The sequence below is a fragment of the Bos indicus genome, chromosome 3 (assembly GCF_029378745.1).
Source record: "Bos indicus isolate NIAB-ARS_2022 breed Sahiwal x Tharparkar chromosome 3, NIAB-ARS_B.indTharparkar_mat_pri_1.0, whole genome shotgun sequence".
NCBI lineage: Eukaryota > Metazoa > Chordata > Mammalia > Artiodactyla > Bovidae > Bos > Bos indicus.
Window position 1 is genome coordinate 32160030 of NC_091762.1, and position 60948 is coordinate 32220977.

A 60948-nucleotide genomic window follows, 5' to 3' on the forward strand; every position below is an offset into this window, starting at 1 on the left:
TAAATAATGAATACTAATTTTATTGACAATAAAACATTAAAAGAAATTTAAAAATACTGTTCAGTCAAACAACACCCTATATAAACAAAACAAAACTCACCAATGGGTACCCATTATGTACTGAATAAAGTCTGAACTCTTTAACAGGGCATCCAAGGTTCTCCATATCCTCTCTTCTGTAAATTGTCCCTCCCTTTTGTCTCATCTCTGTCCCAATCTTCCATTTTGTAGTTATTTTATAACTTCTCAACTAATGCCTAACTGTGTGTGTGTCTTATCACAGCCCATTCTCTTTATACTGCTGTCCTCCGCTTATACTCTTTACTCTGCCAAGAACACCCTTTCATGATTGGCACCCCCTAGTTCTTCCTTTAAGAATATCAGCTTATATGTCATCTTCTCTGAGAAGTAACTCCCAAAGCCTCATGTCGGGTTATGATTCTCTCTGAGTTCCAATGCCCTCCACCCACAGTGTTCTGTGTTGTTTGGTTAAGACATTATATTGTATAGCAATTGTTTATAAGCTCTTCAAGCTCAGAGACCAGATCGTCTTCTTTTGTTTAACTTCCAGTGGCTAAATACAATTTTTGGCACATAGGTAACATCTGTTAAAATTAATTTAACAGAACTGAAGGAAATTTTGTGTCTTAAGGGCAAGGGCCTGCTGCTGAGAGTGGGATAGTACTGGCATTGCCAAAGAAAGCCTCGCATGGGAGGAACCCTTCAGCACTGGTCTTGAGGATCAGGCTCACTAGGGTGCAGAATGTATGGACTCTTGCAAAGGATTATCACATGACTTCTGTACCATAGACTGGGAAAATGCTCCTGTTGCCAGATCATTGTGCAGGGCATCTATTTGAAACGAATATAAATTACAGATCATTCCAAAGGCAAATAGGCAAAAATCCAATTCCTCTGTGGTGTGGTAGTCCTTTCCTGGAGGAAAGCCAGAGGTCCTGGGAAGTTTTCTTTTTTTAATTCTCCAGTGCATTTGGATGAAAAAAAAAAAAGCTTAAAAAACTTTTTTTTTATTGTTAAACTTCAGTTCTTTAACTCTTGAGAAGGTTTCTCCAAATGCATTTCAATGACTGTAGATGCTGCAATTATTTTATAGATTGTTATTGTTGTTCAGTCACTAAGTTGTGTCCAACTCTTTGTGACTTCATGGACTGCAGCATGCCAGGCTTCCCTGTCCTTCACTATCTCTGGGAGTTTGCTCAAACTCATGTCCTTTGAGTTGGACCATCTTGTGCTTTGTCGCCATCTTCACCTCCTGCTCTCAATCTTTCCCAGCATCAGAGTCTTTTCAAATGAGATGGCTCTTCACACAGGGTGGCCAAAGTAGTGGAGCTTCAGCTTCAGCATTATTTGTCGATAGTATAGTTCCAAACCCGAAGGAGACCCAGTGAGCTTGGTTCCTGGGATCAGAAATGAGCCAGGGCATTTAGAACAAATATGAAGTAGCAGTAGGTGCTGCCCACTAGGCAGGGCCAGGTGCTGGGAGCAGGCTGATCCAGCAGTTCCAGTGAAAAAAAGACATCTTCACTGAGAACCTCCTTCTCACAGCCTTCTCAGAGTCAGTCACACACAGACATGAGGTGGATCCAAACAATGAGCCTGGTAATGGAAAGACCTTGCCATTTCTGTAGATGCATGAAGGGTGTGAGTAATGAACTTCCCAACTCAAATTCTCCTCCTGTATTTGGTCAACCTGACAGCAAGGAGTTGCTCAGGTACTGCTTGGTTTCTGTCCATAAATATGTATTTGATCATGTCTGATACAAGAACTATTTGAGAAGAACAAATTAAATTTTCCAGTGACATTGCTCTAGTCTTCTGCTTATCATGGGAAGTATATTTTTAATGGCTGGCATCATCCATGGTATCATTGTGATATGCTAAATTTTCTGATTCAATCATTCTCTTAAACACTGTGAAAGGATTTCCTTGGTGGCACAGTGGATAAGAATCCACTTGCAAATGCTGGAGACACCCATTCAATAACTCGTCCGGGAAGATCCCACATACCACAGAGCAACTAAATCCGTGTGCCACAACTACAGAACCCGATCTCTAGAGCCCCAGAGCCACAACTACCAAGCCCATGCACCGCAACTACAGAAGCCTGTGTGCCTAGAGCCCGCACTCCGCAACAAGAGAAGCCACACAAGGAGAAGCGCGTGCATTTAGGACAATATGAAGCAGAGGTAGACTACCACAATGAAGAGTAGCCCTCGCTCATGACAACTAGAGAAAGCCCATGCACAGCAATGAAGACCCAGTGCAGCCAAAAATAAACTTTAAAAAATCGTGAAAATGCTGTATGAGCTGACCAACAGCAAACAAGTCATTGATAATTTTAAATGCTTAGGTATTTAAGGAAAGTAAAGAAAATAGCAAGAGGGCCATTCTGGTAGTAAGGGCATGGGGATAACATCTTGAATAATAAACACCCTCTTGAGTAAATATATAGCTATTAAAGGGGTTCAGTGAAAAAGATCACATCTATTCTTATCCAAGTTATCATAGCCCTCATGTTGTCTCATGTTGCTAACTATATTGTTTTACTTTTTCTTAAAATGTATTAATTTCAAGTTAAATATGTCTTTCTTAGACTTGATGAAGAGAGATTGTTTCCTTTGGAAACATAATATTTTTATTCCTTAGCATTAGTGAGTGAGTTCAGACTCCCATCTTTTTAACTCTTTAAAATAATACGTCAAAAAGGGAACCTTCCCCTTGAAAGGATAATTCTCCCGTGTCCCAAAGCAGCTTGTCCTTGGAACAGTTTTAAAAATGCTGCTTGAACCTTGAGCCTCTTTGGCCCAGGTTATCCCAAAAGGGAAGTTTCCCTTTAAACAACAATGCTGTTATGAACATAGTTTCGATGTCATAATTGCCATTTACATCCCTGCCTGAATCACTGGATGTTGAGGTCTGACGTCAGGTTACCTTCAAGTGCTCAGCAAGTCTTCACTAAGCACCTGCAGTGCACTCGGTGCTGCTCTAGGAGCTATTCCTTCATTGTATTCACGGCATTTATTGAGCACCTTTGCTCTGCTGGACACTGGAACAGGATATCAAAAGGATGGGCCCTGTGTTCAAAGAGCTCAGAGTCCAGGTAAGGATATAGCCGAGGAACAAATAACCGTGCGGCAATCTGAGTAGTCTTGTACTAGAGGTGAGTGCCCAGGGAGGTCTAAGAGGGAGTGATTGCTGTGATGCTGGGGAAGAGGAACTTTTCAGAGAGTAGATGATACTTGATCCCAGGTCTGGAACAAGGAGTGAAATTTTGCTAAAGAAAATAAGAGTTAGGTGAGAATGAAGGGGAAATAAATTTGGGTAGATAAGGTGATTGTAGGAAGATTTGAAAACCAGCGGGGAGAATTTGGCCCTGAATTGATTGACAATAGGAAGCAAGCAACTGTAGGTTGAGGAGCAGAAAGATGACTTAACAAGTGACTGTTTAAGGAACATTTGGAAAATTCACCAGACTTGATGTTCTGGAGACAGAGGGTGGCCTGGAGGTAGCTGGGTAGTTCTTGCAAATACCAGTCAATTGGAAGATGGAAAAACCTGGATTGGGGTGATAACAGAAGGAACAGAGAGAAAAAGAAGGTGTCCCAGTGGAAAGGGACAGTGCTGGGCTCAAGGTAGATGACAAATGTCCACTGAAACAAAGATGGAATATTTAATGAATAACTATGACTCTAAAATTTTGAACCAAAGGGACAAAACGAGTGATTTATTATTTTATTGACAGGAATGAGATAGAGAGAAAGTGAATTCAAAGAAAAGGAGATTTAAAAAAATTTATTTTTTAATTGAAGGATAATTGCTTTACAGAATTTTTTTGTTTTCTGTAAAACCATTAACTCCTGCAGGGTAGACTTTTGCCTCCTCCTGAACACAGGACTCAGTATGTAACAATTTACCAATAAGTGTTGACGGGAAGTTAGTAATGCAAGTAAATGGGGGCATGAGGGTGTGGCTTTCAGTATCTCCCGTGTCCTAAGATGGCTTGTCTGGGAGCTACTGCTCAAAGTGCTGCCCGGGTTGTTAACCTCATTGGCCTCAGTTTCCTCCTCTGAAGAACGTGGAAATTGATTGGTAGCTAGCTAACACCCTTCCAGCGTTAAGAATCAGTGACTGTTCTTTTTTGCTGCTATCTTTTTTCTCAGAAAGCAATTCAAAAAATGAACCCCAACTCATCAGATCCGCCCCTTCTCTCTGAAGTGAGCAGAGGAAACTAGTGTAAGAGTTACAGAATCAAAAGGGCCAGCGAGCTGAAGGGCTGTTTCTCACTGTTTGAAGGATCCCATTGCCAAAAATGGAAGTGGCGTTTCGAGTGTGTTTTTGCCATGTCCCCTGGACTTAAATGGAACTAAATTCTCTTGCAAAGATGGAAAGGAGAGGGGAGAAAAGGAGGGGGTGCCTGGGCCGGGAGCTGGCTGCTAAGCTATGCACTGGAGGTCCAAGTTCAAAAATGCTTGCAGGAAAGCTCCAGTTCAATTTTTTTCTCCGTACACAATGACACCGTTGTGTGTCCAGAAGCTGGGAGGAGGCAGCTGGGTTTCTAGAGCTCAGTGGCCAGCATCCTTTTTTATTCTTTTTTGATTCTCCTCTTTTAAAGACACCCCACAGGACACTTTGGTCTGGAGAGAAAAATGCTAGTCAGTCCCATATCCTAAAGTCTAGAAAACAAGAAACATATCCTGAGCGGGACTTGCCAGCTCTCATTAGCATGAGGCTTCAGTGAATACGTGAATAATGACTTTCAGTAAAACAAGGAACATGAAACCCTCTACCTTCACCTGAACATGTGCCCTGCCTCTGATGACCACTTTAGGTGGGTGAGCTCCTGCAGTGCTGGGTCCTTTTGCTGTGTTAGCTTAATTTTGTAAACTACCCTGTACAGGAATGTGTTGAATAAATGCCCATCTGATTTCAAAAGTCCAGAGGTATTTCTGTGCCTACTGCTTTATAGGATCTAATCAGATGTTTCCTGAAATGGGATCTGACCCTTTCTTTGGTGAAAAATTTCTAAAATGATAAATTATTTCTTCTGCTAAACCTTTGTAGTTTTTATGTGATTTCTCTTCAAATAGATGAACTTTAAGGAATTCACATTATAGGAAATTGGGGCTTAGAGATGAGGGTAGTAGAATACAATGACACGCAGGATAATAATAGTTGACATTCCATGTCGTGCCAGGCACTGGTGTGGGTCTTTACAAATTTAATTCATTTAATCCTTGAAGTGATTCTATAAAATAGATATTATTATCTTTGTCACTTTTAAAAATGAGGAAGCCATGACACAGGAAGGTTAAATTATGAAGCTGATAGGTAACTGAGCCAGGCTCTCAAACACAGTCCTTAGAGCTGGAAGTGAAAGTGAAAGTCGCTCATTCGTGTCCGACTCTGTGACCCCATGGACTATATAGTCCATGGGATTTTCCAGGCCTGAATACTGGAGTGGGTAGCCTTTCCCTTCTCCAAGGGGATCTTAACCCAGGAGATTTAACCAGGGATTTAACCCAGGTCTCCCACATTGCAGGTGTATTCTTTACCAGCTGAGCCACAAGGGAAGCCCCCTTAGAGCTGGACATTACACTGATTTCCTGTGAGCAGTGTGTTTCCCTAATGTACATGCCTCTTGGTTTCCTGACAGCTATGTTGTATTTTTGTTCTAGTTACAGGACTGGACTAGTCATTGCCTTTATACTCTGGTTCCCCAACATAAGATGAGCAGAAAATCATGGGAGAGTAAATAGGGGTGGAGAGGAAGGGAAGAAGTCATGATATCAAGGCTACACGTGCTGTTACACACACATACACACTCACAATAAAGTTTATTTATTTTTTCCTCACATCACTCATGTACTCTCAAATGCTCTCTTCCTGCCAGGTTTTACATAGCATTTCCCTGAGGGCTCAGTCCTTCCCACTCCAGGTCATGGGGAGGGGTGGGAAGGAGATGACTTCCTTTCTAAGGGTCTGCCAGAAGGCCATGTTTGGAGAGACACACTTATAAGATTTGATCAATAAGAATAGCAACTGTGAAAGCCAAACCTCTCTGAGTGAGAGAGTGCCATCACCAGCTATCTGATCACAGAAGGAAACCAGCCCTGCCCTTGAGGAACTCAGCATTGACAAAAGCAAACCTCAGTTCTGATATGTCATCCCCACACCCCATCTTGGGACATATTCTGTGGAATGTGGTTGTGTACTCTATAGGTTTTTTTCTTTTATTGGAAGAGAATTGCTTTACAATACTGTGCTGGTTTCTGCCATACATCATCATGAGTCAGCCACAGGTATACATATGTCTCTTCCCTCTTGAAACACCCCTCATCTCCTTCGCCACCCCACCCCTCTAGGTTGTCACAGAACCCAGGGTTTCCCTGTGTCACACAGCAAACTCCCACTTGCTATCTGTTTTACATATGGAAATATATACATTTCCATGATATTCTCTCTTGTACCCTGGATTTAAAAACAACTTCAACTCTTGAAACCATTCTGTGGGACAATATGCTGTCATTACAACAAATGAGATTGTATTAATACTGAAAGTTACTCTTGGTGTGTTCATTAGGTGAAATAAGCTTGCAGGACAATATGCATTGTATACTCTATGTTACAAAGATAAAAGCATACACATAATAACAATAATAAAAATGCTTATTATACACAAGCATTGTTCAAAGTGCTTTACACTTATTAACTTAATCTTTCAAATATTCCTATAAAATGGATACTAATATTAGCTCAATTTTATATGAAGAAATCTAAGTATGGAGAAGTTAAGTAACTTGCTCAAGGTTGCTCAGCTAAGTGTCAAAGTCAGAATTCAAACCCAGGCATCCTGGCTCCAGAGTGTCTACTGTTAACCAGAATGCAATACTCTAAATGCCTTGGAAACAGAGAACATTTCTAGACAAATACACAGCAAAGTGTTAACAATGGTTAGCAAAGATGTGGAAATCTGGGGTTGGATGAGGGACAGGAGAGGAAATTTTATTTTTATAATACACACAGCTGTACTTTGGGGCATTATTCTTACACTGTCCAATTAATTACAGTTTAAAAAACCTTTAAGAGCTGCAGACAACCACTGAATTTGAAGTAGCCTAGTCAAGAGAAAGCGGGCTTCCCTGGTAACTCAGTGGTGAAGAATCTGCCTGCAGTGTAGGAGGGGCACGTTTGATTCCTGGGTCTGAAAGATCCCATAGAGAAAGAAATGGCAACCCATTCCAGTATTTTGGCCTGGGAAATCCCCTAGACAGAGGAGCCTGGTGGGCTACAGTCCATGGAGTTGCAAAGAGTTGGACATGACTTAACAACTAAACAACAACAATATCGAGAGAAGAGATTAAGAAGATTCTGTTTTTAGAGGAGAGAATGGGAACTGCACTGGATTTATAAGTAAAAAGGAAAGAGTATGGATGTGACTTTAAGAGAAGGGGGGATGTGAAATACACGGAGAAGTCAAGTTCATAGAGACAGAAAGTGTTGTGGTGGTCACCAGGGGCTAGGGGGAGAGGGAATCAGGAGCTGTTGCTTAGCGGGTATAGAGTTTCCATCTTACAAGATGAAAAGTTCTGGAGATGGGTGATGGCATGGTTGCCCAGCAATGTAAATGTATTTAACACTATTGACCTGTGCACTTGAAAACGGTAATGCACTTAAGATGGTAAATTTTATGTTAAGAGTATTTTACTACAGTAAAAAATATTGAAGAGAAGAAAAGAGAGAAAAGGGAGAAAGATGACTGAGGAGCCAGTTGAAGCAACAAAGAAGGCAAGGAGTTGAAATCGGTGCATGGAGGTGTGATGAGAAGCTTGGGCATCTAACCCTGTTGACTAATGAGCCACACTTAAATATAAGGCCTCAACAGAGGGGAAAACCTGTCATCTCCATGTACAGAAATGAAATATTTTACACATTTTTTAAGTTAACCGGTAATTGTCCTTTTGGTGGATGGCTGGAGAGTCCCGTGGAGAATTCCAACGCATAACACAGTTGTTTCTACCCTGAGATCCAGTGTTCTGGTTTAAAGGAAAGGTTGCTGTTTTAAAGCAGAAGTGGGCTCTCAGTCTCTGAAAAATTCCAAAACAGACTGATTCAAAAACAGACGGATAAACAGGGCCGCCTGCAACCACAGCAGCCTGAGGGGGAAGGGATCAGGTTTCAGCTGCTGGGACACCTTGCTGGCCTGGAGACAAGCCTCTGTGAGGTGGCCGTGTTCCAGCAGACCCCAGCAGCTCCTTTGCCAGGCCTGCTATTAGCTCCTCCACGTTTTCTCTTGAGCTCAAGCCAAGGTCTCTGGAGGAAGAAGCATGCAGTTGCCTTTCATATCAGGCCTTCGTGATACACAGTGGACAGGTGGTGCTCAGCCCTGAGTGACTCCCAGGGCCGGGTGTTGGGAGCACTTTTGTGTCTGCAAAAGCTACCCTCTAAAGAACTGGGCTTCCCTGGTGGCTCAGAGGTAATGAACCTGCCTGCCAATGCAGGAGATGCAGGTTTGATCCTGTGTTGGGAAGATCCCCTGGAGAAGGAAATGGCAAGCCACTCCAGTATTCTTGCCTGGAGAATCCCATGGACAGAAGACCCTGGCGGGCTACAGTCCATGGGGTCGCAGAACACTTGGACATGACTTAGGGACTAAACAACAACAAAGAAAAGCCAAAATAGCCATTCTCACTTGAGAACTTGAGATGCTGATGTTTCTGACAATTTTGGAGTACAGTACATGAGACTTTCTTTGTTTCTTTTTTTCCCCTCCTAAAAAAAAGTTTAGGACTGGATTGGATGGATTCCATCTTAGAGTATGACATATTTTCATCTTGACAAGTAAGAAGAGGTCCCACCTTTCTATCTTCTTCCTATGATCATTGTTTCATCCTCAGATAGCTAGCATAACTTTAATTATAGCTGTATTTACTAAGTGAATATGATGTGCCAGAAATCATACTTAAACATTTCTCACAACAAAATGCTGCAATAGAGAGTATTGCATCATTTTACAAGTGGCTGCAACTGATCTTCAGAGAAGTTAGGAGTCTTACTGGGAAGCCACTCAGTTGTGGCAGAGGTGGGATTTGAACCCAGATCTGTTCAACTCCAAAGATGGTAAACTCATATATTAACCATACACGGTATACAATATGCTAGATTGCCCTTTCAAATGCAAATAGGAACTATGTGTTTCCTTTTTTTAATAGGAGGATAATTACTTTGCAATGTTTGTTTCTGCTGTACAGCAATGTGAATTGGCTGTTAAGTATATATATATTCCCTCCCTCTTAAGCTTCCCTCCCCGCCCCCATCCCACCCCTCTAGGTCATCGCAGAGCACTGAGTAGACATAGAGAACGGACTTGTGCACACAGCAGGGGAAGGAAAGGGTGGAATAAACTGAGAGAGTAACACTAACATATATATACCACCATGTGTAAAATAGCTAGTTTCTGGGAAGCTGTGGTTATACACGGGAACTATATTTTTAATCAAGTAGCTCCTTAATAAGTGGTCAGAGCTGCAGCATAAATGCAGAGTTGTACCTTGCCTGACACCTCAGATTCTCCTCTGCCTTACTATGTGTGAATGGCACTTGCACATGGAAACTTTGGAAGCTATATTTACTCAGCTACTAAATACCACGAGGCCCTAGAAGAGGGTTATCCCCGTGTATCCACATGCATGCATGCGTGCTCATGCTCAGTCGTGTCTGACTGTTTGCGACCCCCATGGACTATAGTCCACTCTGTCCTTGGCATTCTCCAGGCAAGAATACTGAAGTGGGTAGCCATTCCCTTTTCCAGGGGATCTTCCCAACCCAGGGATTGAACTTGGGTCTCCTGCATTGCAGGAAGATTCTTTAAGATCTGAGCCACCAGGGAAGTACATGATCTTAATGATTATTTATGCTACTTGAATTCAGGTTTTCAATCTTTACGCAAGCTACTGAGTGCATTTACAAAGGCAACTTGGGAGCATTCTGTTAAAGAAGTGATTTTCTAAAGCTGGTTGACCTTTATAAGACCAAACTCTGCAATGGATGGAATTTTTATTATGTATGGAAATATGTTTTCAAAGATAGCATTTTTATACTTCCCCCACCCCACAACCCATATAAAAATACATAATAGACTTTTAATTACAGACAAGATGGAGTGAAAGGAAGCAGATTTAGTTTCCTGCCAGAAATGAGTAATAAATCAAATAAAATATATGAAACAACAATATTTGAACACTGGATATCAAGCTGTGAAGACAGTGGTCCCTGAGAGAAGGAAAACAAATGAAGTTAGCTCCACAGTTACTCCCAGCTTACTTCTGGGAGAGTGTCTAGGTTTCAAAGCAGGGAGGAGAAATCCAGGCAGAGCCTGATGATTGAGGAGAACAGAGGTGGAGAGCCTAGGGAGGACAAGGTGGCTAGAATCTGCAGAAGAGAGCCGGGAGAGAACCGGAGAGAGCTTCACAGAGAGAAGCCCCTGCTCATTGCAACTAGAGAAAAGCCTATGCAAAGCCAAAGTGAAGCCAAAAATGTTGTTGTTCAGTAGTTCAGTCATATCTGACTCTTTGCAAACCCCTGGCAGCATGCCAGGCTTCCCTGTCCTTCACCATCTCCTGGAGCTTGCTCAGACTCATGTCCATCGAGTTGGTGATGCCATCCAACCATCTCATCCTCTGTCATCCCCTTCTCCTCCTGCCCTCAAGCTTCCCCAGCATCAGAATCTTTTCCAATGAGTCAGCTCTTCACAGCAGGTGGCCAAAGTATTGTAGCTTCAGCTTCAGCATCAGTCCTTCCAAAGAATATTCAGGGCTTATTTCCTTTAGGAAAATAAAGCAGACTGGTTTAGTCTCTAGGAGACTGCAAGGAGACTGTTTTGATCTCCTTGCAGTCCAAGGGACTCCCAAGAGTCTTTTGCAACACCACAATTCAAAAGCATCAATTCTCTGGTGCTCATCTTTCTTTATGGTCCAACTCTCACATCCATACATGACTACTGGAAAAACCATAGCTTTGACTAGACAGACCTTTGTCGGCAAAGTGATGTCTCTGCTCTTTATACGCTGTTTAGGTTTGTCATAGCTTTTCTTCCAAGGAGCAAGCGTCTTTTAATTTCATGGCTGCAGTCACTGTCCAAAGTGTTTTTGGAGCCCAAGAAAATAAAGTCTGTCACTATTTCCATTGTTTCCCCATCTATTTGTCATGAAGTTATGGCAAAAAGTCAAAAATAAAGTAAATGAAAAAATATTAAAAACAAAAAAGATAAATACACTGGATGAGATTAACAGATTAGATACCACAGTATAAAAGAGCAATAAACCTGAAGGTCTAGCAATAGAAATGATGCCAAATGAATCAGAGAGAAAGAAATGTTAAAAAATTTAAGAACATCAGTAAGTTGTACAACTTCAAGCAGCCCAATATACGTGTGAATAGAGACTCTGAAGGAGAGGAGAGATAAACAGCAAAAATGTTTAAAAAGTCATGGTTGAAAATTTCCAAACTTGCTGAATACTATAATGCCACAGGCCCAAGAAGTTTAATGAACCCCATGCAAAACAATCATAAATAATTACAGCAAAAAACAAATTGCTCAAAACCAGAGATAAAGATAAAATCTTAAAAGCTGCCAGAAAGGGAAAAAAAGAAGACACATTACATATTGAGCAACAAAGAATGAAAGAAGATGAATGTCAGGAACAATGAGACACAAGACCATGGAGCAAAATCTTTGAAATGTGGGGAAAAAAATCTGTCAAAACCTCGCAAAAATGTTTTTAAAAAATAACTTGCAGATAATTCAAAAATAGCTTTTCAAAAAAAAAAAGAAAAAAAAAAAGCTTTTCCAGGCATACAAAAACTGAAGGAATTCACAATCAGCAGACCTGTACAACCAGAAATGTTAAAGGAATTTCTACAGGGAGAATGATACAAGACAGAAATCAAAGGAACAAAGGGTGGTAGAAATGGTAAATATAGATATAAAAAAACTTCTTTATTATTAAAAAGCTCTTTAAAATAATTGACTTTGGAAAGCAAAAATAATAGCAATGTATTGAAAGGTTTATAACATTTGCACAAGTAAAATGTATGGCAATAGCACAAAGGCCAGGGAGGGGAAAATGGATATATAGTGTCTCTAGGTCATTATATGATGTGTTAAATGGTATAATATTATTTGAAGGTGGACTGTATTTTGCAAATCTTTTGTTATAAAATAATAAAACAGAGTTATGGCTAGTAAGCCAACCAAGAATATTAAATGGAATCATTTAAATTATAATTCCAGTAACAGGACAAGGATGCCCCCTCTCATTATTCCTTTTCCACATTGTACTGGAAAAGTGAAAAGTGAAAGTCGTTCAGTCGTGTCTAACTCTTTGGGACCCCATGAACTATAGAGTCCATGGAATTCTCCAGGCCAGTATACTGGAGTGGGTAGCCTTTCCCTTCTCCAGGGGATCATCCCAACTGAGGATTCAAATCCAGGTCTCCCACATTGCGGGCAGATTCTTTACCAGCTGAGCCACAAGGGAAGCCCATCCTAGCTAATGCAATAAGACAAAAGGAAATAAAAAGTATTCAGACTGGGAAGGAAGAAATAAAACTGTCAGTTTTTGAAGATAAAATGATAATCTATGTAAAAAATTCCAAAGAATCAACAAAAAGCTCCTGGAATTAAAATAACAATTATTGCAAGGTTGCAAGATACAAAGTCAATATACAAAGCTCAGTTGTTTCTCTATATATTAGTAATAATCTTAATTTTTATTATTAAATTAAATTTAATATTTAATTTAATATTAATTAATTAATTAATTTTATTTTTTAAATTTTATTTTATTTTTAAACTTTACAATATTGTATTTGTTTTGCCAAATATCGAAATGAATCCGCCACAGGTATACCTGCGTTCCCCGTCCTGAACCCTGCTCCCTCCTCCCTCCCCTACCCTCCCTCTGGGTCGTCCCAGTGCACCAGCCCCAAGCATCCAGTACCGTGTATCGAACCTGGACTGGCGACTCGTTTCATACATGATATTATACATGTTTCAATGCTATTCTCCCAAATCTCCCCACCCTCTCCCTCTCCCACAGAGTCCATAAGACTGATCTATACATCGGTGTCTCTTTTGCAGTCTTGTATACAGGGTTATTGTTACCATCTTTCTAAATTCCATATATATGCGTTAGTATACTGTATTGGTGTTTTTCTTTCTGGCTTACTTCACTCTGTATAATAGGTTCCAGTTTCATCCATCTCATTAGAACTGATTCAAATGTATTCTTTTTAATGGCTGAGTAATACTCCATTGTGTATATGTACCACAGCTCTCTTATCCATTCATCTGCTGATGGGCATCTAGGTTGTTTCCATGTTCTGGCTATTATAAACAGTGCTGCAATGAACATTGGGGTACACGTGTCTCTTTCCCTTCTGGTTTCCTCAGTGTGTATGCCCAGCAGTGGGATTGCTGGATCATAAGGCAGTTCTATTTCCAGTTTTTTAAGGAATCTCCACACTGTTCTCCATAGTGGCTGTACTAGTTTGCATTCCCACCAACAGTGTAAGAGAGTTCCCTTTTCTCCACACCCTCTCCAGCATTTATTGCTCGTAGACTTTTGGATCGTAGCCATTTCTGACTGGTGTGAAATGGTACCTCATAGTGGTTTTGATTTGCATTTCTCTGATAATGAGTGATGTTGAGCATCTTTTCATGTGTTTGTTAGCCATCTGTATGTCTTCTTTGGAGAAATGTCTATTTAGTTCTTTGGCCCATTTTTTGATTGGGTCATTTATTTTTCTGGAGTTGAGCTGTAGGAGTTGCTTGTATATTTTTGAGATTAGTTGTTTGTCCGTTGCTTCATTTGCTATTATTTTCTCCCATTCTGAAGGCTGTCTTTTCACCTTGCTAATAGTTTCCTTTGTTGTGCAGAAGCTTTTAAGTTTAATTAGGTCCCATTTGTTTATTTTTGCTTTTATTTCCAATATTCTGGGAGGTGGGTCATAGAGGATCCTGCTGTGATGTATGTCGGAGAGTGTTTTGCCCATGTTCTCCTCTAGGAGTTTTATAATTTCTGGTCTTACGTTTAGACCTTTAATCCTAATTAATTTAATAATTAATATTAATATTTTTATTAATTCTTAAATTCTTGAGAATAAATCTAACAAAAATATTTATGTGATTTATGTGAGGAAAACTATAAAGCTCTGATGAAAGACATAAAAAAGGAGATAAATTAGTGGAAAAATATTTCATGTTGATGGATAGGAAGACTCAATATTGTCAAGATATCAATTCTTCTGTCTAGAGTTGTAGACTCAAAATGATCCCAATCAAAATCTCATCAAGTTATTTTGTCAACAACCTAAAGTTTATGTGGAAGTGCAAAAGATCCAGAATAGCCAACATGACATTGAAAGAGAAGAACAAAGTTGGAAGACTGATACTACGTGAAATTACTATATAGTTACAGTAATTGAGACGGCACAGTATTGGCAAAAGAACAAATGAATAGATCAATAGAACGGGAAAGAGAGCCAAGAAAAAGACCTACAAAAATATAGTCAACTGATCTTTGACAAAGGAGCAAAGGCAATACAATGGAGAAAAGACAATCATTTCAGCAAGTGGTGCTAGAACAACTGGACATCCACATGCAAAAAGTCTCTAGCACAGACCATGTGCCCTTCACAAAAATTAACTCAAAGTGGATCATAGACCTCAGTGTAAAATGCAAAATTATGAAATTTCCAGAAGATGCCATAGGAGGAAATCTAGATGACCTTGGGTATGGTGATGAGATTTTAGATACAGCAGCAAAGGCACAACTATGAAAGAAAGAATCCGTAAGCTAAGCCTTGTTAAACTGAAAACATTCTGCTCTGCTGAAGACACTGTCAAGAGAATGAGAAGACAAACCAGAGTCTGGGAGAAACTATTTGCAAAAGACGTATCTGGTAAAGAACTGTTAATCAGAAAATAGAAACAAACTCAAAATGAAGCAATAAGAAAATGAAAAATCAGATTAAAAAAGGGCAAAAGACAACTCACTGAAGAAAATATGCAGATTTTCAAATAAGTACATGAAAATATGCTCTATGTCATACATCATTGAGGAAATGCCAGTTAAAGCAACAGTGAAGCACTACCACACGTACAGTAAATGGCCAAAATCTAGAGCACTGACTACACCAGATGCTGGTGGTTGGTGGGGATGCAAAACTGCACTGTCTCTGAAAGACAGTTTGGCAGGCTCTTGTAAAACTAAACATACTTTTATCATGTGATCTGATATTGTGCTCCTTAGTGTTTACCCAGACAAGTTGGAAAACATGTCTATGCAAAAACCTGCATATGGATTTTTATGGCCGCATTATTCATATTGCCAAAACATGGAAGCAACCAAGAGGACTTTCAGGAGGTGACTGGACAAATAAACTGGTGCATGCAGACAATGAAATATCACTTGGCACTAAAAATAAATGAGCTATCAAACCATGAAAAGAAGGAACATGAAAGACATATTACTAAGTGAAAACAGCCAATCTGAAAAGACCACATACTGCATAATTCGAACTATATCACATCCTGGAAAAGGCAAAACTGTGGAGATGGTAAAAATAATCAGTGGTTGTCAGGGGTTGGCAGGTGGGATTAATAGATGGAACAGTAAGGATTTTTAGAGCAGTGAAACTATTTTGTATAATATTATAATAGTAGATATATATTGTTATACATTTGTTAAAACCCACTGAATGTACACCACCAAGAGGGAAAAGTGAAGTATGAACTTTAGGTGATAATTGTGTGTCAATGTAGGTTCTTCAGTTGTAACAAATTATAACAAAAAAGCCCCACACTGTGGTTGTTGGTAGTGGTGGAGGCTGTGTGTACTGTGGGGCAGGGGATATTTGTGAACTTTGTACTTCGCTCCATTCTTCCTATGAACTTAATACTGCTCTATAAAGTAGCTTATTTTTAAAAAACCTTCTTAAAAAATAGTCCAAAAGAAGACACAGAAAGAGGAAACAAGGAATGAAGAACAATGGAACAAATAGAAAACATATAACAAGATGTTATAACAACATATAACAAGATGGCAGATTTGAATCTAACCATATCAATAATTACATTAAATGTTAATTAAAAGGCACAGATGATCAGTTTATGTACAAAAGCAAGAATGAACTACATATTGCCTCCAAAGAAATCCACTTTAAATATAAAGATAAAAATAGAATAAAATTAACAAGATGGAAAATAATACAACATGGAAACACTAATCAAAGGAAATCTGGATAGACTCTATTAATATCAAAGTAGATTTCAGGGCAAAGAATATAATTAGGGGTAAAGAGAGTTATTTCATAGTGATAAAAAGGGTCATTTCATCAAGAGGACACAGTAATCCTAAACATCTATGCAGTTAATAATAGAGCTTTAAAATACTTAAACAAAACTGATAGAACTGAGAGAGGAAACAGACAAATCCAAAATTATAGCTGGAATTTTAACACCCCTCACTCAATAATTATTAGAACAAATAGAAAGTCAGCAAGTATACAGAAAAGCTGAATAACAACCATTAATTAACTATGCCTAATTGGCATTTATAGAACTATCTATGCAACAACAGTAGAATGTATACTCTTTCCAAGTACACATAGAACATTTACCACAGAAACATAAAACAAATCCTGAAAAAACTCTTAAATCCTACAAACATTTTCCTGACCACATGGAATTAAGTTTAAAATAAATGATAGAAAGATATTAGGAAAATCCCCAAACATTTAGATAGTAACACACTTCTAAATAATTTATAAGTCACAGAAGAAATCAGAAGGTAAATTAAAAGGTATATTGAAATGAGTGATAAAAATATAATATCAAAATTTGTAGACACAGCTAAAGCAGTGTTTAAAAAGAAATGTATAGAAGTAAGCATCTCTATTACAAAGAAAGAAAGGTCTCAAATCAATGAGACCTTAAGAAACTAGAAAAAGATGAGTAAATTAAACCCAAAGCAAGCAGAAGAAAGAAAATAATAAAGATAACAGCAGAAAGCAATGAAAGAGAAAACAAAAATAATAGAGACAATCAAACAAAAGCTGACTCTTTAAACATATCAATAAAATTGACAAACCTCTAGCTTGACTAATCAAGAAAAAAAGACAAAACAAAATTACCAAAGTGGGGACACATCACCACAGGTCCACACACATTAAAAGTATTGTTATTGTTGCTCAGTTCTGAGTCGTATCCAGCTCTTTGCAACTCCATGGACTGCAGCATGCCAGGTTTCCCTGCCCTTCACTATCTCTTGTAGTTTCTCTAATTCATGCCCATTGAGTCTGTGATGCTATCTAACCATCTCTTCCTCTGCCACCTCCTTTTGCCTTCAGTTTTTCCCAGCATCAGAGTCTTTTCCAATGAGCTGGTTCTTTGCATCAGGTAGCCAAAGTATTGGAGCTTCAGCTTCAGCATCAGTCCTTCCAATGAATATCCAGGGTTGAATTCCTTTAGGATTGACTGGTTTGATCTGTGAATATTATTTACAGCTTTACTGATAAATTCAACAATTTAAGTAAAATTGTTTAAAATTTTTGAAAGACAAAGCTAAATAAGTTTAAATTCTAGTTAAACAATCTTCCTATAAAGAAAACCCTGGGGCCAGATGACTTCATGAGCAAATCTTATCAAATATTTAAGGATGAAATATCATCAATTTAACCAAAGCTCTTTCAGCAAAATGAAGAGAATACTTCCCAAATGAGTCTATGAAACTGGTGCTGTTTTGATACTGAAATCAGGTTTGCCCTATAGGAAAACTATATACTGATACCCTTCATGAAATTAATGCAAAAATTCTTAAAATTTTAGTAAATTGAATCTAACAGTACTTGAAAAGGATAGCATATATGATTTCCAGTGGGATTTATCCTAGAGCCCAGTCTATAATTCAAAACCAAATTTTTAATTCCTATATTAACAGACTAAGAAATAAAAAGAAATCATATTATGTCAATAGATGCATAAAAAATATTTGACAAAGGTCTAATATCACTGACATAAATTCTTAGTAAAATAGGGACAGAAGGGAACGTCCTTAATCTGATTAAGCACCTATGAGAAACCTACAACAAATATCACATTGGAAGGCTAAAATCTTCCTCCTAAGATCAGAAAAAAGGCAAAATGGCCACCGCCACTGTTTCTATCCAACATTGTAAAGGAGGTCCTAGCTAGCAGAATAAGGCAAGGAAAGAAAGAACAGATATTCTGTTTAGAAAATGAGTAAATTATCTTTATTTGCAGATGACATGATTGTCTATGTAGAAAATCTTATGTAAGTTCAATACGCAAAAATTAATTGTACTTCTTTACTCTGGTAATGAGCAATTAGAAAATTGAATTTAAAAACAATACCATTTGTAACAGCAACGAATATTGTAATAGCAACGAACAATACTTAAGGATAAAACTAACAAAAAATATGCAAAATTTGAATACTAAAAGCCAGATCATTGCTGAAAGAAATTAAAGAAGGCCTAATAAAATGGATACATTGTCTTCAGATACTGTATTTTAAGGTTCTGTGTTGTTGAGATGGCAGTTCTCTCTCCCAAACTAATCTCTCAAATTCAACACAATCTCAATCAAATTCCCAGAGACTTTTTGGAAGAAATTGAAAAACTAATTTTAAAATGTGTATGAAAATCAAAAAGACAGACTACTCAAAACAACTTTGAAAGAGAAGAACTAAGTTGGAGTACTAACACTACTTAATTTCAAGACTGACTATAAAACACAACAATTAAGATGATATCATGTTGCTGCTGCTGCTGCTAAGTCGCTTCAGTTGTGTCCAACTCTGTGCGACCGCATAGAGGGCAGCCCACCAGGCTCCCCCATCCCTGGGATTCTCCAGGTTAGAACACTGGAGTGGCTTGCCGTTTCCTTCTCCAATGCATGAAAGTGAAAAATGAAAGTGAAGTCGCTCAGTCGTGTCCGACTCTTAGCAACCCCATGAACTGTATGGTCAATTGATTTTCAAGAAAGATGCCAAGACAACTGAATGGGAAAAGGACCATCTTTTCAGCAAATGGTGCTGGAACAATTGGATAGCCATATGCAATAAATGGTGCTTCCCTGGTGGTTCAGACAGTGAAGAATCTGCCTGCCTTCCCAACCCAGGGATCAAACCTGCCAGGAGGCACAGGTTTGATCCCTGGGTTGGGAAGATCCCTTGGAGAAGGAAATGGCAACCCACTCCAGTATTCTTGCCTGGAAAATCCAATGGACAGAGGAGCCTGGTGGGCTATTATGGTCTATGGGGTCACAAAAGAATTGGACATGATTTAGCAACTAAACAACAATAACAAATGCAATAAGTAACCCTCAACCCTTACTTAACATCTTATACAAAAAGCAACCTGAAATGGATCATAGACTTGAATATGAGGCTAAAACTATAAAATTTGTAGGAGAAAACACAGAGGAAAGTCTTGGTAGCCTTGGACCTGGCAAAGATTCCTTAAATATGATGCAAAAAACACAAAAGACACAACCAAAAATAAGGAAACTGGGTATAAAAGTAAAAATAAATAATCAAAATTAAATCTTTTGTTCTTCCAAAGGCATTCTTTTTTTTTTTTAAAGTAGAAGGTTTAGCTAAAGACTGGAGAAAATATATGCAGAATATATGTCTGACAAAGGATTTGTAATTAAAATAAAGAACTCTAACAACTCTATAAGAAGATTAGAAATCTAATTAAAAATAGAGACAAATGTCAAATAAGTATACGAAAAGATGCTCAATCTCATTAGTCATTGTGTGCTTAGTCGCTCAGTTGTGTCTGACTCTTTGCAACCCCATGTAACCTGCCAGGCTCCTTATGGGGATTCTCCAGGCAAGAATACCAGTGGGTTGCCATGACCTTAGTTTGACTTAGAGATGAAGTGAAGTGAAATGAAGTGAAGTGAAGTGAAGTCTCTCAGTCGTGTCGGATTCTTTTCGACCCCATGGACTGTAGGCTACCAGGCTCCTTAGTCCATGGGATTCTCCAGGCAGGAGTACTGGAGTGGGCTGCCATTTCCTTCTCTAGGGGATCTTCCCAACCCAGGGATCGAACCCAGGTCTCCCACATTGCTGACAAACTCTTTATCAATTGAGCCACCAGGGAAGTCCTCATTGGTCATTAGGGATAGACAAATCCAAACAATGATGTACTACTGTGTAACCACTAGAATGGCCAAATTAAATCAACTGGCCATTCCAAGCACTGGCAAAAATTACTGGCATTCATTATTGGTGGGAGTGTAAAATGGTAAAAAAAAATAAAATGCTTTGGAAGTTTCTAAGGAAGCTAAATCTACATCTACTGTATGATTCACTTATTCTATAATCTTATTTTTATCCAAGAAGATATGTGTCCACATAAAAACTTGTGTGTAAATGTTTATGGCGCTTTTATTTGTAAGAATCCCAAACTGGGAACAATCCAGATGTCCATCAACAGGCGATGCATAAGCAAATTGTGATAGATCTAAGCAGCAGCATCCTACACAGCAATGACAATGAATGAACCATTGATTCTCATAAGAACATTGATAAATCTTGAAGTAATTATGTGAAAAAGTCAGTGAAAAGGAGTGCATACTTACTGTTTGAACCCATTTATATAATTTTCTACAAAGTGCAAACTATAGTAAAAAAGAGCAGGTCAGTAGTTAATGAATGAAGGAGGGATTATCAAGGGGCATGAGAGAACTTTTGGGAGCAATGGATATGCTATCTTGATTATGGTGATGGTTTCACATATGTAAAAATTTATCAGATTTTGTACATTACGTATGTGAAATTTTTAGCATGTTAACTATCTTCCAGTAAGGGTGTAAAACCAAAGAATTCATTTTCGACTGCTATCCACTGCACACTGGAACATAACTGAAACAAAATTACTCTTGCTATGTGCAGTGTAATCTGATACACACATTTCATTCCATTCCATTTAATCGAAAATATACTCTGATCAGATCAACTATAAATTGATTTCGTACTTCTACAGGGGATTGGGATCTGTAGTTTGAAAAATACTGCTTTAAAATATGTTTGAAAAATGGTTGGCGTGAGTCCCAAACAGTCTCTTACACTGACAAGTTCCTCTGAGTCCGTTTCTATGTCTTTACCACTGACTTTCATCTCCCCTTCTATTAACATGGTTGAGAAACTATAAAATTTTATAAAGTAAAAGTCCCAGTCTTTCCAATTCTTGCATTGGAACCTGAGACTTACTCTCATTCTTTTGCCACCATCTGCCCACTGTCTTGTTCTGGAGACTGCTGATCTTATGATCTCATAATGAAAATTCTTCTGTGATGACTCCAGGCGAGAGGAACACTATAGGGGGCTTTTGAGGAAACGTGAGATGGCAGCTACTGGCCACACAGTTACTGTGGCTGCCGAGGCTTTTGGGCTTTATGAACATGGGTTGCAGCTGCTGTTATCATTTCCCTCATCAAAGTAAGCAAGTGGGCTCCGGCGGTGAACCTATTCTTTGTGAGGACTTAGTTTTCAGCAGAATTTACTTTTAGTAGTTATTTTTGCATAAAGAAGGCCATATGAAAAGGGATTCTTTGTTTTCTAGCTTCCACCATGTTAACAGTGATAGCTATCTGTGCACGACAGGGTTCAGCAAAGAAGAGAAAAAACCAGGGGAGGGAAGCAAAGAATGACAAATGATGAAAGAAATCTAGGCTTGAAGTTCTGCTATGAAGGATGTTTCCATATGCAACCTTATCTTCATGTGCCTGGCAATCTCTGTTCAATTAGGCATCATTCTGCATCACAGGAATTGGTATAATGTGCAAATTCAGTCCATTTAATGTCTATGAAGATTTTATTTTATTGTTTTTTAATTTTTATTGGAGTGTAGTCAATTTACAGTGGTGTGTTAGCTTCAGGTGTGCCATTAAGTTATACACTAAGTTCTACTTATACAGTTAAGTTCTACTCTTTTTTTATTAGATATTTTCCCCCATATTGGCCATTATAGAGTATGAGTAGAGTTCTCTGTGCTATACAGTAGGTTCTTATTAGTTATCTTTTTCATATATAGTAGTGTGTATATGTCAATCCCAAACTCCCAGTTTATCCCTCTTCCCCTTTTCCCCCGATAACCATAAATGTGTTCTCTACATCTATGATTCTATTTCTGTTTTGTAAATAAGTTCATTTGTACCATATTTTGTAGATTCCACATATAAGCGTTACCGTATGATGCTTATCTTTCTCTGTCTGACTTACTTCACTCAGTACGACAGTATGCCCATGAAGGTTTTAATCAATGAACTCAGAGCCAAAGGAGATAGAACTCAGGCAGAAGTTTGGGTTGGGATTCCGGCCTCAGCATTTTTCCAGAAAGTGGCTGTGGACAAGCTGCTGGAAGACCTGCCATGATTTTCCAAAGAATGCAGCCTTCCCATGGTTCCAGAAGAACCAGTGTGGTGGATGTCCAAACTAAGCTCTTGGCACATGAAGGGGAGATGGGATTGTAAAGAAGAGCTTAAATCCCCAGCCTTGGCAGAGTGGCCTAAATCTCAGTTGATTTAACTCCCAAAGTCTAAGATCTAGATTTTGCTCGGATAAGCAGTAGCCAGAAGTTGTAAGTTCAGAATTTGAACAGTCTTAGGGATTGGGGAACCGGTTTATTGATGCTATTGCCTCTGGGCCCATAGATTTCAGTATTGAGTTCACACCTTCCTTTTATAGACCTGGGGCTTCCCTGGTGGCTCAGATGGTAAAGAATCTGATTGCAATGCAGGAGACATGGGTTCGATCCCTAGGTTGGGAAGATCTTCTGGAGAAGGGAATGACTAACCATTCTAGTATTCTTGTCTGAAGAATTCCATGGACAGGGGAGCCTGGCGGGCTACAGTCTACAAGGTGGTCAAGAGTGGGATATGACCGAATGACTAACATTTTAACTTTAACTTTATACAGTAGACAGCATGTTGTTGTTCAGTTGCCCAGTCGTGTCCAACTCTGTGACCCCATAGACTGCAGCAAGCCAGGCCTCCCTGTCCCTCACCATCTCCTGGAGTTTGCCAAATTCATGATCATTGCATTGGTGATCCTGTCCAGCCATCTCCTCCTCTGACACCCTCTTATCCTTCTGCCTTCAATCTTTCCCAGCCTCAGGGACTTTCCCAATGAGTCAGCTGTTAGCATCAGATGACCAAAACATTGGAGCTTCAGCTTCAGCATCAGTCCTTCCAGTGAATATTCAAGGTTGATCTCCCTTAAGAGTGACTGGTTTGATCTCCTTGCTGTCCAAGGGACTTTCAGGAATCTTCTCCAGCATTCGAAGGCATCAGTTCTTTGGTATTCTGCCTTCTTTACTGAGACAGCACGACAGACTGGAAAACACCCGGTTTTGGTGTAGGCAAACTTTGGTTCAGATTCTATCTCTGCTGCCTGCCAGCCTTATGACCTTGGGAAAACTGCTTAACCTCTGAAGGTCAGACTTCTCATTTAGTGCTGCTGCTGCTAAGTCACTTCAGTCATGTCTGACTCTATGCGACCCCATAGATAGCAGCCCATCAGGCTCCCCCACCCCTGGGATTCTCCAGGCAAGAACACTGGAGTGGGTTGCCATTTCCTTCTCCAGTGCATGAAAGTGAAAAGTGAAAGTGTAGTTGCTCAGTCGTATCCGACTCTTAGTGACCCCATGGACTGCAGCCTACCAGGCTCCTCCGTCCACGGGATTCTCCAGGCAAGAGTACTGGAGTGGGTGCCATTGCCTTCTCATTTAGTGCAGTAGCTCTCAGTTGGGAGTGATTTTGCACCCCCATCCCCACCCTGCCCAGGGAACATTTTGTAACATCTAGATACATCCTTGATCATCTTGACTTGGGGGAGGAAGTGTTATTAGCATTTAGCAGGTAGAGGCCATGGATCTAGACATTCTACAATGCACAGACTGCTTCTCACAGCAAAAAATTAAGTCAATAGAGCTGAGGCTTGGAAATCCTGGTTGAGAGATAATGTATACAAGTGTCTGGCATAAAATATGAAGGTGCTAGATCAATGGTACTATCATCACCCAACGATCAATTCAGTGGGGCTAACTGAAAACCAGATTCTGGGGAAGAAAAGGCTGTGCAAGTCTGTCTTAGGTTCTGGAAAAGTCCCCAGCAGAGCTACCTGAAGTGCACTCAGTAGTTAATGCGGGGGTAGCAAAGAGGTTTTAAGTAGTGACTCTGGAGCCAGCCTGCCTGAATCCAAATCCTGGCTTAACCATTTACTACCTGTATATTCTTGGTCAAGTTATTTAACCTTAGTCTACTTATCTATAAAATGAGGACAACAGTGATACCTGCTTCACAGAGATGTGTTAACACATACAAAGGACGTATTTGCATAGTTTAGCAACTGCTCAACTGATATTTTCTGTTATTACAAGGGGAGTAGTTATGGAGACAGTGCTGAGAGGGGCACTGATTTTAATCAGAAGCTCTGAACTTTTTTATATGAACCATGAAGGGGAACACAAACCAAACAGAAACGGACAATTTGCACAGCAATATCAAGTTCATCAGCCCTCGAAGGACCCAGTATGAGGTGCTGGGCAAGTTGCCAGGTGTTTATAAATATCACCTCATTGAATCCCGTTGACAACCTTTGATATGGCTCTCTCATTAGCCGATTTCAGTCTTATTTTACACATATGGAAAGATGCTCCAAACAAAGCAACTTGCTCAAACCCACACAGTCCTAAGGAGTAGAGCTGGGGTTCTGAATTCAGGTAGGACTCTGTTGTTAGAAGCTCAGTCATGTCCAACTCTTTTGTGACTCCCATGGACTGCAGCCCACCAGGGTCCTCTGTCCATGGGATCCTCCAGTCAAGAATACTGGAGTGGATTTCCATTCCCTTCTCCAGGGGATCTTCCCAACCCAAGGATTGAACCCAGGTCTCCTGCATTTCAAGCAGACTCTTTACCACTGAGCCATCAAGGAAGTCCCAGTTAGGACTCTAGCCTGTGCTTTGAGAGGTTGAAATTTAGAAATGCTCACCTCAGGGCGGATTCCAGGATATAAAATATCCTACTTTATATTCAGTTAGTTGGCGCGTTCTGTGTTTAAGGATGGAAAGAACAACGTAAAGGCAAGTCTCTATCTCTAGTGCCAGCTGGGAGAAACAGCCTGGGGTACGTGAGGACAAGGGAAGGGGAGCAGCACGCAAGTGATAGGAGCAGTTCTTGCTCTTGTACAATGACAACTAGTAAGTCCAGCAAAGTCTCCTTGCCTTGCTGAGCAGCATCAAGCCACTCATAGAGAACATTTCTTGGTAATGGCACAGGCCGGGCATCCTAAGAGAGATGTAGACCATTACTCAGCACTAGTACTTTCTGCCATGTGAGGATATTTTCTAGAGGATTCCTAAAACGCTCTTCCTTTCACTAAATGTTTCATGAGGCTAGTACTGTGTGTGTGTGTGTGTGTGTGTGTGTGTGTGTGTGTATGTGTGTCTAGTGGGATGAGACCACAGTAGCCTGGGCCCAGGGATCCAGCAGAACCAGGAAAAGGTCCCTGGTAAAGATGTGTCTTCCTCTAAACAAACAGCTCTGTTTAGATAAGGGTGGAAATGGCAGCTAAAAATAGCCAAGAGAATGCATGCATGCTAAGTCACTTCCGTAATGTCCAACTCTTTGCGACCCCATAGACTGTAGCCCGCCAGGCTCCTCTGTCCACGGGGTTCTCCAGGCAAGAATACTGGAGTGAATTGCCATTCCCTTCTCCAGAGGATCTTCCTGACCCAGGGCTTGAACCCAGGTCAGTTCTCTTACATATCTTGCATTGGCAGGCAGGTTCTTTACTACTAGCGCCACCTGGGAAGCCCCCCAAAATAGCCAAGAGGCCTGACTATATCCAAAGACTCCTTGAGGAGTTGCACTCCCTGGTGCTTGGGGCTGGGGCTGTGACATAGGCATTGTTTCATGGATCTCTGGCTTTCTTGGGGGTCCCCTTCACCCCATTCAGTGTTGGAAGGTATCACACACTGCTCACACCCAGAAAACCATCTGGGCACACCCTCCCCCCAGGTCTCCTGCCTCACTGCCGGGACCATGGGGCTGGAGGCCTTCCCTGGAACTCTGGGCCCCACTCACCCAGCAGAAGCCAGGCAGGAGCCCAGCACAGGCCACAGGCCCTCAGGGTCATCCTGTGCCCTATGTGTTCCATGGGAAACTGTGTTCTTCCTGGGGCGGGCAGCTGTGCTCTCTCCAGTTCACTAACCTGGTTGTTTAAATATAGGGGAGGAAACAGCTGCTGGTTGGGCGGAAGTTTCTGAGAAGACAGGGTTTCGGCAGGGGCTTGCTAAGGCTGATAAGGACACAGCGTGTGCTCCCAGATGGGTGTCTGCTGGTTCACTTTGGGGCTTTCAGACCCCGCCTCGAGCCACCGCTGTCAGAATTTGGCTCCACGCGCACGTCTGACATGGAGAGGAGAGTTATTTTTAAGCTGATCTTTGTGACTTCCTCTCGGCCCTCCTCCTTGCTCTCCTTTCTCAGAGGCCCTGAGAGCAGCTTCCTGCTTAGGCCACTGGACTACAGGTGATGTGTGCAGGGTCGTGGAAGGCAAGGGCAGGCCGTGTGGCAAGGCAGCTGCCCAGGGCCCTGTCCTGACAGGCAGAGGCCAAGCCTGGCTCCTCTTAAAAGAGGATTGTGGGACGATCCCCGGTTCTGGGGATGGGAGCGGGGAAAGGAGACACAGCCTCCAAGTCAGTCACCCATCCCGGTGACTGCAGACCGCGGGCATTGCGAAACTGCAGTTCCAGGATTCTTGGGGTCGCCCCCAAAGCATGAGCACCCGGCTGGACCTGATCCTGACGGGGGCGCCGCTCTCTGGGCCAGGTTATGCGGACCGGACTAGCTCACGCACGCGGTCTTCGGGGAACACCCCTCCGGCTTCCAGTTCTCTCAGAGTTCCGGAGGAGCACTTGCGGCCGGGTGAACCACCAGCATCCTCAGATTGTGTGGCGAATGAATCAGCTTCACAGCCCCACCCCTCCTCACCGCGTTAGAGCCAGGGAGCTGAGCTGATGGTACTGTGACTCCTGGGGGGTGCCCGGGGCACGAATCCTCACCCTCGCGCCCTGACACCACCCCCCCCTCCACTCCCCCCCACACACCAGACTCCGTGAGTTTCATTCACTTCCGTGTTCCTGCCTCCCTCTAGTTCTCAGGCCCACGGCTGAGCTCAGCTGCCTGTGAGAACGGGTCCTGCGGCCTCGGCGCAAGGGATCGTTGGATCTTTGCAGGGACCTCCTGCCTTGTCATCTGCTGGGGGAGACTGACATGAGGGAGCACGCAGCCCCATCCTTGCCCTTCTCCTAGCTGACCCAACATCCAGGGCCTGAAAACTCTCAGCTGGTGTTTCCTTCATCAAATAAGCCCGGCTGAGGACCAGCAGGGGGCAGTTTAGGAAACTGGTGCCTCCTCTCCCAGACCCAGGGACTGAGTCTCAGTCTTACCTGGTGGGAGTCCTAGCTGGGCAGCCCCTGTGACCTAGTCTATGTCGTATCGTGTCGTGTGGTCCCCTCACCTGCCCCGGGGACAGTAACCAGTCCACAGGATGCTCAGAAAGGCCTTTCCAGGTTAGAGTCTAGGTCAAGAACACGCCCTTTCCTCTAGAGGTTCCGTCTCTAGGAGAAGAGCAGCCCCTGGGGCCGTCTTACTATCCAATTCAGGATTTGAGCTGCTCACCTCTGTCTCTCATGTGCAGAGACTGGCAACACCCAGCTCTCAAGTTTGCAGTGGGACTGAAGGAGCGGCCCAGGGCAGGTGGTACAGGGGTTCTTGAATCTCCCTCCCCCGCCCCTCCTCTGCCTCTCCAAGTCCCACCCCAGCCAGTGGCTGCCCTCGCCTCCCTGCAGATGTTTTCAGTTCATAGATTGCATGGAGTTCACGTTGGTCATTTGTTCCATTTGCTCAGAAACAACAGCCACCATTATTGGCAGGAAAGGGAGAGGGTGCCAACTGCCAAATCACACAAAAAGCCCTAGTCATGGGCACTCAGCGCGGGGTGGGAGTAGGGGGAGGGGGGAGCACGGGCTGGGCCATCTTGCAGTGACCTAGAGTTCTGTTGCACCAGCTGAAGTCATGGTCATTAAAGCAAGGTCTAGCCTTCCCCTGGGAATGGCCAGAGCAAATTGACTCATCTTGGAGGGACAGGGACAGAACGAGATGTTATCTTGGGAGACTGGAGTGATTGGAACTGGCTCCACAGCCTGGCTCTGAGTCTAAACCCATGACCTAAAAGAAATTTATTTCTTTGTTCCTTTGAAATTAAGAAATATTCCAGGGGTAATGAAAGAGTCGATGATGTTTGGTGTTTAGGGTCAAGAACAAATATGAATAAATGTAATTCAAGTTAAATGATGAACCTCATGTGCCTCCTGTGCCGTGCAGCTGTTTTGACAGAAGGTGGCTGTAACATTCAGCAACCCTCACAGCCTGCGCGGGAGGGGCCCCTCATAGTGGTGAACATCGTCGAGTGATGTGCATGGTCCTCCAGAATGAACGACACATGAGAAATGGAAACTGTGATTAGTGCCTGGGGTAATCTGAGACCGGCACTGGGAGAGCATCACCTGTGGCAAGTGGGGGGCCTGAGTGGCTCTTAGGGGCTAGTGACCAGCAGGCTGCATGTCTGGAACTGAGCATTTTTAGATCTGAGGCACTCCGAAGAGTCATGGGTGGGACTTCTGTGAGCCCAACAAGGTCCCTTGCTTCTGCTTCCCTGGGTGGGTGGGCACCATTCCCAGTGCTGACACACCACTTGGAACAGGGTAAGCAAGGTTACCCTGGCAAGCACGGAGAAGAGAGAAAAAGAGGGCACTGCCTCCTGCAAATCTCCCTTGGGAGCTTCCTATTTCAGAAGCCAGGAGCACCGACAGGGGAGCTGGGTGGGAGTAGAGCTGCTCCTGTGAGACTGGGAGAGTCAGCCCTGAAGAGACCAGTGTCTGGGGAGCGTGTCCTCAGTGCTTCCCAGCAGGCCTGTATCTCACAGTTGCGGAGGGTGGTAGGTATGGAATGATTTTCCTTCTGTTCAATATTCATCAAGCACCTCTTAAGGGGAGCACTGGGCTGGGTCTGGAGTAGCCTTAATGGGGCAACACAGACCCTCCCCAGTAGCGCTCACACACTGGCACAGGGGGTGGTAAGCCAGGCTGTGGGCCCAGTTCTGTGCCAGCTGCCATGCCCACATTGCTTCCTCCGCCCTTGTTCAAGTTATCAACGGGGAAAGGCAGACTCAGAATGAAGAATTTGTCCACCATCATCCATTTAGAAACAGAGTTCAAAAAAGACAGATGGGCGTGTTTCACAGCACAGGGATGGACCCGCCAGTGATTTCTCTCCGGGAGCAGAGTGGGGACAGGCCTGGCACCGGGATGAAGAGGCACAGGTGTGCAGTGCTGTCAAGCGTCTCCACACAACTGAGCATCCATTAAGCACATCTGGGGTGCTGTAGGTGTGACTCATTAGCACCCACTGTGGCACCCACTGCATGGGCTGCTGATCGGCAGATTGGTCAAGGATCAAGTGCAGCCATGAAAGAAGAAAAAAAAAACATCAAATACAGGCTTGATTGGAAGGTCGAAGGCTGTTTGGAGATTCAGAGAGATGGGGACCAAAGTGACAGAGGAGCCAGTGAAGCAGAACACCGATAGAGCCCTTCCAGCGAGAGACTGAATCAACCCTAAGAAAACACAGGACCTGGGGATGTAACATCCTTATGGATGCCCAACCATGTGGATTATCAATATTTCTTCTAGTGAAGAACCTGGAGTGCTTGTTCCAGGTTTGACCTTGAACATCAGACTGTGGGCATCAGACTCCTCTGGTGCTTCCTCCTACCCCAAGTCCTCACATCCTGGAAACCTCACACCAAACACAATGATCCAGGGTTTCATGAGCCCCTTACATCATGTGTCACATTAGATGGGCCAGTCAGGGCCAGAGGTGGTTCTGGGTCCTGCAGGTAGAGCAGTGACCTGACAAGTGAAGAAAGGAATAAACTCTGATAAAGAATTTTGGTTGTGAAAGGAGTAATACAGGAAACACATTAGCGAGTGCATGTGTGAGAGAGAGAGTGTGTGTGTTTGTGTGTGTGTGTTTGTAGAGGGCACCATTTTAGACATATCACAGAGATGAGAGAATGAAACAGACAATTGCATGTTTAAATGCTGAAACCACAAACTCTAATGTAAATATCAGACAGTTTGTCTGAGGGTCCTTTTGACCAGACCCAAACTTTGACCAGAGAATGCTGCTGTCTATCTATATTGGTGTGCAATTGAAGTTAGATGCAAAATGCTATTTTTGTTGAGGAAGCGGTCTCCTAGATCCGTTCTGACGCCTCACTGGCCGTAGAGAGGTATGGTCAGCATTCTTGCAATGTAAGGAGCAGAAAGACCTGAGAATAATAATACATCATACATTCAGTGAGAATTTATTGTAGGTTTCCTATGTCCCAGGTACTGTTTCAGGCTCTTGGTACTTTCGCGATAAGGGGATTGGGAGGGAGACAAAAACATGAATAGACATAATTTCTTACGGAGTGTATTTAAGGAGTTTACTATATACTGGGGGTTTACCAGCTAGTGAGAGGAGCAGTCATGTAAATAAATAACTACAGAGTGGTGTAATGAATGCTCCAACAGAGGAATGTGTGAGCTGACGTGGGAGGACACAAGAGGAAGCTACTGACTCAGCTTGTAGTAACTTCAATCCTTTGTGGAAGTGGGAGGGGTTACATAAATAAAAACAAGTTCTACCTGGGGAGTCATCATATTATGCTCTATAAGCATCATTCCTAAGGGAGCATTTACTGGATCCTGCTAGATACTGAGGCTTCAAGCATTGTATTGAAAGCTTTTCCCAAAGTGCTCACTTAATCCCAGAGGGCATTTCCAGTCTCAATAGTTTTTTTTTTTTTTCTCTTTAGTCCAAACTGATAATGTAAAATATGATTATTGCCCACTTTTCAAATAAAATCCTTACCCCAAAATCATGGGGGGGCAGGGAATGACAAGAATCTTGTATAACAGCGTGAGATAATCAAGCTTCAGGCATGCCTTTGAAATAAACACTAACAGACCTTGTAATGTTGTTGTTCAGTCGCTAAGTCATGAACCCACTCTTTTGCAACCCCATGGACTGTAGCCTGCCAGGCTCCTCTGTCTATGGGATTTCCCAGGCAAGAATACTGGAGTGGGTTGCCATTTTCTTCTCCAAGGTGTCTTCCTGACCCAAGGATCAAACCTGTGTCTCCTGCACTGCAGGCAAATTCTTTACCGCTGAGCTACCAGGGAGGCCCCTCCTTATAATGATAGTTCTGTGAAATTATCATTTACACCTTGCTGCTGCTACTGCTACTGCTAAGTTCCTCAGTTGTATCGGACTCTGTGGGACCCCATAGATGGCAGCCCACCTTACACCTTGCCTACTTATAAAACAGAGAAGGCAATTGCATCCCACTCCAGTACTCTTGCCTGGAAAATCCCATGGACGGAGGAGCCTGGTGGGCTGTAGTCCATGGGGTCGCTAAGAGTCGGACACAACTGAGCAACTTCACTTTCACTTTTCACTTTCATGCATTGGAGAAGGAGTTGGCAGCCCACTCCAGTGTTCTTGCCTGGAGAATCCCAGGGATGGCGGAGCCTGGTGGGCTGCCGTGTATGGGGTCACACAGAGTCAGACACGACTGAAGTGACTTAGCAGCAGCAGTAACTACTTATAAAAAGATTGGGAACCGTTGATAGTAAAAGGAGGGGCATGAAGAGTTCCATGCCCCTGGTATGGGGCATATAGATGTCACGGGAGACGTAAGCAGAGAGTGATTACTGAGACAGGACCCCAGTGCTGAGCTTCTTGGCTGCCCACGGAAAACCAAATTATGCAAAACTCTCCCACTCAGCAGTTCAACAAAGCAGGCTAGTTTATTAAGGAAAGCAGCTTTTTTTTTTTCCCCTAGCACTAAACTGCTTGGCGAAATGTATCCTTAGGAACTTTCTGCAGGGAACACAGCAGTAGATAGTATCTTGGGTCATGATGAAATGCAAGACATACTTCCACTGACAGCTTTCTATATTTACCTTTAATAAAAAGCAGAGAGGATAAGATTGTCTGGGAATACGTTTCAGCAGGGAACTAAAGTGACATGGTTCTAGGACAGCATTGTCTAATATGCTCCCTGCAGGAGCAGCACGTAGAGTGTGGAGGGAGAGGGGGCTGGCTTCCCTCCACCACTGGCCCAGGGTAACCTCCTGCTGAGCTGAGCTTTGGCGGGAGATGGAGCACAGACAGTTGACCCAGTGACACACTGCCCCTAGCAGCTGGCCTGACCTATGAAGCAAGTCTTATCCATTAAGACACTGAAGAATGTCTGCCCAAAGTGACAATTGGGGTTTTGGCATAATTGATGTGTACTGTCCTCATGTGGTTCACTGAGACAAGCCAGGGCACTGAAGCCAAGACGGACTTGGGTTTGGGCCCAGTTCTGTCATTTACTGGCTGTGTTGCCCAGAGCAAGTCATTCAGTGGCCACCATGCCTTAGTTTCCTCATCTGCGAAATGGATCTAATAAGTCACTTACAGGGTTGCTGTATAATGATGTGTGTATAATCCCTGGCAGGGTGCCTGGCACAGGTTGGTTGGCACCATCTCGTATAGCTCTCATGAGCATAAATATGAGAGGCCTTGTGGAGTAGGAGGGGGAGACACATATGTCATCAACACAGGGGAGCTCTCACCCAGTTACTGCAGGAGCGGCATCACATTTGTTAGGCAGACGGTAAAAAGAAGGGACCAGGGCATGGCCTTGCTGGAAACATTTAGGATCCACAGTTGCTCTATCTGGAGTTCATTCCTACACCTTCTGGTGTTTAGGGCCTGGGGATCAGCAGCAGGCTATGCAGTTAGCCACCATGGTGACTGTGGGGACTCCAGGTGATAGGAGGCTGGAGCTGTGATGAAGAGGAGGCTGGGTTATGAAGAGATCCAAGGTGTTTTGAGAAATGGGCTCCAAAAGACAGGATGCTCTTCAACAAAGGTCAAATAAACGGACAAACGGGCCCTGTGTCCATAGAAGGGACAGGATAGGTGAGAGATTGGCAGGCAGTGAGGGAGAGTCTGGTGACACAAGTATAAGGAGGGAAACATCCAGATGGGACCTCCCCTGGGGGTTTCTGTCCCCCTCTGAGTGAGATGGCTCCATTCTCACACTGCCTCTGACCAGATGGACAACCTTGAGTAGATTCCTCTGTCTCTCTGCCTCAGTTTCTTCTGCTGGGAGGTGAGACGAATGATACCTGCCCAGTGAGATTGTTACATTAATTTAGTGAGGTGGGACATGTGAGGTGCTTTGCACATGAAACAACAAATATTGCTTTTATTGGAACACACACAGATTTGAAAGGAGAACCTGCTTCTTAGTCTCCTTGAGTCAAGAGAATGAAATTTGGTACTGCCCAGGAATATTCTTTGAGATTGTATTGAATGCAGGCAGATGGCAAATGAATGTCAACTCAAGTTGATTTAAGAGTGTGTATATATATATATATATATATATATATATATATATATATATATTAGATAGGTAGATATAGATATAGACACACACACACACCCCCCACGGGAAACTTTGCTTATATTTTTACATCTTACTTTTAACCAATTAAAACTATTCTAGATGAGAATAAACATTTTTTAATAAAAAAAGTTATGATAGTCTTTTCAAAGTCAATTAAAAGTCTCCTTCAGAGTCTGATAAAGCATGCTAACTTTCATGAGTTGTTCAATAATATATTAGCAAATTTTTTTTTCAGAATTTCATTTAAAATAATTCAAAAGCTTAGTTGTCTAATTTCAATGTTTATGTAATTAACTCAGTGTATTAATTGACTACCTGCTATATGTCCAACTTTCTGTTTAGATCTTGGATAATAGCTTAATCAAAGAACAGGCTATTTAACTCATTGATTTTATACTCAGTGACAGACATATTAATAACAGGAATTCACACATTTCTGTGATCTATTAATAAAAATGCATATTCTGTCTAAAATGAAAGAATGTAAACAGACGGCAATCTCTCCATGTCTCTCTTTTTTTAAAAAAAAAATTATATATTTATTTTTGGCTGTGCTGGGTCTTCACTGCTGCTTGGGCTTTTCTCTATTGTGGAGAGCCGGGCCTGTTCTTTAGTTGCAGTGAGCGAGCTTCTCATTGCAGTGCCTTCTCTTGTTGCAGAGCTCAAGCTCTAGAACATGGGTATGCAGGCTTATTTACCCTGAGGCATGAGGGATTTTCCTGGACCAGGGATCAAATCCATGTCCCCTGCATTGGCAGGCAGATTTTCAACCACTGGACTCCAGGGAAGTCTTCTCCGTGTCTCCCTTGCCCTTAGTCTTCTCTTTCCTTCTCTGAACAATCTGAGGGGGCTGGCTAGACATTGCGGAAGTGGAACCCCCAAGTTCTTGCTTTATTTTCTTGCTCAGCCAGCATCCTGAATGACAATGGAAATGTGCTGCCACCTGCTGGTCATTGCTGCACATAGTGTCCCAACAGGGACACAAGAATTAAAAAGCCTCTATCCACTAAGACTCCTGCAGTTGGAACACCTCCTCATTTCCTAAGTGCCTAGAACCTGGAACAAACAGTTAGCTGAACCCTTCTCAGATTCTCCACTAGAGCCCAGAGAACTTCTGACACACTCAGTAGGGGTGGGTGGGACGTAGGCGCCAGGAACAGTTCTCCTTGGCTGGGCAGGATTTCCTGTTGCTCAGAGTGAAGGAACCTTGACCTCTCTCCTCCCCTCTCACACTGGCTCTATGTGAGCCTCCTGAACTCAGACTCCAGGGAGTCCCTGGCTCCTTGGTCATAACTGAAGCCCTAGTAGGAAGCACCCAGGGGAGAGTGGCTTCAAATAAGCCCAGTCTCCACCCTCTGGCTTAACTGAGAGGCAGAGAAGGCGAGGGGGGCCTGGGAGAGGGGCGTAGTAAGGGCTGGCCACCATCCTGGGGTGACTCTGAGCACTCGTTCTAAGCCTCGGCTGTTGGCTCGCAAGCATCAAGCTCTGTAAAATTATAGGGCTTTGGGGAAGTGGCAATGGGGCCAAGAGGAAGTGAGCAAGGTGGTTTTGTGCAGCTCCGCAGGCAGCAGTGGAGTCAGTGAGAGCAGGCCCCGGGCAGAAGCCGCCACCTTCTGCCGCCTGACATCCTGTGTCAGCGCCACCTGTACTAGCCCTGCAGCTCCAGAGCGCTGTCTCTGGTGCCTCCTAACACTGCACTTTGTGGTTAATGCAGGCTGGTTGCTGGGGTTTCCCAGGCTTTTCTGAGAAGCTGCAGAGGATCCGATGAATCATCTCTGGCCAGGCTCTTAGGATTTTAAGCAGAACTCCAGCATCGTGGCTGACCTAAGTCCAGCTGCATCAGCCCAAGGTGGCGCCAGGGCAGGCTTTGGGACACTCGAGCCCTTTCCTAGAAGTCTGTTGCTGTTTCCCCCATTCAGGCTCATGGCTCCTCCCAGAGTCTTCTCTCCTCCAGAGTTTTCAGGTTTCTTTCAGTAGATCTGAAACAGACATGGGCCTTCTTTTAGATGGGAAAACGACCTGAGCCATGTTTCATTTATAATTTATCTTATTATTAAATTTTTTGTGTATGGGACCTCAGTCCAACAAAAGGTTTTCTTCCTGGAACAGAGCTCCCCTGGGAACCCAGGCTGTTCTAGCGGTCTCTGCTTCCTCCATCTCTTTCTCACTCAGATTTGGTGCTTGGCCTATGTTACTCTTGTTCTGTGTTTTGGTGATCTTGGTCGCCACTTTCTTTTCCAGACGTGAGTGTAGACCCTCTAGTTGACAATATGGCAACGGTAAATCCAGGGACAGCTTATACTTGTGAAAGCTTGTTCACTTGCTTATTGATTTACTGAAGCCAGGAGCCTGGGTTTGCCACCAGCTCTGCCACTTTCTAGCTCAGTATCCTGGGGCAAGTTACTTCACACTTCTGAGCCTCAACGGTAATGACAGCATATATTTCATCAGATAACACTGCAAGAGATTAGGTGTATAAAAACATCAACACACACACACACGCACACACACATCAACATAGCAGCTGTAGAATAGAAAGTGCTTCACAGGTCCTAGCTGGCTTCCTGGTGTTCTATACCTAGTGCCGAGTTTATTATGCCCCTGGTTCACTGAGGTGCTTTCCTATCCATTTGTCAGTATCCTGAGCACCTAGTAGTTGCCAGGCGCTGTGGTACGCGGTTGAAAGAAATGAAAAGAGGAGATTCCTGCCCTCCAAGAGCTCACAGGGATTGTATAGACCCAGCCATGGGAGGAGGGGTGGTGTCTGCAAAGTTTTCTTCAAAGTTCTGTTTGAGAAGAGGCTGGAAGGAGAGGGGCTTGTTTTCTGGGTAGATGCAAGGGAGAAGGGTCTTCCTGGACAGAAAGAGCAGTGCGCGGGGCAGAGGAAGTGAAAGAGCACGCCCCGAGCCCCCAAGGCACTTAGGTTTCCCCGGGAACCAGGCAACAGGAGGCTGAAGGGGCTGGGAGAGCCCGCAGCAGAGTCTGGACGCCATTATGAGCAGTCTGCGCTTGATCCCGAGGGCAACACGGAGGCTGTGGAGGGACTCGAATCTGGGGCTGGGTTAGGCAGCTCAGCGGTGATGAGGCCGGTTCCCTGACTAAGAATGGCTGTGGGCAGGGGTGGGGAATGCGGGAAGGTGACCATTCCTCCTGGTTTCTCTGTCCTCTCCCTGGCTGCTCTTTGATATTTAATCTAGAATGAAAAGGACACTCAGTGCCCCTTCCTGGGGGGCTAAGTCACTGTGAAAGCCTTTCGGCACCACCCCTCAGCTCAGCCCCCCTGAGCAGAGATGAGCTCTATCTACTCAGAAAATACAAAGGAAGGGCTTCTGTTATTCACAGAGAGGGAATTCCCCAGATCTGTGCAGAGGGTTCAAGGAACAGTTCCTAAGGGGTGAGGTGGCCGAGTTGGTGGCTGCAAGTTTGTTCCCTGCTTCCCCTTTTTCCTGGGGGTTATTCTCCTACAGGCCACCCTGTCCCCACCACACTGCCCTTGCAACTGGTCCTTGGGCAAACCCTCCTGTCCTTGGTTTCTCAAACCCAGAAGGACTCAGCTGGGTCTTAAAGGAGAGGAAATGGGCTGGAACCTGAAAACACACACCAGTCCGGGTTTCCAGCTGTCACATCCATCCCTCAGGGCTCAGCCCACTTCTCTTGTGATGGACCCGTGGTTCAGGGACTTTCTCTGGCCTCTACTACCTTTCCCTACCACAGCTTCTGGCCCACAACCATACAAGGGCCACAACCTTTTTCTTTCTAAATGCAGAAGCTGGCCACTCTCTGACCAGTCACAAGATGGAGCAGAGTTCTGTGCTCCGCTCTGCCATGAGCCAATTCCCTCTGTCCTTGGTCACCCTAGGTAACCCCAGGGGTTACCAAGTCCTCCAGGAAAAGTACTCCTTAGCTATCCCATCACCACAACCAGTTAGCGTCTCATACCTTCCCCAGAGGGTCTTTCTCTTATATAAGGTTATTTGGTGCTACTGGGTGGCCAAGGGCCAAGAGCCGGGGTTTCTTTTATTGCAGTGAGTTACCAAGATGCAGCAGACTTCCCACATGGCTCAGTGGTAAAGAATCCACCTGCTAAGGCAGGAGACACAGGAGACGCGGGTTCGATCCCTAGAGAAGGAAAAGGCAACCTACTCCAGTATTCTTGCCTGGTGGGCAAAGAGTCAGACACCACTGAGTGACTAAACAACAACAAACCAAGATTCAACAACTGCTTTATAGTGGACTTACAGAAAGGCTTGTTTTGGGAGCATGCAGCCTCCTAGAAATCGCTCTCTATGACTTCCTTCTCCTGAGCACAGAGATAGAGAGAGCAGCCGCAGTAGAGACATTCACCATGTTGGAGGTTAGGGCTTCCTTGATAGCTCAGTTGGTAAAGAATCCGCCTGCAAGGCAGGAGACCCCAGTTCGATTCCTGGGTCGGTAAGATCCACTGGAGAAGGGATAGGCTACCCACTGCAATATCCTTGGGCTTCCCTGGTGGCTCAGGTGGTAAAGATTCTGCCTGCAATGCAGGAGAGCTGGGTTCGATCCCCAGGATGGGAAGATCCCCTGGAGAAGGGAAAGGCTACCCACCCCAGTACTGTGGCCTGGAGAATTCCTTGGACTGTATAGTCCATGGGGTGGCAAAGAATCAGACGCGACCGAGTGGCTTACTTACTTACTTACTTATGTTGGAGGCTGGCGACACCGTTCGCATTCCCAAAGTGCAGGGGTGGAGGCACAGCTAATGCTGGAAGATGCTGGGGTGACAGAAATGCAGTTGAAGAGGGCTGCCCCTTATTACCTGGGGTGTCTGCTCAGGGATATGTGGCAAGTCTAGCAGGAATGAGCAAGGCATGCCAGACAGACTTGGTAGGGTATCAATGGATGATACAGAAACAGAACAACTTAAGAAGACCCTGGCAGGCCCCATGCCGAGGCATCTCGCCCGTGCCCCAGTGAGAGGTGTTTGTTAGTAAACACCAGAACAGCATTCCTGTGATGGTCGAATTTTATTTGTGGCTCTCCATAGATTGGTGCTTAAAGGTAAATGTTATAAAATCCTTCAGTCCACAGTGTGGACTTAGGTTCAACTGTTCCTTTTGCTGGCTCTCTAAATAACCCTTTTGGGCAGCATGGAGAAATCCCTGAACCAGTAAGTGTTAGTTGCTCAGTCATGTCTGACTCTTTGTGACCCCGGGTACTGGAGCCCGCCAGGCTCCTCTGTGCATGGAATTCTCAAGGCAAGAATACTGGAGTGGGTTGCCATTTCTTTCTCCAGGGGATCTTCCCAACCCAGGGATCAAACCCAGGTCTCCCGTATTGCAGGAAGATTCTTTACAGTTTGAGCCATCAGGGTGGACTCCAAATCACAATTGCATTTCAAGTGTCTGATTCCCAGGAGTTGAAACCAGGTGAGCAACTTCAGCTTTCGTGTTTGGCATATCAGCCCAAATTACTAAGACAGTGCACAACATAGGTACAGAGAATTCATAGCTATTTCTGCAGGGTGGGGGCAGGGCTTGGGGCAGGAGGTCCGCCATGTAATTATGTGCACATGCCGCTCTTTCCCTCTTTCTGCGTCGCTGGTCATCCCTGTTGTCCTTCAAATAGATTTGATACAGGCTGGTTGCTAGAGTGAGCGAGCCCACAGTGTGGGCTGAGAAGGGGAGTTGAGGGTCAGCAGATGTGATGTTTTAGGGGCTTATGGGAGGTGCTGAAGTTTTGTTCATCTGAACAGAGAATCTTAGTTTGTCCCTTTGGCAAAAGATCTTCAATACAAAGGCTTGCCATGTATTGCCATGTTCAGCCATGCCCAACAGGGTCAACTCATGTGACTGAATTCTCCGTATTAACTGTTATACACTGTCTTAGTCAGTTGGGTTGATATGCCAAATACTAAAGTCTAAGGGACTTAGAAACAAGATAAATTTATTTCTCACAGTTCTGGAGGGCTCTTAAGTCCTAGGTCAGCATGTCGGTAGAACCTGTGTCTGATGAGAGCCTTCTTCCTGGTGCATAGATGGTGGAAGGGGCAAGAGACCTCTGTGGGGTATCTGTCATAAGGACCCTAATCCTATTAATGAAACCTCTGCCCTCATGACCTAATAACCTCCCAAAGCCTCCCCCTCCAAATGCCTTGACTTTGAAGGTCAGAATTCAACCTGTGAGTTTGGGGTGACACAGTCAGTCAGTCTATGGCATGTACTCAGATGGAGTAAATTCTGTCTAAGTTTAAGAACCTGCCACCAGAGATCAAATTGCCAACATCTGTTGGATCATAGAAAAAGTAAGAGAATTCCAGGAAAACATCTGCTTCATTGACTATGCTAAAGCCTTTGACTATGTGGATCACAACAAACTGCAAAAATTCTTAAAGAGATGGGAATACCAGACCACCTTACCTGTCTCCTGAGAAACCTGTATGCAGGTCAAGAAGTAGCAATTAGAACCAGACATGGAACAACAGACTGGTTCAAAATTGGGAAAGGAGTACATCTGGCTGTATATTGTAACCCTGACTAACTTCTATGCAGAGTACATCATGCAAATGTGGGGCTGGATGAATCACAAGCCGGAATCAAGATTGCCAGGAGAAATATCAATAACCTCAGATATGCAGATGACACTGCCTTAATGGCAGAAAGTGAAGAGAAACTAAAGAGCCTCTTGATGAAAGCGAAAGAGAAGAGTGAAAAAGTTGGCTCAAAGCTCAACACTCAGAAAACTAAGATCATGGCATCCAGTCCCATTACTTCATGGCAAATAGATAGGAAAAAATGGCAACAATGACAGATTTTATTTTCTTGGGCTCCAAAATCATTGTGGATGGTGACTGCAACCACGAAATTAAAAGGCATTTGCTCCTTGGAAGAAAAATTATGACAAACCTAGATATTAAAAAGCAGAGAAATCACTCTGCCTATAAAGGTCCATCTAGTCAAACCCATGGTTTTTCCAGTAGTCATGTACAGATGTGAGTGTTGGACCATAAACAAGGCTGAGCACCAAAAAATTGATGATTTGAACTGTGGTGTTGGAGAAGACTCTTGAGAGTCCCTTGGACAGCAAGGAGATCAAACAGGTCAATCCTAAAGGAAATCAACCTTGAATATTCACTGGAAGTATTGATGCTGAAGCTGAAGCTCCAGTACTTTGATCACCTGATGTGAAGAGCTGACTCACTGGAAAAGATCCTGATTCTGGGAAAGATTGAGGGCAGGAGGAGGAGAAGGGGACGACTAAAGATGAGATGGTTGGATGGCATCATTGACTCAGTGGACATGAGTTTGAGCAAACTCTGGGAGATAGAGAAGGACAGGAAAGACTGGTGTGTTGCAGTCCATGGGATTGCAAAGAGTCGGATACAACGTAGTGACTGAACAACAACAAAACCAGAGTCTACTTCTTTTCTTCTGTGTTTTTTTTTTAGCCTCTGCTAAGTCAGCAGAAAGCCAGAATATTATTACATAGTCAGTGCTCCCAGTTCCTTTTCCACCCAGTGTGACATTCTTATCTAGTCCCTGAGTAAATAAACGCTGAGGATTCTTCATGCTGCAAACATCCTTCCACCCCTACTTTCCATCTTCTTGCTGAGTGTTCCTAGCTCTGTGCTTCCTCTTGGCCCATCTCACTTCCTGAAACACCACTAAAGAGCGTTGCTTATCTCGATGGAGTGTGGGTAGCCCTCCAGGGGCAGGGGAACTAAGAGCAGCTGCACTTTCACATTCTATCACAGAGAACTGTCCTCCCCAGACTTCTGCAAGCTTGGAGATGTGTCGCCTGTGTCAGGGCTGGAAATGATGGCCGTGTGATGAAATCTCTCTAAGGAGGCAGGGTGCCACCAGAGAAGAGAAGGAATGGGTGAGTTGTGAGTTCTGGACTGTGGCTGCTACACCTGGACCTCTGGCAGGATGTGTGGCAAGAGCTAGGTGGACTGGCCCACACAGATCTTGTTGGGACACTACTCACCTGGGAGTTTCCTCTTGGAAAACGAGATGCCTGTCAACAGTACTGCCGTGTCCTTGGCCAGCGTCACCTACATCTCTGTGGAGATTCTCATCGGGCTCTGCGCCATAGTGGGCAATGTTCTGGTCATCTGGGTGGTCAAACTGAACCCCAGCCTACAGACCACCACCTTCTATTTCATTGTCTCCCTAGCTCTGGCTGACATTGCTGTTGGGGTGCTGGTTATGCCTTTGGCCATTGTCATCAGCCTGGGTGTCACAATCCACTTTTATAGCTGCCTTCTCATGACCTGCTTGCTGATGATCTTCACCCACGCATCCATCATGTCCTTGCTAGCCATTGCCGTGGACCGATACCTGCGGGTCAAGCTCACAGTCAGGTAACTTGCCTAAAGAGGAGTGGTGTCAGTGGTGATATAAGTGTCTGGGAAATGGAGCTACAAGTCCAGATCCAAGACTTTAAGTGGAAACAAATCCAAATTGGCCTCTGAGCTTGAAAGTGGTTCTTTTCACCATTTGATGTGTGAAGGGTTTAGCAATGATAAGCAGAGACTTGGGAACAAGGAATGAGGAATCCTCCAGTCCCCCCTACCCCACTGATAGGGAGTACCTGCTCCATATCCCCTGGGGCAGAGGCTAAAGATGATAAAAACTTGATCCATCTTTAATTAGTGAAAAATGCTCTTGATTATTAGAAATGATAGAAACATGCTGGATGATAAGCTGAGAGAAAAAAAGAGATACACTGATGGTTCTGTCATTTACAAATGTAGGCTATTTTAAAGTTATTGTAATTTTGCTTCCTCTTCCATGATGCGAAGGGGACCAAAAAAGTTCTCCATTGCAGAAAGTAGTAACAACTTTTCGTGTGACCATGTGAACAGAACAGAGTGCCAAATGACTAATTCCCCAGGTGTCCTGAATCACACTGCTCCCTTGTTGCTCCTCTCTTCTCTTGGGGAAAGAGCATGGTGAGGGAGCTATAGACGACTTCGGATACAAACAAGCATTAGTTCAAATCTCAGATCTTGAGGTCTGATCTTGGGCAAGTTATTTAACTTTCTGTGTCTTAGTTCTTCAGCATGGTGTTGCAATGCTCTGAACTCAGACTGTCCTCCATTCAATTTTAGTTCCATCACTTTAAGCTTCTACAAGTTGCTTGTCTGCTTCATTTTTTTTGCCCATAGAATGGGGATCATAATTGCACCTTCCTGGTAAGGTCAAGTGAGTTAATAAATGTAAAGCTCTTTGAAAAATGTCAACAAAGAGTCTGTGCTCAGTAAATCGTAGCTGTCACTACTCTCATCTGCAGCATTACCGACAATGAAATGGAGATTGTCATAAGAATATCCCGGGTTTGTCATGAGATTTCATTGAGAGAAAGTCTACTGAGTACATAGCCAGTACTTAATAAAATCCACTTTCTTCTTGTAGTCTGTGTAGAATGTTATCAGGATGAATAGTTTAAGGAGAAATGGTGACTTCTGATTGGGTGAGTCTTTTAAGGTCCTGGAAGAACTTCAACACAACTTTTGCAGCTCCATAGACTCTAACTCCGGAGAAGGCAATGGCACCCCACTCCAGTACTCTTGCCTGGAAAATCCCATGGATGGAGGAGCCTGGCAGGCTGCAGTCCATGGGGTCGCTAAGAGTTGGACACGACTGAGCAACTTCACTTTCACTTTTTACTTTCCTGCATTGGAGAAGGAAATAGCAACCCACTCCAATGTTCTTGCCTGGAGAATCCCAGGGACGGGGGAGCCTGGTGGGCTGCCGTCTATGGGGTTGCACAGAGTTGGACATGACTGAAGTGACGCTGCAGCAGCAGCAGCGTCTCTAATTCAAACATCAAGTGTTTGAAAAACATAGAGAAGCAGGGACAGACACAGGTAGAGGGGAAGTGTGGGAGAGGCAGAGTCTGAATGATGGATGTCAGCATGACAGCCAAAAAAAATAGTGCTGAACGCAGCAGGAAAACATGCTTTGAGCAGATTACTTCTTCTCAGGTAGGTGATCCTAGGAGACTTCAAGAACTCTTACCTCCCAGGAATTGAAGAATTCTTGGGCTGGAAATGGCGCTGTGAGAGGGACATGCAAACCCCAATTGCCGGCAACATATTGTTGCTGTTCTTTAGTCACTAAGTCGTGTCTGACTCTTTTGCAACCCTATAGGTTATAGCCCACCAGGCTTCTCTGTCCATGGGATTCCCCAGGCAAGAATACTGGAATGGGTTGCTATTTCCTCCTCCAGGGGATCTTCCCAACCCAGGGATCGAACCTGCATTTCCTACATGGCAGGTGAATTCTTTACCACTGAGCCAGTAGGGAAGCCCTTGGCAACATACTCCTGATGTATTGTAGATTGTACTTCTTTAGAAAAGTGCCCAGAAAACTTTGCTGGATTTTTCTCTTCTCATCTTGTCTTCATATCCAGTAGAGTTTAGTTGAAACCATAGAATCCCAACAGTCCAGCTCCATCTCCCCCCACCCGTTAGCAATTTCTGCTGTGAACTCACTGACTCTCTTCCATGCAAACAGATACAGGAGAGTCACCACGCAAAGAAGAATATGGTTGGCTCTGGGCCTTTGCTGGCTGGTGTCATTCCTGGTGGGATTGACCCCCATGTTTGGCTGGAACATGAAACTGAGCTCAGCAGACAAAAATCTTACCTTCCTACCCTGCCAATTCCGTTCGGTCATGAGGATGGATTACATGGTCTACTTCAGTTTCTTCACGTGGATTCTCATTCCCCTGGTTGTCATGTGTGCCATCTACTTCGATATCTTCTATGTCATCCGGAACCGACTCAGTCAGAACTTTTCTGGCTCCAAAGAGACAGGTGCATTCTATGGACGGGAGTTCAAGACAGCCAAGTCTCTGTCACTGGTTCTTTTCTTGTTTGCTTTGTCCTGGCTGCCTTTGTCCATCATCAACTGTATCATCTACTTTAACGGTGAAGTGCCACAAATTGTGCTGTACTTGGGCATCCTGCTCTCCCACGCCAACTCCATGATGAACCCTATCGTCTATGCTTATAAAATAAAGAAGTTCAAGGAAACCTATCTCTTGATCCTCAAAGCCTGTGTGATCTGCCAGCCCTCTAAGTCCATGGACCCAAGCATTGAGCAGACTTCTGAGTAGCTATCCACGAAAGATGGCTGTCCATCTCATTGACCTTCAGATTCGGCATCAACACTTGAGGGCCTTTCTACCTGGGATGTCTCCCGCTCATGTCTTTGATTCCTCCTACTGATGCGGAAAGCATTTGGCTGGTTGCCTCTATGTCCTTCCCAATGTCTTCTTTCTCTAATTCATTTTTTTCTTTTTTTCATGTCCTTCTTTTCTGGGTATCTGACTTGAGGACAGTGCTCCATTGTTACTGCTACGTGTCTTCTCCTCTAACAGAAGTTATGGAATCTGAAGGATCCTTCATTGACTTACTGACAAAAGGGGACTGATCGGGCTTGATATGTACATGATGGTGACTCAGTTCCGCTTCACTGTGGAACTAAGCAGAGAACCCTGCTCTCAGCAGTTGCCTGGAAGATGATGGAATGCAAGGACTGAATTACGTTTAAGGGGAACTTAACTTTCTGGATTCAGCTGTAAATGTATGGAATGAATAAAACATGATAACTAACTTTTTTATAACTCTCTGCTGAGGGTCAGGGTCACTTGGGGCTGGAAAACCCAGCTGGCTGCTCCTGGCACTCAGCCTGCTTGCTATGTGATGCCATGTGACACCTTCTCCTATAAATTCTGTGTAAATTCTGAGACCCTCACCCCTGGCCCCAGCACACTCTGCACCTTTTTCCTGGACTGATCAGAGTATTTGTCAGCTTTCTGAACCATTCATCAAGGGTTAGAGAAGAAACAATTCTCTCTTAGACATGAGTCTTAAATTATTTCCTCTGGTATTTTATTTTAATAGGAATAGTGGGAGAGGGGCAAAAAGAGACACCAGACAGCTATTAATATTATTTGTTGAGCATGTTGTATATACTTTCCTAGTGGCTCAGACAGTAAAGAGTCTGCTTGCAAAGTGGGAGACTCGGGTTCGATTCCTGGGTCAGGAAGATCCCCTGGAGAAGGAAATAGCAACCCACTCCAGTATTCTTGCCTGGAAAACCCCATGGACAGAGGAACCTGGTGGGCTACAGCCTAAGGGGTCACAAAAAGTCAGACACAACTAAGCGACTAACATTTTCACTTGCTATGTACTGTTTTACATGTGTTCTCTCTTTTGGTCCTGATAGTCTTTGAGGTCCCATCCTCACTACCATCTCTATTTTGCAGAAGAAAAAACTGAGGTACAGAGAGTTTAAGTAACTTGTCCACAATCACATAATTAATCAGTATGAGCACCAGGATTTCAAGGCAGCCCTGCTTTATGGGAGAACCCAACATTCTTGCTACCTATCCTTAGACATGCAGCGGGACTTGCAACTTCTACAAAGCCCAAACTCTTAAGTTCACCTTATGTACAATTATCAGAATTGCGAGTACAAGCTATGGTTTGTATACTTGAGTACTGCTGGGTTTTTTTATTTTTTGTTTGTTTGTTTGTTTTTGCCTTAGTTGCTGTTTCCTGTTGACACACCAGACAGGAATAGAATGCTAGTCATGTCATTTGGGCATTGTGTGTGGCCCTGGAATTTGGAGGTGGCATCTCTGATTAGGCAGTCTAAATTTGCAGCTGTGGATGCTCAGTCCCAAGTCAATACAGTACGTATGTTAACGTGATGAGAACAGCAAGCTGGGGATTTCAGTTAAACCACATCAGAGAGGATACGTGTACTGAAAATGTGCTTCTTATTAATTCTCAACTAGTCCTGAGAGATTATCCTGACCCTAATCTTAGGCCAGAGCCTGATAACCATATTTATCTTGTTAACATTTCACTTCAGGGAAATGTTCTTGCGTCTCCTTTTGTCAGCCCAGGCAGAATCAGCACTATCTGGGATGTTTAAAGTTTGCATGTTCTTTTCTACTAATGCCAAACCCACTTGGTCACCCCACCCACCCACTTCCTGGTACCATTCACACTCCTGCATTAGAGGAAGAAGACTGGAATGCCCACCCCCATTCCTGAGGGTCCCTGGATATATAGAAGGGGACTTTGTTCCCGACAAGCTCCCCATCAAATGTTTTGGGGGATCTTTTTTGTTTCAAAAAAGCAAGTCTCTGCTACCTCCAATTTTTTCTTAATGGTATCCCTTTGTTTGATTTCAGCCTTTTCCCCCTGAATTAATTTTTATGGTTTAGTGAAGATGTTCCTCCAGGATGAGGCCCTGGGTTTACTCGGGGGTGATGGGTATTCCTGGCACACTGGTCTGCCAACAACTCACCTGAGTCTCACTCAATTTGAGACTTGAGGGACATGCTAGTTAGATCTCAGCCTCTAACCCAGTTGCTGTAGCAACATTGACCTGTGCCTTTTTTGGAAGACTTAAAGGAACTGTTTCTCTCAAAATAAGGCAGCAGTCTGTCCTGAGTCATTTGGTGTCATCAGACAAGCTGCAGCTCCTGAGTTTCAGAAAAACTTTTATTTCCCTTTTTCCTCCTCCCCTCCTTCTCTCTCTTTTCCTTTCTGATATTCACTGCTTAGCAAACCCACTGAAGCCTTGTAGGAAGTCATATCTTGGGAGTCAGTGAGAATCTCTTGAGCTCAGGGGCTCTCCCAGCTCAGAAGAAGCCTTTCAGTGAAGTATCTTTAGGCGTGAACTCAAAAAGGATGAAGCAAGACTCACTGGTGAGGAGTTGGCCTAGAGGTAGTGAGAACCACCCTGGTTTCAGGTTTAAAGATTAGCGTCACAGAAGTTTCCCTGTGTCTGTCTCCTGGCTCCTCCCTTCAGCTGCTGCTAAGTCGCTTCAGTCGTGTCCGACTCTGTGTGACCCCATAGATGGCAGCCTACCAGGCTCCCCCGTCCCTGAGATTCTCCAGGCAAGAACACTGGAGTGGGTTGCCATTTCCTTCTCCAATGCATGAAAGTAAAAAGTCAAAGTGAAGTCGCTCAGTCGTGTCCGACTCTTCAAGACCCCATGGACTGCAGCCTACCAGGCTCCTCCGTCCATGGGATTTTCTAGGCAAGAGTACTGGAGTGGGGTGCCATATTGTCAAAGGTGGCTGTTGGGCTTTCATTTTAAAGGAATAAGGTAAAGAGACCACCCAGACAAAATCAAGTTTTTCCTCCTCCTCCTCTTCCACACAGATTCACTGGACCAAAGGTAGATGTTGAGTAGCTGGCTTATTTACCCGATTTTTTTCTCTTTATTAACAATAGAAAATAGTGAAGGCCAACAAAATGAGAACAAATGAAGGCTATTTATTCTGAGCTTTCTAGAGAGAAGGAGTCAGCCACTAAGATTTAGTCACTAAGCCGTGTCTGACTCTTTGTGACCCCATAAACAAGAATACTAGAGTGGGTAGCTATTCCCTTTTCCAGGGAATCTTCCCAATCCAGGGATTGAATCCAGGTCCCCTGTGTTGCAGGCAGATCCCTTAGCCTCTGAGCCACCAGGAAACTACTGCCCGTTGCTCTCTGACAGAGTCTCAAAGGCAGGAGAAGAGTGGGATGGTTTTATGGTGGAAGAAAGAAGGCTTCAGATGCACCCTGACTGGAGACCATTGGTCTGGGGAGACTGCAGTGGGCTGACTAAAAGTGGGGCATCCTGCATGGTGAGTTAGGGCTGGTCTTTAGTTGGAAGCAGGACAAAAATTAGGGATGGTGTCAGTTATTCATCTAGCCCTGGCCATGCGGAGCCAATTGTTACAGGGATTATTGTTTGGCTTTCTGGATTGTTACTAGAAATAATGGTCTGACTTCCGATCCGTCTGGTTTATATCAGGCTGGCTTCCTGGGCCAGTTACTATAGATAAGGGGCTGGTTTCCTGGGCTGGTTGTGGGCCAGACTTCTATTTTTATATATGGTTTGGCCATGGTCCATTTGTACCTTCTGTTTCTTAGAACTAGATGCACATTTTCTACAGCAACTCTGCCCTTAGTTACTATAATGGGTAAGATGGAAATGAGAAAAGTCGGGTTGCATCGGGTTGCATCTTGCCCCGGCCACTCGGTGGGCGTGGCGTATGTAAAGTCTCTGTAATCTCTGAAGTGCTCTACAGTTTTGCAGTCTTGTTACTACTGGGGAAGCACAATCAAGAGATGGACAGCAGTTTTTTCTTTCAGATTTAGCATTAGCTCATGGTGGCTATAGAAGCTGTATGAATTTAAACTTAGCCTTATTTAAACTAAGCCTCAATTTTTCTTATTTTTAAAGTGAGACTAGTAATATCTGTGTCAATGTTTTGCTTGTCTTCTTGCTTCTTACTTTTTATTATGAAAAATTCCAAACACGCAACAGTGGAGAGACTATAATAACAAAGGCTTGTATAACTATTATCTTGCTTTAATAATGATCCGCTCACAGCCAACCTTGTTTCATTAATGGCCCCTCCCCACTTGACCTGGTTATTTTGAAATTTTGGACATCAAATTATTTCATCTGTAAGCATTTTGGTTTGTATTTTTAAAAAGTATTTTTAAAATGTAGCTTATTCTTATTACCTGTTTACTTTCTTATTTACATATCAAATAGAGTGAAAATTAACTCTCCCCCTAAGAGGGAGCAATAGAACTAATTATACCAAATAATAGAATGCTAATAGATGCATCTGTTTATTCTCTGCACTCTGAGCCTGGCATTTGCTTTAGAATGTTACTTTTTCATGTCTTAGGTATTTTCCTGATACTGTGCACAATCTTTGGTTAGCACTTTCTTTGGTTTCACGGTACAAGCTCTGAGCAATTCTGAATGTTTTACATGTGGGTTTTCTCAGAGATAAGGGCCTACTTAAAAAAAAAAAAAAAAAAAAAACCCACAATATCAATTACTGATTGTTATTTAATGAAATACCCCCAAACTTAGAGGCTTAACATGATAATTCTTTATTATCTCTTGTGGTTTTGATGGGTCAGGAATTCAGGAGCATCTTGGTTGGGCAGGTCATGCTTGAGGTCTCTCACAAAGTTGCTGGGTCTGCATTCATCTGGAGGTTCGATGGTGCTGGAGGATTTACTTTCAAGGTGGGTCGTCCATGTCTAGCAAGCTGGTTCCTCTCCTCATGGCCTTTCCACAGTTCCACTTGAAAGTCCCCACAACATGGCAGCTGACTTCTGAAAGAAAGAAAGAAAGCAGTACAACCTCTGAGATGGAAGTTGCACATCTTTTATGATCTAGCCTTGGAAGCCGTATGCCATCACTTCTGCCGTATTTTATTGATCACCTGGGCCAGCCCTGATTCAAGTCTAGGGAATTACACAGTGGCACGTATATCAGGAGCCATCTTAGAGGCTGGCTATGACAATGTCATTATCACATCTGGAAAAAGAGTAACAGTGTTTCCTTTTCTTTTATTCTCACTTAAAAAAAAATTCTTTCTTAATTGGAGGAAAATTGCTTTACAGTGTTGTGTTGGTTTATGCCATACAGCAGTGAAAATCAGCCATAATTATACATCTATCACCTTCCTCTTGAGCTGCGTGTCCCTCTCCCCATCCCACCTCTCTAGGTCACCACAGAGTACAGGCTGGCCCCGTGTTATCCAGCTATCTATTTTACACACGGTAGTGAGCATATGTCGGTGCTACCTTCTCCATTTTCCCACTCTTTCCTTCCCCCAGTGTCCACAACAATGATTTCTTAATATCATCATCTATCTAGTCACTGTCCACATTTTCTCAATTGTTTGCTTCTGCCAGGATTCAAAATCCAGAATTTTCTCCTATTACTAAGTTCCATATATTACTATTTGTTAGTATGTTTCTCTTGCATGTGTGCTCAGTTGCTTCAGTCATGTCTGACTCTTTGCTGTCCTATGGACTGTAGCCCACTAGGCTCCTCTGTTCATGGGATTCTCCAGGCAAGAACACTGGAGTGGGCTGCTGTGCCCTCCTCCAGGGAGTATGCCTCTCAAGCCCCTTTGAATCTACAGAGTGCTGCTTCATTTTGTCCCCCTGGCAGTTTAATTGTTGACCTCACAAAGGTTTCTTGAAGAATAAATGAGGCAATATAAGCAAAACCCCTCCCTTGATGCAGGCCTGCTGCTGGCCCAGTGCTGACTTGGTGTGAATAGAGAAAGGCTCTCCTTGCTCAGGAGCGGACATTATTGAAAACCTGGACAATCACCACGTCCAACCCTTGAGGAGAAGTGCTAGCTCTGGGTGTGATACATAAGCATTCAGCTTAAATTCACCTGAGCGTGGTTCCATAATTCCAACTTTAAAAATCAGTAGCCAGACCATATGGGTCCCATCACGGGAAGCATCTATCGCACGGACAGCCTTGATGTGTCCCAAGAAGGCTTTCAGGATGTCTGTAGGTGCAGCCTGGCTATTGATGCCCCAGAACCCACACTTTCACCTGCTCACATGCTCCAGCCACCAGCATGTCTGCTTCAGGCTCTACCCTCTAGCCACTCTCCCTGGATGAGGCTGAAGTGTTCTCCTGGAAGGCAGGATAGTTATGAATCTCCTTATTGGTCTTCCTCTCAGCTAAATAGGAATTGGGCCTCCAAGAGTGGTGAACAAGAGGCCTGACCTTGGATGGTGCCTGGACCACTGTGCAGGACAGTGCACAGTTGCACAGACGAAGGCGTGCCGGGGATGGTTTGGATTCAGGAGTGTGCCTGGTGTGCCAGAGCAGACGTATCCAGGAGCGAGAGCTCTTCTGTGTTTTGGGCTTTACCAGGAAGCCCAGAATTTTATCATTTTACTCTGTAAGTTTATGTCTGCAAATGGCTTCCCTCTGCTGAAGAGCCCTTGTGCAGTGCACAACGGGGATACCTGTACGTAGCAGCACTTCTTGGATTAACTGGTTGGTCCTTCTTTTTCCTGGTCTCTCCAAACAGGATAAAAGCATCTTCAACTCAAAGATATCTGTTTCCTTTAAACAGATCCAGGATTCCTAAGGCCCCTGGGTCCATCTGGTCATCCCAGTTGAGGATTCACTTCTTTCCAGTCATGAGGCTCTTCATTCTGCTCTCTTTGACTGTCTTTTCAGGTAAGAGATGGGGAAGGATCATCTCCAGGCCTCCAAACTTCCCAGAGGCTGTGCATCCTAACCCTAAACTTAGTGCTTTTCCTTTCCTACCTGGAGTTCCTGCTTATTAATAAGTGCAAGCCACCAAAGGAGCCGGATGAGAAAATAAAAGGTGGTGAAATAATAAATCTTGTCCAAATTAGTCCTTGTTCTTCAATCCGATAAAAGGGTTGTAGGGAATTTGAAACCCTCAGCTAAAATGAAGGCCCTGTATTCTCAGTGTAAGTTCCCCTTCCCTCTCCCCTTCTTCCTTTAAAAACATTTGTGCTGATATATGAGGACAGGACTTCCCTCTTTCTGCACATACCTGCCCCCAAAGATGAGAAGGTCAGAGGACCAGGCTGACCCCAGCTCTGCCCTCCTCCAGCCTTGTGATCTCTGAATTTACTGCACCTCTCTCTGGGTCAGCATCGAGGCTGGTGAACTGATTATCACATGATCTTTCTCACGGGGTCCATATGAGAACAAAATATCATAGCCTGTCAAGTGACATCAAGACACGAGTCTGCTTTGTGGGCTGGTAACACCCGCTGCAGGCTACTCTGGAGGCAGCACTGAGGGGCCCCATTGCACATCTGGAAGGCTAAGGGAAGGCTGGGCTCTCTCAGCCATCTCATCTCCTTGGTCAAACACTTCCCCAGCCACCGTCAAGCTGGATGAGGCCTGCATGACTTCCTTTTTATGCAACATCTTGAGATGACAGAGGTGCCCACACCGGTCTAGCACAGAGGAAACATGAAGTTCTTAGCCCCTGAGGATAGAGCAGAACCGGACGCCTCTGTCTTCAGTCCTGTACAGCCGGCAGAAGCCTCAAAACTGCCTTACTTTTTCTTTTTCTAAATTAAAAAAAAATTTTTTATTGAAGTATAGTTGATCTGGGGCCCCCCTGGTGGCTCAGCAGTAAAGAATCTGCATGCAATTCAGGAGCTGCAGGTTCCATCCCTGGGTTGGGAAGATCGCCTGGAAGAGGGCATGGCAACCCACTCCAGTATTCTTGCCTGGAGAATCCCATGGACAGAGAAGCCTGGCAGGCTACAGTCCATGGGGTTGCAAAGAGCTGGACACAACTGAGCAACTAAGTGAACACACACACACACATATATATATTTTTCAGATCCTTTTTCATTATAGGTTATTACAAGATACTGAATATAATTCCTTGTACCATGCAATAGGTCTTTGTTGTTTAGCTGTTTATATATAGTAGTGTGTATCTGTTAGTTCCAAACTCCTAATTTTCTTCTCCCCCTGTCCTTTCCCCTTTGGTAACTGTAGTGTTTCCTATGTCTGTGGGTTTGTTTCTGTCTCAAACCTCCTTACTTTCCTTTCAAGGGTGCCAAGGTGAAGCGGGGCAGGGAGTGGGAGCTAGGGGCAGAGAATCTACTAACAGTAGGCCTCAGGCTCTTCCACCCTCCCTGCAAACCACAGGAGTGGCCTCCTGAAGTCTTTCAGAGGGGCATAGGTATTCTCCCTGCTCTTAGAGCAGGGAAAATCCTTCTCCAGGCTTGCTGTGTTAGTCTGCTAGGCCTCCTGTAACAAACTCAGACTGTGTGGCTGCAACAACAGACGTTTGTTTCCTTACGGTGGTGGAGGCTGGAAGTCCAAGATCAAGCTGTCAGCAGGTTTGCTTCCTCCTGAGATCTCTCTCCTTGGCCTGCAGGGGACCCCCTTCTCACTGTGCTCATAGTCATCCCTCTGTTGTCTGTGTCCTGATCTCCTTTTCTATTAGGACACCAGTCAGATTGGACTGGGGCCTATTCTAATGACCCTACTTTAACTTCATTACCTCTTTAAAGGTTCTAAGTCCAAATACAGTCACATTCTAAAGTCCCGAGTGGGGCTTCCATGGTGGCTCAGTGGTCAAGAATCCACCCGTGAATGCAGGAGACATGGGTTCAATCCCCCATCTGGGAAGGTCCCAAACGCTGTGAAGCAATGAAGCCCGTGGGCCACAGCTATTGAGCCTGTGCTCTAGAGCCTGGGAGCTGAAACTACTGAAGCCTGCGTGCCCTAGAGCCCGTGCTCCACAAGAGAAGCCGCCACAGTGAGAAGCCCGAGTACCGCAGCTAGAGAGTAGTCCCCGCTCCCTGCAGCTAGAGAAAGTCCACGTGCCACAGTGAAGACCCAGCACAGCCAAAAATAAATAAATAAGATTATTTTTAAAAAGCACTGGGTGGTTACCACTTCAACACATAAATTTTAGGGGAACACTGTTCAACCTCTAATAGCTGGTTGCCAACCCCAAAACAGGCAAAAATCTGCCTCCAATGCTTTCATTAATTTTCCTCCAGGGTACAGGGGCTGAGATGTGTTTAAAAGAACGATGGTGTTTGTCCGTGTGTTTTCACAGATGCCATGGTCATGGACGAGAAGGTCAAGGAAAGCTTTGTGCTGGACACAGCTTCCGCCATCTGCAACTACGACACCCACTATAAGGACCACCCCAAGTACTGGTGTCGAGGCTATTTCCGGGACTACTGCAACATCATCGCCTTCACACCCAACAGCACCGACCGCGTGGCCCTGAGGGACACAGGAAACCAACTCATTGTCACTGTGTCCTGCCTGACCAAGGAGGATACGGGCTGGTACTGGTGTGGCATCCAGCGTGACTTTGCCAGAGATGACATGGACTTTACAGAGCTGGTTGTGACCGATGACAGAAGAGCCATCACCAACAATTTCTGGTCTGGGCAAGGTAAGGAAGCTATTGTGGGTCTAGCTGGGGGTGACCCATGGCGGTGGGTGGCAGCTGGTGAGGTAAATACTCATTGTGCGCCAACTCTGTTCTCTGGGTTAACCTGGTCCCTCCCTCCCTCCAGAGTTGGTGGCTGCTGATGCTGCTGATGATTAACTGGGAATTTGGGGGAAGGGGAGGGTGCCTGGGCCCCAGCGTGCTCTTAAGGACCTCTCTCCCCTCACAGCCATCTGATTTGGGCGGCTCACCAGTGTGAGAGCTTTGCCTTGTGGACTAGAATCTTGAATATTCGCTTCTTGAGAGGTGGCTGAGGCTGTAAAAAGTGGTCTAGGCACCTGGCCGGGCTTCCCAGGTGGCACTAGTGGTAAAGAACCCGCCTGCCAATGCAGGAGGCATAACAACCGCAGGCTCGATCCCTGGGTCTGGAAGATCCCCTGGAGAAGGGAATGGAACCCACTCCAGTATTCTTGCCTGGAGGATCCCATGGACAGAGGAGCCTGGTAGGCTATAGTCCATAGGGTCACAGAGAGTTGGACATGACTGAAGCGACTTTGCAAGCACACAGGCACCCGGGCAAGCACCCTCAAAAATTGTGCACTTAAATAATTTTATAATATACAGAGAAATATTGTCCAAGAGGTCAATGGTTTCTTTTAAGGGGTACACTTTTCTCCTGAAGGCAGCTGGAAGGGCATGGGTGGAGCAGCCTGGAGGGGCAAGTCTGTCTAAGCTAGTATGTTGCTCCTTTGGGCCAGGCAGAAGGGATAGGGGCTCCATTTGTTCCCCAAAGTCCTTCTGTCCAATGTTGAAAACCTCCCTTTACACCAGAAAACCTCTCTCAGGCGCATTACTCTACCTTTTTTTCTTTCCTTTCCTCCCTCCCCACCCCCGCCCCCCTGTGGCTTCTCCTTATTTCCATTTCTAGAAGGGATGTCTTGGGCTCCCTGGTGGCTCAGTGAATAAGAATCTGCCTGCCAATGCAGGAGACACGGGTTCAATCCCTGGTCTAGGAAGATCCCACAAACCGTGGACCTGGAATTGCAGCTACTTAAGCCCACAAGCCCTGAAACCAGTGCTCTGCAACAAGAGAAGCCACTGCCATGAGAGGCCCATGCACCTCAAATAAGAGTAGCCCCCGCTTGCCGCAATTAGAGAAAAGCCCTCACAGCAGTGAAGACCCAGCACAGCCAAAAATAAATAAATAAATAAAAATTAGAAGGGAGATCTTTTTCTAGCTTCATCAGAGGACAATGCCAGTAGGAAAACACAGCAAAGGGCATAAGGGAGGCTTGGGGAAGCCTCCTCCTGATACTGGAGAGCCCTGCTCACATTTGACCAGCTGGTAATTTCTTCAGCACACATCTTACCGAAAATGTGACATCCTTCACACCTACCGTGTTTCTACTTTGTGTGGTTCTGCTTTTATTTAATTAAATAAATTATTAATATTTATTTAATTAATAATTTATTATTAAATTAATTAATTATTATATGTTATTATTAAATGTGTAGTCTGTCCTGAGTTTTAGACTCAGGATGAGAGAAGTCCCACCTAAATGAGCTCTTCAGTTTAAATGAAACACACACACACCCCATCCCCTGATCTTCTCATAGGGGCAAGGCGGGTGACCATGGTGGCCTTTTCTTGCTGGGTTTTGATAGGTGTCAGAAACACAATGTGGCAATTACGTTACCTACTGGTCAGCTCCTTAAGGACAGGACTGGCACTCTGGTGCCTCTGACAGTCCCCTCTCACAGCTGTCAGCCTCTCTAACCAAGGGCCATATTTAGTCAACATAGAACCTTTGTGCAAATCTGGAAAAGGTGCCCTTCCTCCCAGTGCATGGAACTCAATGGCAGGGTATATAGTTTGGCAAACTCTATGGGCTGGGTTTCAGCCCTTGGCTTGTTCCATCCGCCTTCTGCGGGCTTTCCTGATAGCTCAGTTGGTAAAGAATCTGCCGGCAATGCAAGAGACCCCGGTTTGATTCCTGGGTCAGAAAGATCCTCTGGAGGAGGGATAGGCTACCCACTGGGCTTCCCTGGTGGCTCAGCTGTAAAAGAATCCACCTGCAATGTGGGAGACTTGCGTTCGATCCCTGGGTTGGGAAGATCTCCTGGAAAAGGGAACAGCTACCCACTCCAGTATTCTGGCCTGGAGAATTCCATGGACTGTATAGTCCACGAGGTTGCAAAGAGTCGGACATGACTGAGTGCCTTTCACTCACTCCGCCCTGTGCAGGTGAATGTGACCCAGTACTCCCCCAGGGCACTCACTCTCTGGAGACTGAGAGAAGGGTAGGCAGAGGTGCAGAGATGCAGAAGGCAAAGGAAGGGCCTGAGCTTGGGCCTTATTTGACTCTCAACAAATCCTTTCTGACACAGACCTGTCGGGCAATAAGAACAGAAGCTGCAGGGCTTCCAAGGTTGTCCACAAGGCAGATCACTCCAGGTGAGCAACTTTAGGGGACAAGTGGGCTTTGGGTGGGCAGTAACAATGCAACACGGCCCTGGGTTTGCACCCTCTACTTTCCAGCTGTGTATCGTTTCTCCTCTTGAGCTATCCGTCTTCAGTGTGACTGTTTGCTTTCTTTCAAAAGAACACAGTTTAGGGCTCTTGGTCGCAAGCAGCAAAAATGCCCTCTGGCTACTTTGATTAAAGCGGAGATTTCATCATAAGGAGAAAGCAGTGTCTGAAGAAATGCAGGGGCAGAGATCTGGCCACGCTCAGAAATGGGGAGCATCATCAGGATTTATCTCTGTCTTCAATCTGCTTCACTTTTGCGTGTTTGCTTCTTCTCTCTCCCCACTGCCCTCTTATATTTCTTTTTTTTTTTTTTTTTTCCCTGCCCTGGGAGAAGATAGTCCACTTGTAGCTGCTGAGTTTCTTTTCCCCCTGTTCCCCCAGCCTAAGACCGCATCCTCACACTCCCATGTTAGTCTCCGAGGAGGGGGCTGGGCCTGGCTTGGTGTCAGATAGCCAACCCAGGTCCAGTCATGCGTGATCATGTGTGATCTGGAGGAGATGGGTGCTCTAAAAGAATCTGGTTTCTAGGGGCTGCTGGAACTGAATGGGAGCACGGTCTGGGAGAGGGGATAGGTCCCAGGAAAGGGGATCCTGAGCAGAGAACCTAAACGTGGTTTCTTCCAAGAGCTATGGATACTGTCTGTGATTCCTTCCAGGATGTCCATTCTCATCATTTGCATACTGATCACGGGCTTAGGGATCATCTCCATATTCAGCCGTTTGTCCCGAAGGAGGAGAAACCAAAGAAACAGAAGGGGTAGGTAGAAGTTTGGGGCAGGGGTGGTGGAAATTGGGGAAAATGAAAGGGGTCAAGGAACAGTTCTCATATGGGTGAATGTGACCCTCCTCCTATTGCCCGGACCCCCGGATTCCCACACAGCCTGTCCACGGGCTGAGGGCAGTTCTGTTTCATGGTCACAAAGGCACCCTGAGAGGTGGCCGAGAGCACTGTGGAGGCATGTGCAGACCAGGGAGGAGGGGGACTAAGCCACTGGGGAGCTTCTGCAGCACCTGGGCAAGTAGGCGTAGAGAGGTCTCCCTGAGAAGGGCTGGGAGTGGTTGGCAGTGGAAAAGGACAAGCCCAAGGGCCTCAGGCCTGGCCTCGCACCAAGGGAGGGGTGGCCCTTAAGCTTTGTGCCTCCTTCTTTCCTTGGGCGATTGCAGGTAAAGGCCTAACGAGAAACCAGAAAACCAGCCAAGCTTCTGCGAGCCCCACGCCGCTGGTAAGTTCCCTCCTCGATTCTTCTGTCCTGGGTTCCGTACCCACTGCTCCCTGACCTGTAGGGCTCCCTGTTCCTAAACACAGGAACTGTGTTCAGAAGAGGGTGTGTAGATATGCCCATCTTTCCTGTGGGGCCGCTTCAGAGAAGCCAGAATCCCCAAGGCCACCATGTGGGGAATCGGCTAACTTCTCAAGTGGATGCAGGGTAGAGACAGCATCAGACCCAAGCGCCACTAGTTGGCTAATAGGTTTTTGTTTGTTTTTATGCTCAGAAGCCAAAGAAATACCTTGGGTGATGGAGAGACTGTGGGCATAACTATAAAACAGACTCCACTCTCCTCTGGGTATGGAAATGTAGAAAACAGCATTTTAGAGAATGAGAGAACACGAACAAACCAGAAACATCTGTTAATGAAACACAAGGGTCTACAGACAGACGAATCTGAAACCCAAAGCTTGGTGATAATTTGGCTCCGGGGCCAGAGCAGGAGCTCTAAGAACTCAAAGCAGTGGCTTCCATGGCATTGCTGGCTTTTTGCCATCTAAGAGCTGTGGAGGTGTGGGATATAGACAAAGCAACATCTTGCTTGGTTTTGCCCAAGATCACACCCTTTGGGGGGCTTCCCAGGGGTCTTAGTAAAGAATCCGCCTGCAATGCAGGAGACCTGGGTTTTAATCCCTGGGTTGGGAAGATCCCCTGGAGAAGGAAATGGCTACCCACTTCAGTATTCTTCCTGGAGAATCCCATGGGCGGAGGAGCCTGGTGGGCTACAGTCCAGTTCAGTTCAGTTGCTCTGTCGTGTATTGCGACCCCATGGACCGCAGCACACCAGGCCTCCCTGTCCATCACCAACTCCCAGAATTTACTCAAACTCATGTCCATTGAGTCGGTGATGCCATCCAACCATCTCATCCTCTGTCATCCCCTTCTCCTCCCACCTTCAATCTTTCCCAGCATCAGGATCTTTTCCAATGAGTCAGTTCTTCACATCAGGTGGCCAAAGTATTGGTGTTGGGCTACAGTCCATGGGGTCAAAAAGAGTTGGACATAATCGAGTGACTAAGCACACACACACTCCCTTTGGGACACAATTGGAGTCTAGGTTTTTGCAAAACCCATTTTCACTTCTTTAAGGCATGACCTAGAGCAACTTATTACTTGTCTATTTACTTCTGTATAAGTTGAGGACCCCGTACTCACCAGGATTTTTTATTCATTCACTCATTCATTCATTCTATAAACAATGACCATACCAGATTCTGAAATACACAGCTGAATCAAAGAAATAGCATTTGTCTTCATGGAGCTTATAATGTAGAGTGGGAGGCAGGCAAAGCGTCTCAGACACACGCTCACACACACACACGTGAAACTGTCAACTCTAAGTACTCTAAAGGAGAGATGCATGGTGCTATGTAAGTTGAAGCAACGGAACCCAGCCCTCATTCTTATCTAGCAGGGCATTGTGCAATCTGGTTTAGCCACGGCCAGCTTTCTCACGCTCAGGCAACGGGAACGTGCAGCCTGAGTCAGGGTCCCTTCTGGGCTCTGAAGGAGTCAGCTGCATTCGTGTCACCAGAGCTCGGTGAGAGCTGAACGCAGGCCCCGTGCACCAAGCTTTGCTGCTAACTAGCTGATGACCTTTCAATCATGACATCTGATTTTCACTCTGAAAACAACCTTTGGTGTTGGGCCCCTGTGAAGCCCCTATGACAGAGTTTGCCATTTTTGCTGCAGAAACACCCAGCAGAGGTAGGCAATAAATCTCAATTCAATTCTCCTTTTCTATTTCCAACAAAGTAGACAATTTGAAGTCCCTTCCACGTGTCCTGACTCCAAAGGCGATGGCTCATACTGAACAGATGGGGCTGCAGATTTCTTTTATTAAGTTCATAAATAAAATGATGCTACAATAGAATCACCATGACAACTGGCCCACAAGTTGCGGACTGATTCTGATCTCAGGTGTTCTGGAGGCCGCTTTAACCTCGCCAATGATCATTTGCAGATAGGTAAGAACAGAGGCAGTCAAGGGGTTGTGCTCGGCCACTCCTGAGCAATGCCACAGTCAGATAACATTTCAAGATCTTAGTTCTCACGCAACCAGCTAGTCAAAAGTGAAGAAGAGGGCCAGATCTCGATTAGGGGGCCAGGAGATCACTTCTGCTGTATTCCTTAGCCAATAAATCTCTGACCCAGTGTTGAATGAACTCCAAGGTATGACTAACTTCTCTCAGGATACCACTGGGAAAGTATTTGCAGAAAAGTTTAAAGCATAATATTCCAGTTTACTTCTGAATTAGTATTCCATGCTGTTCTACCCAAAGAAAGGGAGAGAGGCTACATCAGAGGTTCTCAGAGTCTCTTGACTCAAAGATTTGGAAACTGCCACCCGTTTGGGGAAGTGTATGGGAAACTGCCACCAGACTGAATGGACACTGCTTCTTATCAGTAAGAAACCAAAGTGTGATAAGTTAAGAGACATATTCATTCACATCAGGAAACAAATTGAGACGAGGGCATCAGCAGCTGTGGGTGCAAGTGAGGTGGTGCTGTCACGAATGCCAGGATACCTACACTCTTAGCTTCCACCTGCACGTCTACACCTCTCTCCCCCTAGAGTGTGTCTCCTGCATTTCAGACCCTGGAATCTCCCCACTGCTTCTGCTGCCCTCATAAAAACCCTGCTCTTCCAGTCCCTCCTGAGAGGGTTTTGGCCAGTCTCCATGCTCAGGACACTCAATGGCATCTGGTCTG

General features: G+C 44.4%; 1 protein-coding gene across 7 annotated transcripts; it reads left to right on the plus strand.

The window, feature by feature from the left end:
• Positions 1–2912: 2912 nt before the first annotated feature.
• ADORA3 (adenosine A3 receptor) lies at positions 2913–60109 on the plus strand. Of its 7 annotated transcripts, XM_019956837.2 has the most exons (8): positions 41187–41537; positions 41835–42021; positions 51598–51704; positions 54094–54441; positions 56827–56893; positions 57625–57725; positions 58133–58191; positions 59995–60109. In XM_019956837.2, exons 1-8 carry the CDS (start codon positions 41534–41536, stop codon positions 60001–60003), a joined length of 882 nt encoding a protein of 293 aa, XP_019812396.2. In that variant the 5' UTR covers positions 41187–41533; the 3' UTR covers positions 60004–60109. The 7 variants fall into 7 exon arrangements, 6 of the variants coding, with proteins under 6 accessions (XP_070642031.1, XP_019812396.2, XP_019812399.2 ...); XM_070785930.1 differs by lacking the exons at positions 41187–41537; positions 41835–42021 and adding an exon at positions 2913–3121; XM_070785929.1 differs by having other exon boundaries at positions 41197–42021.
• The last annotated feature ends 839 nt before the right edge of the window (positions 60110–60948 follow it).

What these genes read in the sequence shown, in the direction of transcription:
- ADORA3 (XM_019956840.2), top strand. Translation starts at nt 41,672, where the DNA reads ATGCCTGTCAACAGTACTGCCGTGTCCTTGGCCAGCGTCACCTACATC. An exon ending in CACAAGGCAGATCACTCCAG is followed by an intron (nt 56,894 to 57,624) that starts GTGAGCAACTTT and finishes GATTCCTTCCAG; the next exon opens with GATGTCCATTCTCATCATTT. An exon ending in AAACCAAAGAAACAGAAGGG is followed by an intron (nt 57,726 to 59,991) that starts GTAGGTAGAAGT and finishes TTTCCAACAAAG; the next exon opens with TAGACAATTTGAAGTCCCTT.